Source organism: Populus trichocarpa, chromosome 12, assembly GCF_000002775.5.
Source record: "Populus trichocarpa isolate Nisqually-1 chromosome 12, P.trichocarpa_v4.1, whole genome shotgun sequence".
Taxonomy (NCBI): Eukaryota; Viridiplantae; Streptophyta; class Magnoliopsida; order Malpighiales; family Salicaceae; genus Populus; species Populus trichocarpa.
The window spans coordinates 1,485,965-1,558,053 of NC_037296.2; the positions used below are offsets into that span (position 1 = coordinate 1,485,965).

At 30.4% G+C, this 72,089-nt stretch overlaps 2 protein-coding genes across 3 annotated transcripts; one reads left to right on the top strand and one right to left on the bottom strand.

Annotated features, from left to right (window-relative positions):
• Nucleotides 1-16,006: 16,006 nt before the first annotated feature.
• Nucleotides 16,007-20,637, bottom strand: LOC18103639 (uncharacterized). 2 transcript variants are annotated; one of them, XM_052445818.1, is made up of 6 exons: nt 20,313-20,637; nt 20,149-20,202; nt 18,382-18,455; nt 17,777-17,894; nt 16,872-16,930; nt 16,007-16,188 (listed from the first exon to the last, which is right to left on the bottom strand). In XM_052445818.1, the coding sequence occupies exons 1-6, from the start codon at nt 20,412-20,414 to the stop codon at nt 16,161-16,163; spliced, it is 435 nt and encodes a 144-aa protein (XP_052301778.1). In that variant the 5' UTR covers nt 20,415-20,637; the 3' UTR covers nt 16,007-16,160. The 2 variants fall into 2 exon arrangements, with proteins under 2 accessions (XP_052301778.1, XP_006376644.3); XM_006376582.3 differs by lacking the exon at nt 16,007-16,188 and adding an exon at nt 16,264-16,507 and having other exon boundaries at nt 20,313-20,621.
• Nucleotides 20,638-21,241: 604 nt separating this feature from the next.
• LOC7489842 (splicing factor SF3a60 homolog) lies at nt 21,242-27,248 on the top strand. The gene is made up of 12 exons (XM_002317738.4): nt 21,242-21,546; nt 21,641-21,754; nt 21,864-21,968; nt 22,586-22,728; nt 22,868-22,964; nt 23,218-23,382; nt 24,024-24,095; nt 25,148-25,306; nt 25,506-25,583; nt 26,002-26,130; nt 26,490-26,636; nt 26,853-27,248. The coding sequence occupies exons 1-12, from the start codon at nt 21,373-21,375 to the stop codon at nt 26,997-26,999; spliced, it is 1,530 nt and encodes a 509-aa protein (XP_002317774.4). The 5' UTR covers nt 21,242-21,372; the 3' UTR covers nt 27,000-27,248.
• The last annotated feature ends 44,841 nt before the right edge of the window (nt 27,249-72,089 follow it).

Consider the following 72,089-nt stretch of genomic DNA (forward strand, 5'->3'; position numbering starts at 1 on the left):
CAAAGTATTAAAGATACAACACATCAAATAAATATGATGCTAAAATTTTAACTTTAAGATGGTTATCATAACCCAATTCTAGGTTATTCCCTAAAAATCACTTTCTTTTTCAAAATAAAAAACAAAAAATAAAATAAAGACTGGCAATGTGGAGAAAGTAGGTCGGGAAATCAAACTGCAATTTTTAAAGGAAATTAAAGACCTAATTGTACCTTATTATGCCCCAAAATAGAGAGAAAATGCAAATTCAAGGTCAAATTAAATAATTATTGGATGAATTTGCATAACAATTAAGTTCGAGGACATAATTAAATTTTTAATAGGACAATTTGATTTAATCATGGGCCAAATTGAATTTTAATTATCTTTAAGAATTAATTTGGGTCCAATTGAAAGATTTAATTAAGTGCAAGGACTTAATTATACTTTAAATGGGTCAAATTAATTTTATTTGGGGCTTAATTGGTGAAACATTAAGTTTGGAAGCTTAATTTGGGCTTAATTGAGAATATTGGAAATTTAAGATACCAAATTTAATTTTTACCAAGTTAATTTATTGAAATCAGGGGTAAAATTGCAAGAAAATTGAAGTTTTAGGGTTAATTAGGGTTAAATTGACAAAATTCACAGCCAATGACCAATTAGCAAGAGGCGCCAAACTATAAGGGCTTAATTGACAAAAACCGGGGGTGAAATTGAAGAAATTGAAAGTTTAATGGTCAATTAGGGGTTAAATTGCATAAATCTGAGACCAAGGACAAAATCGCAATAGGCGCGTAACTTCGAGATTCCAATTGAAGTTCATCAGGGGCTTAATTGTGTTAAATCAAAAGTTTAGGGTCAATTAGGGGTTCAATTAAAACAAATTGAAAGCTAGATGACTACATTGAACTTCAATGAAATCCCTAATTCAAACCTAAAACGGCGCCGTTTTGAGTATATAATAAAAAGAAAAGGAGGACCAGACGATGTGTTGTCTGGTCACTATTCATTGACTTCTTCTTTTATCCGGATAAAGCTGCTCATGTCACCTTCTTTGCAGGTGCATTTAGTGCATCTAACGTCCATAAAAGTTTAATGGACCACATGATGGGACAATTGAACATCATCAAATAGCATCCGTATATTTTTAGGTAAGATAATTTAATTAAATTTTAAGCTAGAATTCTTGAAGTAGCTTTCAATACTTGCTGTATAGTACTAACATTTACATGGAAAGTAACGAATATTTTATTTGCACCACATGTTATAAGAAATTGTGACATGCAAGACTATATAAGAAATTGAATCACTCACTTTAATTTACACGCTGGTCATGCTAGGAGTATTGATAGGACACAATATTAATGACCAGGAGTATTGATATGACACGATATTAATACAGACAATGACTAATGATTTGCCTTTGGTACAAAAAATAACTCGTGTCTTGGAAATTAGATAGTGTTCAATGTTCATATATAACAACAATACATGATATATGCATTAACTTCAATATTTTAGAAATAAATAATACCCTAATAAATTAATTTTTATATTAATTAATGTATAAATTACTAAATTATTGACTTATCGATTAACAAATATCTTGATTAACTAATAAATTTTCATGGTTCGTAAAAGTATTAATTTATAGAGGCTTATTTGTGGTTTCATTTTATATTCCAAGTAATCACAATATATATATATATATATATAGCATATCAGTCCAAACACAATATGAGATACAATAAAAATATATTTCAAACAAGCATGTTCATCAAATCAATTCATTGATATAATAAATTACCCCCTCTTTATATATCCTTTTTAGGAAAAAAAATGATTAAAAAATAAAATATTTAATTAGTTTTAGTTAGTGAACATACATTGTATAATTTTTGTTATGGAGAGGATATTATAAAACATGATACAAAGTTCATTGAAAAAGAAGGAGAAGAAAATATACGAAATTTTCTCCAATTAGATTGAGATTGATGGTAATAAGTTGATTCAAATCAACTCTAGAAAGATTCTAAAGGATCTTAATGGAGAGTTTTATGCATTTTTATCAATCAATTACCACAAAAAATATTGCTTATGAGAATCAATGATGATATTTTACATTGTGTAGGTCAACTCGTTTATGAGTATTACATAATCTTATCTTTTAAAGTCTAATGGACCACATGACATGATGAGACAATTGAACATCATAAAATAACATCTATCTATTTTTAAATAAGATAATTTAATTAAAATTTAAGCTGGAATTCTTGAAGTAGCTTTCAAGACTTTTTATATAGTACTAACATTTACATGGCAGGTAACGAATATGGTATTTGCACCACATGTTATAAAAAATCAAGATATACAAAACTATATAAGCAAACAAGTCACTAAATTTAATTTGCAAGCTGGTCATGCTAGGAGTATTGATATGACACAATATTAATACAGACAAGGACTAATCTTTTGCCTTTGGTACAATAAATAACTTGTAACTTGAAAATTAGATAGTGTTCATATATAACAATACATGATATATGCATTAACTTCAATATTTTGGAAAAAAATAAATAAAGAATACCATAATAAATTAATTTTTTATTAATTAATGTATAAATTAATAAATTATTAATTAACTAATATCTCGATTACCTAATAAATTTTCTTGGTCCTAAAAGTATTAATTTATAAAGGATTAATTGTGCTTTAATTTTATACTCCAAGTCAACACAATATAATATACAAGTCAAAACTCAACATTAGATACAATTAGAAAAAAATTATTTCAAACAAACATGTTCAAATCAACCGGTTGTTATTATAAACAACCTTCTACTTGTGCATACATTGTAAGAAGAAATTAATTCAAAAATAAAATATATGATTAGTTTAGTTGCTTCTGAAGCAACATAGTTTTAGTGTTTGGAGAGGCTATTGTAAAAAATGATACAAAGTCCAATAAAAAAGATGAAGAAGAAAATATACAAAATTTGCTCTAATTAGATTGAGATTGATGAGAATAAGTTAATTCAAATCAATTCTAGAAAGACTCTAAAGGATCTCAATGGAGAGTTTTATGCATTTTTATGAATCAATTACTACAAAAAAACATTGCTTATGAGAATGAATGATGATCTTTCACATTGTCTAGGTCAACTCGTTTATGAATATTATGTAATCTTATATTTTAAAGTCTAATGGACCACATGATGGAACAATTGAATATCATCAAATAACATCTATCCATTTTTAGGTAAGATGATTTAATTAAATTTTAAGCTGGAATTCTTGAAATAGCTTTCAAGACTTGTTGTATAGTACTAATATTTAAATGGAAAGTAACAAACATGTTATTTGCACCACTTGTTATAAAAAAATAATATAATATGCAAGACTATATAAGGAATCAAGTCACTCACTTTAATTTGCATGTTGGTCATGCTAAGAGTATTGATATGACACAATATTTGTAATATCTCATATCGGCGGGTGAGAAAGTGGTAGCTGGCCTTATTAAAAGTGCTGGTTGCCAACTTGTCATATGTATTTTGGGGCGTCGGGCTCAAAAGTGGGCTCGCATCACCAAGAACAAAACCGTAAGGGCGGTAAAGCCTAAAATGAACAATATATGGCAGGTTGGGTCGAGTTGTTACAATATTAATGGTCTGGAGTTTTGATATAACACGATATTAATACAGACAAGGATTTATCACTTACCTTTGGAACAATAAATAACTCGTGATTTGGAAATTATATAGTGTTCATATATAACAATACATGATATATGTATTAACTTCAATATTTTGGAGAGAAAAAAAAATAAAGAATACCCTAATAAATTAATTTTTTTATTAATTAATGTATAAATTACTAAATTATTGATTTATCGGTTAACTAATAAATTTTCATGGTCCTAAAAGTATTAATTTATAAAGGCTTTGTTGTTTTTTCATTTTATATTCCAAGTTAACATAATATATATAGCATATTAGTTCAAACACAACATGATATACAATAAAAAAAAAATCAAAAAAGCATGTTCATCAAATCAATCGATTGCTATAATAAGCTACCCCCTTCTTATGTATCCATTTTAAGAAAAAAATGATTAAAAAATAAAATATTTGATTAGTTTTATTTACTTTTGGACAAACATAGTATAATTTTGGTTATGGAGAGGCTACTATAAAATATGATACAAAGTCCACTAAAAAAGAAGAAGAAGAAAATATACGAAATTTGCTACAATTAGATTGAGATTGATGGTAATAAGTTGATTCAAATCAATTCTACAAAGATTCTAAAGGATCTTAATGGAGAGTTTTATGTATTTTTATGAATCAATTACTACAAAAAAAAATATTGCTTATGAGAATGAATGATGATATTCCATATTGTCTTGGTCAACTCATTTATGAGTATTATGTAATCTTATCTTTTAAAGTCTAATGGACCACATGATGGGACAATTAAACATCATCAAATAACTTCTATCTATTTTTAGGTAAGATAATTTAATTAAAATTTAAGTTGGAATTCTTGAAGTAGCTTTCAAGACTTGTTGTATAGCACTAACATTTACATGACAAGTACCGAACATGTTATTTGCACCACATGTTATAAGAAATTATGATATGCAAGACTATATAAGCAATCGAGTCACTCACTTTAATTTGAATGTTGGTCATGTTAGGAGTATTGATATGATACAATATTAATGACCAAGAGTCTTGAAATGACACGATATTAATACAGACAAGGACTAATCATTTGTCTTTGGTACAATAAATAACTCGTAACTTGAAAATTAGATGGTGTTCATATATAACAATACATATATGCATTAACTTTAAAAATTGAATTGAACCATATGATGAGAAGTGTTACACCACACATCAAAGTTATAAAATTTATTATGTTTAAATAGATACATCCATGGTAAACATATAAGGTTTCTCATAATAAGTTTTCCGGTTCATATTATGAAAGAAGTGACTATTATACCCAATACACATTAGTATCCAATTGATAAAATAATATATATATATATATATATATATATAGAGAGAGAGAGAGAGAGAGAGAGAGAGAGAGAGAGAGATGTTCCGTACTATTAAAACCAATAACAACAATGAATCTTTTCTGTAAATTATTAAACGGCTTCGAATAAAGAGTTTGAAGGAGAAAAAAAGAAACACAAATACTTTTAATATTTTATAGAATGGATGGTACCTTGAATTTTAAATTACTATTTTCCACCACCATGTCATAAATTATTTTCCACCACCCCTAATTTCCTATTACTTTTCTTCTTGTCTGTATAGATTATGAACATGGGATTCACTTTAAATAGTTGTATTATCCTTTGCTTTAATAATTACCTCTAATCGAAACTAACCTTATAATTAATTATAGTTCATTTTGTTCTCGCTAGAAAAAAAATTCTTGTGAAAGAAGGTTTTTTTATGTTTTTTTTTTGGCATGATACATGAACAGTTATATAATTCTGATGTTTTTAGCAATATTTTCTAGGATCAAACTGCACTTAATCTCACATAAAGTTGTGAACTTTTATAATTACATTGAAGTAGCATGAAATATTTGATTAGTTTTAGTGCTCGTGCACCTACATTTTATAATTTTTGGTTTACATGTTATATAGAAGAAGAAGAAGAAGAAGAAAAAATATGTTTTTTTTTTTTTTTTCCAGAAACCCCTTTTTTTTTATATATTTTTGGTTACTAATACATTTCAAAGTTCATTATATAAATACTAGAAAAATATTTTATTTTTTTAATGGGGAATTTTAAGCTCTTTAATATATATATTTAGAGATAATCATTTTCAGTTCGATTCGGTTTTTATCAAAAAATAATTAACCAAACCAAAATTTTTTTACATTTCCAGAGATCATATAATCATTATTACATTTTTCAGAGCTCGTATAATAAGTTTAAATCCGGTATAATAAGTTCAAAAGTAATTTGATTGGTCCTAATAATTACCACTACTATAATGCTTGTAAACTAATCAAAATTAATAATGATGTTATTAAAGAACTTATATTTAATCACTTACCTGGCTGAATCTAAAAGACCTCCCCCACATAGATGCGAAGGAATGGAAACATTTCCATGTGCATGTTTTCTTTGCCTTGTTTATAGTGTTAGTTTGTGGTTTTATTTTTTCTTTTTTTCTTTTTTTCGTTTTCTTCCTTCTTGTGTTATGATTTTATATATGCATCAGTACGAGGTACACCTAATTAATATAAGCTTATTTCTTGTTTTGAAATTTAGACTGTTAATTAAATTGCTTAATATATTATGAGTACTGTTAATTTGTTTTCTTGGTACGTACTATATATATTTGCATCATTTATGTGAGGGATGCTATTAAATTGGTCATTAGAATTTCTAAGGAAAACTTACTAGTTGATACTTTGAATTTTTATTGAAAGGTCTTATTTGTAAACTCAAAACCCATTAAACTTCTTATTTATATAAAAGTGTAACCGAAGGTCTTCGCATACAAGTTTAGAATTTAACCCAATACTATAAGCTTACTGAAATCTTTTCAATCATTAATTTTTTAAAACATCCAAAAGAGTAACACTAATTCATTAACTTTTAAGCCGGAATTCTTCAAGTAGCTTTCAAAACTTGTTATATAGTACTAATATTTACATGGCAAGCAATCAATATGTTATTTGCAACACGTGTTATTAGAATTTATAATATGCAAGACTATATAAACAATTAAGTCATTGACTTTAATTTGCATGCTGGCCATGCTAGGAGTATTGATATGACACAATATTAATCCAGACAAGAACTAGTCATTTATTTTTTGTTCGTAATTTGAAAATTAGATAGTGTTCACATATAACAATACATGATATATGCATTAATTTCAACGTTTTGGAAAAGCTGGCCATGCTAGTAGTATTGATATGACACAATATTAATACAGACAAGGACTAGTCATTTGCCTTTGGTTCGTAATTTGAAAATTAGATAGTGTTCACATATAACAACACATGATATATGCATTAATTTCAACATTTTGGAAAAGTTGGCCATGCTAATAGTATTGATATGACACAATATTAATATAGACAAGGACTAGTCATTTGCCTTTGGTTCGTAATTTGGAAAACAAAAATAGAAACTACCTTAGTAAATTAACTCATCTGTTTTATTAAAAACCCGGACTTACAATTGGTCTAGAGAAAACCGATCGACCTGTCAGGTCGATCCGAAACCCGTGTAACCCGGCAAAACCCAGTAGAGACCCGTTTTTTTTCTCTCAAATATGTTTTTTCTTTTCGCTAGAGACCCCTATTTTTTCATATTTTTTAGTTGGTTGCTAACACATTTCAAAGTTTACTATATAAATACTAGAAGAATGTTTTATTTTTTCAATGTGGGATTTGAAACTCTTTAGTATATACTAGTTGGATGCCCGCGTTACGCGGCGGGTTTACTTTTTATTTTCATAAAAAATACTGTAAAAATTTATAATACAAAAAATAATATTTTTTAATATTAATAATATTTTTTATTCAAATTTATTCAAATTTATTAATTATTTTATTAATAATATTAATTATATTAAAAATAATAATATTTATACCACAAATGATAGTATTTTTAATATTCATACTATTAATTATAATAAAAATAATAATATTAATAACACAAATAATACTATTTTTTATATGAATATTTAGAATTATAATAAAAATAATAATATTTATCACATAAATAATTATATTAAGAATTCCAAGGATGATTATAACACAAATAATACTATCTTTTATATCAATACTTTGAGTTATAATAAAAATAATAATATTTATAACACAAATAATAATATTTTTGATATGCACTTTTTGAGTTATAAGAGAAATAATAATATTTATAACATACATTATTATATTAAGAAAACTGAAGAATATTTACAACACAAATTATTTGGGTCCTGGCGAGAACCTATGCGAATTGGGTCCTGAGGCAGGACCCATTAGACTTGGGTCATGCGCAAGACCCATTGTCATTAGGTCCTACGCTAGACCAATTGCATTGGGTCCAGCGCAGGACCTGGTCGTGCCCAGGTCTGGCAGCCAAGCGCCAGGAGTCTGCAGCCCCAGCGGGCGTGCCTCCAGCATGGCGCTTGGATATTGCAGGTTGTAGCCTCACCTCATACCCCCACCAAACAGTGCAGTCCACAGTGAAATCACTCACAATCTACAGTATCCGCGCTACAGTGCAAAACAATACAATCCACAAATCAAATTTATCAAAATTATAGTGCTCAAATGGATATCTCCATAGTAAAAATGTGGGCTATTTATAAGAAGTTCTCAAATTCAAATCATGAAAGGAGTGGCTAGGAAATTAGAGATTAAGAATGACTGTTTTCAAATCATGTTAGAAATACAATTTGTTTTTCAATTTCGGAATTATCTATAATTGCCAGGATTAATGCTTTCCATTTGCAAATTACACTCCAGGACTCCCCAGCAAGCAAGCAGCCAAGTTGGTTCCTCTTCCTTCATTCACAGGCCTCGGGAACATTAAACACATGCGAGCAGGAGAAAAGTCATGGGACATTTTTACTCTAAAAAGCTTACCTCATGCTTTCAACTAAAAGCAAAGTAGTTGATCAATGTATAGTATTTTTTAAGTAAAAACATAATTTTTTAAAAGTATAGTATTCATTTATCAAATATATTTTTGGAAATGTTACTTTCATTTTATATTCCTAGAAAACACAACATGATAAACAATAAGAAATAAAAAACTAATTCTAAACAAACCCGTTCAAATTAATAGGTTGATACTAGAAACTACTCTCTCTTGATCTATACATAATAAAAGAAAATGATTCCAAAATTGAATTGAACCATACGATGAGAAGGTGTTACACCACACATCAAAGTTATGAAATTAATTTATTATGTTTAAATAGATACCTCCATAGTAAATATATAAGCTTTCTAATTATAATAAGTTTTCCGGTTCATATTATGAAAGGAGTGACTAGGGAATCTGAGATGACTATTATAACCCAATACACATTAGTATCTAATTGATAAAAATGCATTATATATATATATATATATATATATATATATATATATATATAAAGACACACAGTCGTTTTATAGCATAAATGTCTCATTAATTAAAATGATAGGATTAGATTTTTGCTCTAGTGAGCATATATGAGATTTCTCTTGAAAAGGTGAAATTTTAATGTTTTTTGACCTTTTAGATACATTCCAAGGGGAAGACCAAGAATTCAATTGATAACCTATTATAATTTTTGTATTTGAAATAAAATATTAAACCATAAAATTAAATTCAATTATATTAATTAGAATACATGTGAAAACTAATTGAATTAACAAGCTTGGTGATTTTGCCTTTAATTTAGAAATTATTGTTTTACAAAAATCATTTATTTTTGTTATAAGGATCCTTATATTTATTTTAAAAACATTTCCAAAAATATTCCAATAAGAGTTATTTGACAATTGTATAAATATAATTAGCTCTAACTTTCATGTATAATTTGAACTCTTTAATAATATATTACCAACTTATCGTTTTCACTAACCATTTACATTAATAAGAATGATTATACGAGCTTCATAGATATTGCCAAAATAAATTAATATCTATATGATAAAAATATATTAAAGTATTTATAAAATCTTCCTCTACTTCTAAGTATTTAAGATGGGATCAGAGTTTTTGAACCTAGCCCGGTCCAAGGTTCCGGGTCTCTTTTTTCTTAAACCCGACTCGGTTCCAGCCTCGGGTCGGCCGGGTCCCGGGTCGACCTGTTGGGCCAGGCCAAGTTTCAAAACTATGGATGAGATATTGTAGAACAATTTGGTTAAACTAAAAATTGATGTTCAAGTATTATTATTATTATTTGTATAATATTAGTTCTAACTTTTATTTTGTTTTTTTCAGATAACAAATAATTTGTTTTTCTTTCTTTTTTCCCTTTTCCTTTTCTTTGTGCTAGGAATTTATCAATTAAATAATATCTTTAAAACATATTAATTTAGAGATTTTTAACTATAGTTTCATTTCATATTCCATAATAACACAATGTAACATTTCAGTAAAAATACAACATAACAAATAATCAGAAAAAAAAAATTTATTTCAAACAAGCATGATCAAATCAATCGGTTGTTGTTATCAACTACCCCCTCCTTATGTATACCTTGTAAGAAAAAATAATTCAAAAACAAAATATTTGATTAGTTTTAGTTGCTTGTGAAGCAACATAGTTTTATTTTTTGGTTAATGAGAGGCTATTGTAAAATATGATACAAAGTCCAGTGAAGAAGAAAAGGAATAAAATCTAAGAAATTTGCTCCAATTAGTTTGAGATTGATGGTAATTAGTTGATTCAAATTAATTCTAAAAAGATTGTAAAGGATCTGAATGAAGATTTTATGTATTTTTATGAAAACATTGCATATAAGAATAAATGATATTGATATTTCACATCGACTAGGTGAATATTACATAATCTTATCTTTAAAAGTTTAATGGACCATATGATGGGACAATTGAACATCATCCATAAGGATCTGTCCATTTGAGGTACGATAATTTAATTAATTTTTAAGCTAGAAATTCTTGAAGTAGTTTTCAAGACTTGTTGTATAGTAATAACATTTACATGACGAATATGTTATTTGCACCACATGTTATAAAAAAAATCAAGATATGCAAGGCTATATAAGCAAACAAATCACTAAATTTAATTTGCAAGCTGGCCATGGCCATGCTAAGAGTATTGATATGACACAATATTAATATAGACAAGGACTAATAATTTGCTTTTGGTACAATAACTAACTCGTAATTTGAAAATTAGATGGTTTTAATGTATAACAATACATGATATAAGCATTAATTTCAATGTTTTTGAAAACAAAAATAAAAAATACCTTAATAAATTAATTTTTTATTAATTAATGTATAAACTAATAAATTAATAGTTTATTGGTTAAATAATATCTAGATTAACTAAAAAATTTCATGGTCCTAAAAGTATTAATATATAGAGGTTTAGTTGTGCTTTCATTTTATATTTGAAATCAACACATTATAGCATATCAATCCAAACACAACATGAGATACAATCATTAAAAAAAATTATTTCAAACAAGCATATTCATCAAATCAATCAATTGTTATAATAAACTACCTCCTCTTTATGTATCCATTTTAAGAAAAAAAAATAATATTATAAAATAAAATATTTGATTAGTTTTAGTTACTTGTGAATAAACATAGTATAATTTTAGTTATAGAGATGTTATTGTAAAATATGATACAAAGTCCACTGAAGAAGAAGGAGAAGAAAGTGTACGAAATTTGCTCCAATTAGATTGAGATTGATGGTAATTAGTTGATTCAAAGCAATTCTACAAAAGATTATGAAGGATTTAAATGAAGAATTTTATGCATTTTTATGAACAAATTACCACAAAAACATTGCATATGAGAATGAATGATGTTGATATTTCATTTCGTCTAGGTCAACTCGTTTGTGAGTATTACATCATCTTATCTTTTAAAATCTAATGGACCATATGATGAGACAATTGAACATCGTCAAATAGCATCTATCTATTTTTAGGTAAGATAATTTAATTAAATTTTAAGTTGGAATTCTTGAAGTAGCTTTCAAGACTTGTATAGTACTAATATTTACATGGCAAGTAACAACACATGTAATTATTTGCATCACATATTATTTATGATATGCAAGAAGACTATATAAGAAATCAAGTCACTCACGTTAATATGCATGCTCGCCATGATAGGAATATTGATATGACACAATATTAATACATACAAGGACTTTTCGTTTTCTTTTGGTACAACAATAATTAACTTTGATATATATATGCATTAACTTCAATGTAGTTGATTACAAGGATATCAATAATATAGAATTATCATATATAACAATACATGATATAAATGCAGTAATTTCAAGAATTAGATATTTTGCTTTAGTATAATAATTAGATGCTGCTATTGATAAAAGCTTATCTCATACTTTGAACTAAAAGCAAAGTAGTTGATTATGAGATGTAGTATATTTTAAGCAAAAACATAACTTTTTAAAAGCATGATATTCCTTTATCAAACATGTTTTTGGAAATGTTACTTTCATTTTATATTCCTAGAAAACACAACCATCAAAACACAACATAACTAACAATAAAAATAATCGAAACTAACCTTATAATTAATTATAGTTCATTTTGTTCTCACTAGAAAAAAAATCTTGTGAAAGAAGGCTTTTTTACCTTTTTTTTTTTTTTTTTTGCATGATACATGAACGGTTATATGAACTTGATGTTTTTAGCAATATTTTCTAGAATCAAACTGCACATAATCTCACATAAAAAGTTGTGAACATTGAATTGAGCATGAAATATTTGATTAGTTTTAGTTGCTAGTGCACCTACATTTTATAATTTTTTGTTTACATGTTACAAAGAAGAAGAAGAAGAAGAAATTATCGTAATTTGCTAGGAGACTTTAATTTGCATGCAGGCTATGGTTGGTACTTGGTAGGAATGTTGTCGTGGTCCATATAAATGCAGGCTATGGTAGGAATATTGTCGTGGTCCATATAAATGCAGACAAAGACAGATGTTTTGTCTTGGGTACAATAAGATTTGAAGATAGCCTATCAAGTGGCTGGTATCAATCATTAAGGTTTTCCAATGCAGATCATGTGGTCAGTATCTATCATTAGTCAATCTCTTTTTAGGTATCTGCCACTAATGATATCACACATGTGGCTAAAACGTGGATGTGGCTAAAATAATAATATTTTTTTATAATATATTTACAGTTTTTATTTGGTTTAGATAAAAATATAGTTATAGAGATACTGAATTTCTTAAATCAACTTGTAAGCTTGATTAGATTTTTAATATCTGCAATAAATATAAAATACACTTATGTTTTTTACTGTTAGAATTCACAGTTATAAATTAATTGGAAATCTTCGCACTTTAAAAGTTTTTTCATTCCAAGCTTCAATTTTAGTCAAATTCCCATAAAACTATGTGCGGCAAAAAACAGTAAAAATTGATGTTCAAGTATTATTTTTTATATATATAAATATTAGTTCTAACTTTTATTTTTTTTTTTGCCATATAAAAAAGAATTTTTTCTTTCTTTCTTTTTTCCATTTTCTTTTTCTTTGTGCTAGGAATTAATCAATTAAATAATAACTTTAAAACATATTAATTTATACTTTTTTTAATTATAGTTTCATTTCATTTTCCATAATAACACAATATAACATTTCAGTCAAAATAATACATAACAAATAAAAAAAATATTTCAAACAAGCATGATAAAATCAACCGGTTGTTATTATAAACTAACCCCTCCTTATTTATACCTTGTAAGAAAAAAGTGATTCTAAAATAAAAAAAAATTGATTAGTTTTAGTTGCTTGTGAAGCAACAAAGTTTTATTTTTTGGTTTTGGAGAGACTATTGTAAAATATGATACAAAATCCATTGAAGATGAAGGAGAATAAAATCTAAGAAATTCGGTCCAATTAGTTTGAGATCGATGGTAATTAGTTGATTCAAATCAATTCTTGAAAGATTGTAAAGGATCTAAATGAAGATTTTATGTATTTTCATGAAAACATTACAACAAAAACATTACATATGAGAATAAATGATGTTGATATTTCACATCATCTAGGTGAGTATTACGTAATCTTATCTTTTAAAGTCTAGTGAACCACATAATGAGACAATTGAAATCCATAAGGATCTATTCATTTTGAGGTAAGATAATTTAATTAATTTTTAAGCTAGAATTCTTGAAGTAGCTTTTAAGACTTTTTATATAGTACTAACATTTACATTACAGGCAACGAATATGTTATTTGCACCACATGTTATAAAAAATTAAGATATGCAAAACTATATAAGCAAACAAGTCACTAAATTTAATTTGCAAGCTGGCCATAATAGGAGTATTGAAATGACACAATATTAATACAAACAAAGACTAATCTTTTGTCTTTGGTAATTAGATAGTATTCATATATAACAATACATGATATATGCATTAACTTTAATATTTTGGAAAAAAATAAATAAAGAATACCCTAATAAATTAATTTTTTATTAATTAATGTATAAATTACTAAATTATTGATTTATCGATTAACTAATATCTCGATTAACTAATAATTTTTCATGGTCATAAAAGTATTAATTTATAGAGGCTTTGTTGTGCTTTCATTTTATATTTCAAGTAATCACAATATATATATATCAAATCAGTCCATACACAACATGAGATACAATAAAAAAATATATATTTCAAACAAGCACGTTCATCAAATCAATCAATTGCTATAATAAACTACCCCCTCCTTGTGTATCCATTTTAAGAAAAAATGATTAAAAAATATAATTTTTGATTAGTTTTAGTTACTTGTGAACATACGTAATAAAATTCTAGTTATGGAGAGGTTATTATAAAATATGTTAATTCATGGTTATTATAAAATCAAACGTTGGATTGTGATTCATGGTAATAAGTTAATTCAAATCAAGTCTAGAAAGATTTTAAAGGATCTCAATGGAGAATTTTGTGTATTTTTATGAATCAATTACCCAAAAAAAAAATATTGCTTATAAGAATGAATGATGATATTTCACATTGTCTAGGTCAACTCATTTATGAGTATTACATAATTTTATCTTTTAAAGTCTAATGAACCACATGACATGAGACAATTAAACATCATCAAATAACATCTATCTATTTTTAGGTAAGATAATTTAATTAAAATTTAAGTTGGAATTCTTAAGTAGCTTTCAAGAGACGAGTAACGAACATGTTATTTGCACCACATGTTATAAGAAATTATAATATACAATACTATATAAGTAATCGAGTCGCTCATTTTAATTTGTATGTTGATCATGTTAGGAGTAGGAGTATTGATATGACACAATATTAATGGATAAAAATTTTGATATGACATGATATTAATACATATAAGGACTTATCATTTGACTTTGGCTATATATATATATATATATATATATATATATATATATATATATATATATATATATATTCCGTACTATTAAAACCAATAACAACAATGAATCTTTTTTCTGTAAATTATTATACGGCTTCAATTACAAAGAGTTTGAAGGAGAAATAAAGAAACACAAATATAGTTTATTGAATACTTTTAATATTTTATAGAATGGGTGGTACGTTGATTTTTAATAAATTACTATTTTCCACCACCATTTCATAAACTATTTTCCCCCACCACTAATTTCTTCTTGTCTGTATAGATTATGAACATGGGATTCACTTTAAATAGTTGTATTATTATCCTTTGCTTTAATAATTACATATAATCGAAACTAACCTTATAATTAATTATAGTTCATTTTGTTCTCACTAGAAAAAAAATCTTGTGAAAGAAGGCTTTTTTATGTTTTTTTTTGGCATGATACATGAACAGTTATATAATTCTGATGTTTTTAGCAATATTTTCTAGGATCAAACTGCACTTAATCTCACATAAAGTTGTGAACTTTTTTATTAGTTTTACTTGCTCGCGCACCTACATTTTATAATTTTTGGTTTACATGTTATAAAGAAGAAGAAATTATCGTAATTTGCTAGGACTTTCATTTGCATGTCAGTGACTTTAATTTGCATGCAGGCTATGGTAGGCATGTTGTCGTTGTCCATATAAATGCAGACAAAGAATGATATTTTGTCTTTGGTACAATAATTAGTCAATCTGTTTTTAGGTATCTGCCATTAATGATCTCACACGTGTGGCTAAAACATGGATGTGGAGAAACGTCCTTGTCATTTTTAACCTCTAGTGAGCTTGCAAACTGATAAGAGACACCTTTTGTCTTTCCCATCTCTGAGACATGCGAGATTCTTTATCCGGCCATATTTTCGTATTTACACCTCTTTAAGGGAAGTATGATACCTTACGTTAGGGTTTAGTGTTCAACTGGGACGTTGTTTGCCTGGCCTAAAAGGAGTAGGGTTTAGTATATTCCTGTTTTGACTAGAAAAATGGTAGTATTCTCTGTGAATTCAACTCTTGAATCCCTTATCTGCATCACTGCATGGAGGAGCAAAATACTAAAGTTAGAATGGTCCTCGTCCAATCAATGCATGCTAAAAAGATATTGGCTACTTTTCAGTCTTTACTCTTTACTAGGTCTAGGATGTATATAATTTTCTTAAAAATATTGACAAAAAATCCTTGAGAACCAACACATAGATGAAAAAACAAGAAAACTGCCGTCAGCCAAGGCTTCAAGAATCTCTCGGTTTATCACTCTCCTTGACTTTGCACTAGCTATAACTCAGTGTCGCATAATCGGATCATCAAATTAGACACCATTCTCCGAGCGAAAGGAATAGAGCTCAGGCTGTACCTGAAACAGCTCAAACTGGGCAAATAAGTATTGCGAACAAAGCATTTAAAATGCCAAAAGAACTTCCTATTGTTAAACTCAGAGAAGCTATTGTAGAGATGTTGCCTGATACATAAGAAAAAAGGCTGAAAATCATATTTTGTAGTCTGGAAAATTAGAGAAGAAACAGTACATGGCTGGAACCATGTATTGTAGTCTCTGAAAAACAAATAAGAGTGTGCTGTATAATTTCTATCCCAAATAGTCTGAACACTATTTTGTACTATATACAATATTGCAAGACTTCACTGTACAATTCTAATCTTGTGTCCTTATGCCTTCCCATAAAACTGGTGAAATGGGCAAAAGTGAAAGACAAACTTACCAGATAAGGGCACAAATCTCGAATATGATGGCAAACACTGTTAAAATCTTGCTATGGATCTGCAACACGAAAAGAAAGTGTAGAAATGCCCGTTTGTAAGGTTATGAAATAAGCAAGAAATGATTTAAAACTGCTACGATTTGAAAGTTTTTATTTTATTTTATTATATATATATATATATATATATATATATATATATATATATATATGAGAAAGGTGACTTGGGTGTGTTTTATTGTCAGATATTCAACACAATTGCAGTTCTCTAATATTTTAAAATTTGTTAATTATGTTTTCCCATTTGGAGATGTCTTGTTCTCCAAATTGATCTTGAACATTTTTTTTCTCTAATAAAAGGAGGGGAAGCTTTAGCCCTATAAGCTCACAAGGACCAGGATGTGAGATGGCAGGGCCATTTTAGTCTCTACCACTCTGTTCAAACTAGAAGCTTTTCATGATTTGACCTCTACTGAAATTTTGGTGAATTTGTGAGAGAGTGAGAGAAGTTCTTCTGAGAGACAGCACAAGGATAAAAGTATAGGGAATGGAAGCCCATCAGGAGGCATGAACAGAGGTGAAAATGGTTTCAAGTTTAACCACTCGATTAAAATTCCAAGGAATCTCAATTTTTCACAGACACATGTAAAAGGAATCCTCGGCTTCATTTAGTCGGTAAAATTCCAAAGATAACAGAACTTCTCATTTTAATTGCAAGAAAGTGAAAAGAAACGGGCATGATCTAGAATACTCATGTTTGGGATTGAAAATTTAATCAAACCAAGGTTAGTAACCCTATAGGTCATAAAAACAATCAAAATTCACTGCACTTTAATTTCCCAAGTTTTCTCTATCATTGAGGGGCAATACTATTATATTTGAATAATGAATTGAAACTGTTGGCTTACCAAGAGTGCACAAATGAGAGCCAGAACAACGCATCCGATGTATATAGCTGTTGCATAAATTCGGACAGGGTCAAACATCATGCCTAGTTGTCGCCCAGGTCCAATGAGGAAGGCTGTGCTGCCATACACAAAACAAATTTAGAATGCAAAAGACCTCAAGAAGGACAACAATTCAGTTGATCTGAATTACAGATGATCTCAGGGATACTATCTGTGTGGAATCAATAAAGCTTTCTAACTTATGTAAACTCACTTCCAAATACACAATAACACACGACTGAGTAGGCTGGCATAATCCAACTTGGAGTGCCAAAAAGCTGATCAAAAGTGATCAAATTAACTAGTTTTTGCCAGATTATTCAAAGTGTTAATATTAAGAAATTTTTTTTAATGAAGTTATGCCAAGCAACAATAAAAAAAGAAGCCCTTTCTTTGCTATGATGAATAAGAAGTGGTGTTTTTGTTTTACATGTATGAAAGAAATATTACAAATCAGGGTGGCAAGGGGACTGAATATAAACTTGTGCCTGAACAAACCAGCAAATAGAGAGATTAAAAACAAAAGATTAAAATGTAATCTAAATTGAGTAAGAATGTCAATCTACCTTCCAACTGCCAACACATTGCCAAAGGTGAACAATAACGCATATTTAATGGGCTTCGCAAACACAATCAAGGACTGCAACACAAACAGATTTTGTAAAGCTATCAGCAATTTTCAGATGCCCACAAGCTTCTATTGAAATACAGCTTTCAAAATGTCACAATAAATGATCACAGAAGCTAGTACGTTTTCTAACAGGATTATGACTCAAAATCAGTATATTCCTTCAACATGCTCAGATTCTCAATGTTCTATAATCCCACACTTTCCCTCAACTAATCTAAACTTACCTACTTAAGCAGGAAACAAAAGGGAACTGCTATCTAGTAGTAATAATGGGACTTGAATGTCTACTTAAGCAGGAAACGAAAGAGAACTGCTATCAAGTGGTAATAATGGGACTTGAATGCATGAAAGATGCATAGAGTTTCTATGCTCAAAGAAAAGGAAGAAGGTTAACTTAGGAGTTCAAAATTTACAGATATTGGTAATACAACACCTCTTATGCAATTAGGTATGCTAACAATCTGACCCAAGCAGAAGAACCTGATAAAATTTTCTCCAGATGCATATCCTATTCATTTACTTCCCATTTCTTTGCAACCTCAAACTAAATAATTTTATCACTAATAAAGTACAAATACATATCATTTTTAATCTCTAAGATGCATTCTAAATTATGATGCTGATTTTGAAATGCGATCTTCTTTTGATAGTTTGTCCCAATGATCTAATTCAATAATAGCTTACCAAGTATCTTTTCCATGGATGATAGAATGCATTATTGGAGAAAAAGGGCAACATTGAGAGAAGCTTTGAAAGGAAAAAAAAGAAAAGAAATGGAAATTGTTGGCGAGGGGGATCAATATATGGTCCATGCTCATGGGCTCCAGGCTGTTATAGACAGTCCAGAAATGATGATTGTCCAGCATCTCCAACATGACAGGAATTCCCATATTCTTCCCGAGGCAAGTTTAGAGGACTGCTCCTCAGTGTTTATATGCCCGAGCTAACAATATATCAACCACCAACCAAAGGTATACTAACATCATCCCACGGGAGTGATGATTTGATACATGAGTTATATAAATGGTGCTTGTGGCATCCTGTTAACAAAATGCAGTAAATGTAGTGGAAGCATGTAAAAAGCAATGTGATCTGCAGATGCGGACAACTTGCCCCTCTTAGATGCCCTGATAGGGAAAAAGAAAGTTTAATACCAAGCTTGCTATGGGACTGTTCCTTGTATTATGGAAAGTAGTCTAATAAAAGACATGCTACAAGATGACAGTAATCCTTGTATAGTTGTATTAGATAATAAACCTCTATAAATTGGCCAAAGAATTACCCTATAAAAGTTTGAAAACCATTGGAATAGTCTAAACAGATTGAGCTGACAACATCAAATTAGTAGAGCATGAATTACAAAACCCAACTTTAGACTGAACTGCAAAAGTTGAACATTTAATGAACTCCTCAGAAGCAATTCACTGTTTTATAGACATTCAGTTAAAGAAAGAAATTTGAAACCTTAGACACGGATATAAACACAGAGGAAGAAAATCTATAAGCTCCTTGCAATATTTGAGACAAGAATATTTCTACCATTAATTACTTCTAATTTTTCCTCTTCAAAAGCTAAATTTATTACATTTTACCACTTCCAAAAACACATTAAAATTCAGTCACTAACATCGCATAAAGAACACATTTTATGCTTCAATACAATCCAACAACAAACAAAAAGATAAACTTCAAACCGACATACCAGAAACATAAGAGCCAAACCAGCGACCAAAGAAGCAGCAAATGCATACATTCTCTACACAAACAAAAACCCAGATAGCCAAAAGGCTTTAAAAAATTAAAAAAATATGAAAACTTTATAATCAAGAAAGATACAAGATTTGAGGTGGAATTAGAAAAACAAACCTGCGTAGGAGAAAGTGAACAAAGGCCATCTGATTCTTCTTCCAAGAAACTCTCTTCTCTCTCCTCATCATCACCTGATAAGAAATGATTTAGCTTCCACATGGGTATTTTTTGGTAAAAATTTGAGCTTTTTCAATGCTTTTGATCTTTTTTATTCTTTCTAACAACATTCTAAAATCTCCTGAAGACAAAAAAAAATTTAAAAAAAAATCCCTGAAGAGAGAAGGCAGGAGCAATGTTTGCATTAAGCTGGCTAAGCAGCTTAAACAGCCCTCGATGAAAGGCGATGAGTCATTCCAGTCCCTTTAATTTGGACATTTGGAGTTAAGATGCTCTGAGTTTGAATAAATTATACCACCCCCCCTGAAAACCTGAATATTAATACCTTGACCACATAAATACAAGTTTAACAATTAACATCGAAAGTTTAATTGTAACGTTATAGTTTTTTTTTATTTTTAAAAAAGATTATCCTAATATCTTTGATTTGAAATTTTGTATTTATGATTAATTTTATTTATTTTACCATTCCATTTATATTCCTAATCGTGAGATTTAAATATGATATTATATAAACACATTGAATATAACATATTTCCAATCAGATATATATACATAAAAAATGTATTCAATAATTGTAAATTAAATTTGTTTTATTTTTTCATCCCTTGTGCAAATTTAACCATTTTTATCCGTTCAAGGTGAAAGATAGGTTCATGACCCTTATCATGAAATAAGGATTTTACTATAAACTAATTATGTTTTTTTATATTGAAAAAAAAAAAAACAAAATTTTACATCATTTGAAAAATAATAAGTTACTTCGTGTAATTATAGCAAAACTCAGGGCAAGCGCTGAATTAAAAGTAAACTAAAACCAGAAACGACACCGTTATAAGTTTTCAAACATTTCTCTTTAGACAATAAAAATAAAAATCGAACCTCGCTGAACCTCTCGCTTGTGCGACTTCTGTCAACTGAGAAGTGAGAACCCTAAACAAAACCACACTGAAATCCACCACAAGTTTCACCGGAGCCGGAGGCAGAGACCGCCGCGAAGATGTCGTCAACTCTATTAGAGGTGACTCGCGCCTCACACGAGGAAGTAGAGAGACTCGAACGACTCATCGTTAAAGATCTCCAAAACGAACCAGCAAATAACAAGGACCGTCTTTTTCAAAGCCACCGTGTCCGTAACATGATTGACAATATCATTACCACTACTGAGAAACTCGTAATTCCTCCCTCTCTCTCATTAATTTACTTTAATAATTATTATAATTTTTAGTTTCTGGTTTTTATTTTTGATTTTATTTTTGATTTTTTAGGTTGAGGTATACGAAGATAAAGATAATGCGAGGAGAGATGAGATTGCTGCGCTTGGAGGACAAACCGCGATGGGGACTAATGTGTTTAGTGCTTTTTATGATAGATTAAAAGAGGTAAGTTAATATTTTTAATTGATTTTAATTAAGCAATTTATATGATGATTACTGGTTGTTATGCAACTTGTGCTGTATTAATTGGTTGTAATTATTTTTTTGTGTGAAGATTCGAGAGTATCATAGAAGGCATCCAGCAGCTCGGGTTGTTGATGCCAATGAGGATTATGAGGCAATGCTTAAAGAAGAGCCAGTAATTGAGTTTACAGGCGAGGTTAGTCTCTTTAACTTGTGCCACTTAAAGGCTGTTTTAGCTTAGTTCAACCTGTTGGTATTTTTGGGCTGTAGTTTCACATTATGAATATTCGAAGAGTTTATGCTAGGCAACTGGAAATTAGGGTTGAGGTAGTTTATAGAATTTGAAGAAACTGGTCTGGGTTATTTTTAACTACTACTTTTTTGCTCAATAAATGAACGGGCACCATTAGATGTTAGTGTCATACAATATTACAATGTATATAGGATAATGGGAGCAGTAAATTAAGCGTCACATTACAAAATCTTGAGATTCTGTTGGCATTTTCAAGTTCATCTACTGTGAGATTGGAGTGAGTAGTCTTTTCAGTTTGATACTTTAGGACATAGTTTCATATGCCAAGATTCAAAGTGTTCATGCTAGGTAACTTATAATTTAGGGATGTAGTAGTTTCTAGTTTTTCCCCCTTGTATAAAAGTGAAATAGTGCTTGCACAAAACTTGTTATTGTGATTGATGGAATATTTATTAGGTGGAAAATAATTGTTTGCCTTTTTTCTACCAGAGACTTCTCCTAATTATGTTGCATGAATTTTCCCTGCAATAACTAACACTATAGCTGGATTTATATTACAGGAAGCATTTGGGAAATACCTAGACATGCATGAATTGTATAACCAGTACAATAATTTAAAATTCGAGAAGCCTATTGAATACTCTGCTTACCTTGACATTTTCTCCCAACCAAATATTGTACCCCGCAAATTGAAGTTTTCAAGGTGGACTCTCTCTCTCTCTCTCTCTCTGCCCCACTGATTTTTTGATACATTTTTAGGTGTTATATTCACCAGCATCTGCATCTCACTGTGAATTTTTTATCCAAATTTTAAATTCTGTTTTTGTTTCAATTTTCTTCAGGCAATACAGGGAATACATGGAGAATCTACTTGAATATTTAGTTTATTTTTTCCAGCGGACAGAGCCCTTGCAAGATCTTGATAGGATTTTTTCAAAGGTTTTTTTTTAATGATTCTTTCTTTCTTTTTTAATTCTTTTTCTCAGTTTTTATGATGCTGTAGGACACTTGCCTGCTTGATTTACCAAATGCTAACACTAGTGTCAAACAGTAATTTTTGCTTCTAAATGCCAAGTGCTGCTACAATTGTCTCATTTTATTTTTTTTGTCTATAGAACAAAGAATTTTGACCACGCTTGGTTATAGCCAATTATTTACTTCACTTGACATTATAGGATTGTTATTGTTGTAGGTTACTACTGAATTTGAAGAGCAATGGGAAAATGACGCAGTTCAAGGATGGGAAAAGACCAGTCAAGAAAATGGGCATTTGTCAGCTGATCATACTGTTATTGATCTTGATTTTTACAGCACTGTTGAGGAGCTGAAAGAAGTGGGCCCTGAAAAATTAAAGGAGGTAAGCCATATCATTTTTTCTGGCTGCTTTGCTTTTCTATCAAACGCTTTGTGCTTACATGGAAATCTAAAATCATAGAGCATTCTCTTGCTTATTTACAATAGTTTATGTTAATTTCAATAAACAAAGATGTACTTCTATATTACCAAGTGACAGCTGATAGTGATATGTTACCATTATCCTTATAGTGTTGAGTTTAAAGTGCTAGATGGGATGCTGTTATCAATCCACATTTCTTCATTGTTGATTGCTTTGACAATTTAACATGAAATACTGTGATATCAGACAGTGTGATTGACACTGGAAATTATTAATAATATCCAATGCATTGCTGTGGAGTCAAATTTCTTGTCATTGATTGCTTTGGTAGTTTAATGAGAAATACTCTGGTATCAGACAGTGTGATCAACACTGGAAAATATTAATAATATCCAGTGGGTCGCTGTGGAGTCACAGAAGTTTGTAATAGAAAAGTATGCCACAACTTGGGCAATTGTTATTGTTCAATTGCTTCATCAATGTTTCCAAGTTCATTCCATGTGCTGTAACAATTTTGTTTGCAGAATTCTATTTTGTTGGTTTTAGTTGTCCTTTCCAACTACATATATTTTTAATTTGTTTGCTACATGTTTTCCTGTTAGGCATTGGCTGCATTGGGGCTAAAGAGTGGTGGTACTGTACAGCAGCGTGCAGAAAGGCTTTTCCTCACAAAGGTTGGACTAGTTCTTTTACTATATACAAGTCTTATAAGTTTAGGAACAAAAGAGATCCAGTGGATGTTCTCTTTTTCTCTAATTTCTTAGTTAAACATTAATCTTTTTGTCAAGGAGGGAATGTGCTTTTCCATTTCATATTTGGTCAATTCAGTGGTGAACATGAATTTATAATTTTGGGTAAGAGAAGATTGCATTAAAAATTTAAGAATTACAAAGTGTGATGGACAATAAGACTTCCTCCCAAAGAAGAGAGGAAACAGATATTTATAAAAGAGCAGCCCAATCATGCTGAATACCAGCCAAGGAAACTCCCCTAAAAGCAGTGCTTGAAGCTTGAACCTGCAAAGACACACACATGTTTGTTTGTTTGTTCTTATGTTAAGAGCCTCTCTAATTACATCTAACTTCAAGCTACGTTGTGGCATTTTATTTATGAAGTAGAATCCTCCCTATGGAACTATTCTTCAATCGGATGATGCCTTATTTCCTTAAGCTAGATTAGAGTACTTCTCAACATGACTTCTTTTTTTAAAAAAATGTTTCTTATTTGGTTCATTTCACACACACACACACATGTTTGTTTGTTTATTCTTATGGTAAGAGCCTCTCTAATTACATCTAACTTCAAGCTACGTTGTGGCATTTTATTTATGAAGTAGAATCCTCCCTATGGAACTATTCTTCAATCGGATGATGCCTTATTTCCTTAAGCTAGATTAGAGTACTTCTCAACATGACTTCTTTTTTTTTAAAAATGTTTCTTATTTGGTTCATTTCACACACACACACACACACACACATGTTTGTTTGTTTATTCTTATGGTAAGAGCCTCTCTAATTACATCTAACTTCAAGCTATGTTGTGGTATTTTATTTATTAAGTAGAATCCTCCCTATGGAACTATTCTTCAATCAGAGGATGCCTTATTTCCTTAAGCTAGATTAGATTACTTCTCTACATGACTTATTTTTTAAAAAAAAAAATTGTTTCTTATTTGGTTTGTTTTGGTATTTTGTGTTTTATGTATTTATTTGTTTATTCTGTGCAGGACACACCTCTTGAAAAGTTGGACAAGAAACATTTTGTGAAAGGATCACGTGGATCAGAACCGAATGGGGGTGCTGCAACCTCAAAAGAAGTTGACAATTCAAAAGAAATTGCCCTGATGGAGGCCAAAATTAATAAATTGTGCGACTTACTAGATGAGGTTAGCTGTGGTGCAAATGTACCCTGTTTCTCCTCCATTCTCTTGATCAGTATCACATTAAGATTTAATTTTTTGCTTACCTACCAGATTTTTTGTATGTTTTAATAGTCTGCATTTGAATATTGACTGCATATGTGCCTTAAATAATTCTCTTTTTTTGTGGTTTTTGGATAATTGATTTTTCTCTGACCTTGTGCAGACAATTGTACGAACAAAAGAAAATGTTGTGAAGAAGCAGGCTTTGACATATGATGAAATGGAAGCAGAACGTGAGGAGGTAAGTTGTCATAAGTTACCACAATTTCTCAAGTGCTTTAGCATTTAAAGTAGTGTGAATGATAACTTTTAACATGCATTTCATATTAACCTTCTATGTGCTTTTGGTACCCGGGCAAAATTGAAGCAAGCCATTTGCACCATGATGATATTAGATGATCAAACCCCATTGCAATCCAGTATAAGCAGAATATATTTTCTCTTGTAGTGGGCAGGGTATGCTAATGCATTATTGCCAACTATGCATGATATAGCTGCATATAAAGAACAATTTGTAATACAAAGCAGCAAGACCATTTGCGTGAACTTTTTCTTACTGTCTGTTTGAATTGGACGTCTGATTGTTATTGTCCAAGAAATTAGACTTAAGTGTTTTGGCGCTGGCAATAATTGATAATGTGATTTTGAAACTGATGCAGGAAGAGACACAGGCTGACACTGAAAGTGATGATGATGAACAACAGATTTACAATCCTCTCAAGTTGCCAATGGGTTGGGATGGGAAGCCTATACCTTACTGGCTGTATAAACTTCATGGTCTTGGTCAGGTACGATTCTTATTAATTGTAGAAGCCCGATGCTGTTGTTTAAGTAGCATTTCTCATCACTGGTTTCTTCCATGTATATTCTGTTTCTTTCAGCTATTTGGTAATGAAGTTTTTTCTTTCTACATTTAGAGAGTAGTTTTCTCTCTGTATATTGTTTTCATTTTCCCAGGTGTATTTAATTGATATGTGAGGAAGTTTTCATTTTCAAGTGCAATAAGTAATGTATTATCCATCATTATGATGCATGTAATACTTCTCTAGTTATATAAGTTGTTTAGTGGAGGATCTTTTTATGGTGTAGTTATAGTATTTGATAGTTTCTATGGCTAGAGGATCTCAATTATTTTTCTGCATGTCAGGAATTTAAGTGCGAGATATGTGGGAACTATAGTTACTGGGGTCGAAGAGCCTTTGAGCGGCATTTCAAGGAATGGCGTCATCAGCATGGGATGCGTTGTCTTGGCATTCCAAACACCAAGAACTTCAATGAGATCACATCGATTAAGGTGCGCTCTTTCTCAGACATTTTTCTGAAATCTGAACCTTTCTTTGTTAAATGCCTTTTATTTTGGTCATTCAAATCAAACTCCTGATCTTTTTTAGCGTGAAATTCTGAGTGCTGATTTTGCATGTTAGTTTCAAATCTAACAACCGCTTTCATTTATTCACTAAGCTCTTTTTGTCCAAGACTTCAATTTTATTTTGTTTTTGTTTTTTTTCAGGAAGCACAAGAATTATGGAAGGGGATACAAGAGCGGCAAGGAGTGAACAAGTGGCGCCCAGATCTCGAGGAAGAATACGAAGATAAAGAGGGTAACATTTACAATAGAAAGACATACACTGATCTCCAGCGCCAGGGACTGATTTGAAGTGCAATATTTTGCCAGAGAAGCATCTTAATTTTGAACGGTGAGAGTGACCTACCCAACCCAGTGCTGGGAATCATTTGCAGTTCTCAAACATTATAACAACTTAGGCATGGCTTTGTAACATCGATGCATTCATCTGCTAGCATGTAGTCCATAAATTTTACTTGTCAAACTGGACTAGATGAAATCGTAAAGTTGAATTTCAAATTGATTTGCCTCGCTTTTTATAATCGAGTTACAGTTTCATTACCTCATTGCTTCATCTCTCTTTGGATGTCATAAATTTGTGTTTTATGCATGGGCGGCGAAAATAATTTATCTCCTGAAGTGGCAAATCAGCTGGTTGGGATTAAGGTATTTAAATTTTCTTATCCTGTAATTACTGGCATGTTTATCAGCTTGCATTAAAAAGTTCTGAAGTTGCTTTGGTACTTGCAACCTTGAGTTGGACGGCAAAGGTAACAAAGATATCTAAGATTAATTATCCTCGGAATCCAGTTAGGCATGGATAATTAATTTGGATTCTGAAGATCAATTTTAGATGTCACTAGCTTTAATGCGGGTTGGATTATTATTATTTTTTTCAATCTAAAAAAATAATTTTAAAATGTTAGGAAGTCAAAAAGCTTATGTATAATGGCTGAAATATTTTTAAAATACTTAAATGGTTTATTGGATGATATTTAAAAAAAAAAATAGTGATAAAGACTATTGGATTGCTCCTAAACTTGTAATTTGAGGTGTGGGATTGTGATAAAATAATGATATCTACATCAAAGCAAATAAAAAAAAAACTCAATTATAATGAGGGGAAAAGATTAAATTTAGAAAAAGGATCAAAATCTCGATGGCTAGTGCAATGCCACAAGCTAGGCGAAGTTTTTCAAACATGATGCTAGGATTTATAAAGAAGTTAAAGAAATTTGAGACTTGGGTTGATTAATTGATTATCATTAAAAAAAATAACAGCTTTAATTTAATAACTTTAAAAATTAAGTAAATTTGAGTGAATTTTTTAAATTTGGGTTGATTTTTTAAAATTATAACTTGTGATATCTTACTTGAATTCAATTAAAAAAATTAATCTCCAACCAATTTAATATTAAAAAATAAAAATAAAAATCAAAATCAACCTAAAAAACTTATAAAAGCATAAAAATAACAATAAAAAAAATGAGAATTAATCTTAATAAAAATAAAAAAACGATGAAATAACAAAAAAAAGAAGTATATTCTATAAATTATATCAAATAAAAAAATAAAAAAAAATCAAATATGAGAGTCATATCTCCTTCAATTGAAACCTCAGTTTTCTTCGAATCATCGATAGTACAAACAACAGTTTCAAAAGGGAAAGTGCCTCATGAAGTCGGTCGCTTGTTTAGGTTGCCGCCGGAGTTGGAGTTGACAAATAATTCCTTACAAAAACACATAGCGGCTAATCAATCGAGTTGTTCGAAGTTGAAAATCCTTGGCTTTGCTTCATGTTTTGATCCTGGTGTTCTTGTTTTTATTTTTTATTTGTTTCTCAAGGAAGCTCATCAGTCAAATACTTCAAGCACGTAGTCCTTTCGGAACTAGATGGTATTGCCGAAAGGACTGATGGATATTGTTGATCATGCCCTCCTTTGGAACTAGAAGGGAAGGAAGCATCCAGCAGCAATAGCCGGAAACAAGAAAAAGTGCACAGTATGCGCAATGTCCTTACTTCTATACTTGAGATTGGTGTTGCACGTTCAGAAGAATCACCAAGAGAACGAATGAACTCATGCGATGTTGTTAAGGAACTACACCCAATCAAGCTTGCTGACTGAAAATGGGAAGAAATAAGTGCATAAGGTAACAGCCTATGTTACAAAATAATAAGTGCTTCACTAAGTTTTTCCCGACTCTGTACAAGATCCACAAGCAAGTCTGATTACATTGCCCAAAGCTTGTGTTGACAGTGAAATAGTTCAGGAATCTGAAAGAACAGAATAACCTCAGACAACGGGCTAGCATTGCAGATTCTTTCTTAACTCATCCTTCACACCGGATGAAGGAATTGTAGCTTAATATGAAACACTCTGACAGACATCAGTGATCTGTTCGGCTCAATGTAGAGTCACACAAGTGTTCAATATTAAAACTACACCGTAGCTTGGGAAACTTGTAATATTTTATTGCTTCATCAATGTTTCCACAAGTACCTTTCATGATTTTTAACAGCTTTAATTACTTGCATAATTCTTTTTGGCTGGCAGTCATTGGCTGCGTTGGTATTAAAGACTGGTAGTACTGTTCAGCAGCAGGCAGAGAGGTTTTTCTTCGCGAAGTTTGAACCAGTTTTTGTTTACCAGAGCAGGATTTAAGATCAGTTTCAGTTTTGCAGGCTCTGACTTGTAAGAGTTTTATAAGCTTAAGAACGAAAAAGATTTGATAGAGTTAAAGCTTTTCCATTTCATATTTGGTCAATTTCAATGATGAACATGAGGCAAAGTTTCTCAGAAATTTCTTTCAAGTTTCTCCAAAAAGAGGGAAAAAATCCATCCTGAAATTGATTCATTTTTCAAATTATTATGAAATTAATCAGCAGCCTCTATCAATAAGTTCTAAAGATGCACCGTAGCTTCAGTGCTTCACACCTGGAGTTGGAAGGCATATGCTATCTGGCCAAGGAGTTATTTTCCTTTCACATTTCAGCTAGCTATGGATTAACTGGATTCTAAGGATCCATTGTAAAGGATCAGTTTCTAAGGTAATGTTGATAGAATCTCAGGTTTTTAATCTCATAGTTCTAAACTAAATTGTAGAGAAACTAATAAAGAAAAACTTTAATATATTCTAAAAAGTCTTTTTATTCAATAATCTGATAAGAAAATTAACACATCAACTATCTATACAAAGATAAAACTCATCTAATTAAAAGAATTCAAAGCTAAGTAGTAAAAATAATAAGATTCGAAATTAAACAGAAAATAATTAAAATAGCAAAAACAACAACTTCACTGCCTAATTTGAAGGCTTCCTGGGATTTCTTCAGTAATTAAAACGTGTTATAGCACCTGGGCATATCCGCCAACTCTATAGAATTGGACCTGTAGAGTTTCCTCATCAAATTTATATATATCCAATGATCAAATCTAAAATTATATCTGTTTTTGTTAAACTGAACGTTTGATATGTTTAGCCTTTGTCACTGACTTTGTCTTTTCTATATGTTTTATAAATGCATTGGCAACACGTTTCACCTCGGTTTCTTGCCCTAAAAAAAGAAATTCGTAACAAGAAAAGATCAACATGAACAAGTCTAAAATATCACTGTTTTTTTCCTCACATTTCACTGATTAATAGCATTCCCTTTTCTGCAGAAAAATCATTTAACTGTGTTTATCAGAAACTACTTTAACAATTTTGCTCATGAGCTGGAACGTACAACTGCAAAAGATTTGTAAGAAAATAACTACGCAAACAGCTTCTCATCCTTCTAGCCAGTGAAATTATGAATGCGAGGAAAACAAGCTGAGGCAGAAAATCCAACAAAGCATGAATCCCCTTTGCTGGAACTATAAAACATGAGCAAAAGAAAAGGCTGAGATGGGCAAGATCACCTCTGAGAGAATTTAATCAGTAATTATCCGTAATTAATATGCTAAGGATAGTCTTTAATTCTTAACTGCATTGCTGATTAAGGCATGCTTCGGAAACAAACTAGCACTCAAGCGAAACTTACAGGAAAGCGACCAAATGAGGTTTGTAGGCTTTGTTTTTGAATTTTTGTTTCTTATACTTGGTTTTTGAGTGTCGAATTTGGGTGTAACTTTGGCGTTGTTAAAGTGTTTTTAGGCATTGAAGAAGCTGGCTCGCTGTAACTTATGTACCTTTCTTACTCGATGCAAGTTTATGGTTACCTTTCTTCACCTACAAGTGGTGGTAGTGGCTCGTTTACTCTGTCTGGTCCATCGGACATGTCCTGTTTCTGTGAAAGATTCTTCTTATATTGCATATACATGTTTCCTGTACATGCAATATAAATTTGAGTATCTAAAAATTAAATAAGCACATGTATTTTTTTTAAAAAATATTCACATAAATAAATAAAATTATTATTAATTTTTTTTTTAAAAAAATTGATTTGTAATGACTTTATTTAATTGTAAAACCAAGTTAAGATTTGTGTTTTGTAAGGACTCGAATTCAAGTGTGTATTACAAAGCATGATTTGATGTTTTAAAGAATTTATTTAATTTGACTTTAAAAAGTATATTTGATTTGTCTTTCTTGTTTGAAAAAAATTTCTAATCTCTTTTTATTTATTGATTTGTAAGGGCATCAGATCTTTTACTAATATTATTTAATATTATTTTATTATTTTATTGATTAATTTTTATTTATAAAATCTTGTATTTATAATAAAATATTTTAAATATCTTATTATATATATGTATACCCTTTAGTTGGTTTTCCCTGGTAGATTGGTCTTTCTAGAAGACCCTGTTGGAGATTTTCTTGGAGGCATTGGCTTCAGAGTCAGATTGGCTTCCCATCTTGGAAGTTACTCTGGCGTTGGATGAGGAATCGACCGGGAGGGCGGGAGATGAGGGATCTCTTGCTTCGAGTATTACCTGTACATTTTCAAGAAGTGAGAAAAGATACTGTGAGAAATGAAATTCCTTTTTTTTCAAAGGTTTTTTGGTTTTGCAAAATCTTCCTTATCAAGCCTAATTAGATTTATGAACAACGATGCATCTCCTTTTTTTTTTTGTGTTTGTTTTCTTTTCTTTTCTTTTCTTTTGTTATCTTTCAGTTACATTCTTTTCAAGCCCTGATTATATGAAATTAGGTTTGGAATTATAGTAAAAATATCAAATTACAAGTTAAAAGATTAAAAAGTAGAATATGCAGAAAATAAATGGTCAACCATAAATACACAACAAGTTTTATTTGATATAAAACTTTATTTTATTAATGTTTGAGTCCCTAAGTTAGAGAAAAAAGAGAAAAACTTACTAGAAAATAAAAAAAAATTATCCATTTATCCATTTTTTAGCAAAGAAACTTACAATTCTTGGTATTAACAAGTTTTATTTGATAAAGGGAGTTTGATGATAATGATTTTTGTCTTTAAACTTCCATGAAAAAAGACAACAAACTCAATTTAAAGATTTTTTTTTGTTTGATTTTTAATTTAAGGTTGTTTTGAGGTTATTAAATAAAGTGGGGAAGCTTTTACGGTGTTTGAGTAGTGTTTTTAAAGTGAAAATGGGTTAGAAAATGAATTGTCCACTCAAAAACTCATTTGTTTTTTCATGACTATCACTATAGTTGCTAAAATCTAAGTTGTAGCTAAGCAAACAATGCATCATCAACTAGTATGGGTTAAACAAGAATAAAAAATATTTACCTGCCCTAGCAACGGGAACTTTGATCATCCAAGCCCGTGCTTATTGGTTGTTTTTTCCTTTATTTTTGTTTTTTTTATTTTTTTTCATTTGGTGTTGTATTTTTATGGAATTCTATGCTTAATTTTATTTTTTAATATCTTATTAATTTTAAGTTAATTTTTATTTTTTATCATTTTATAATCTAATAGAGTGCACGTATGGCTAACTTTACAAATTACCCTGTCTGAACATGTTTTAATTGCTTTTTTTTCTTGGATTTTTGTTCTTTAGACGTTAAAATTCAAGTACCACCGTACCGGATTCCATAACAAGTCGAAAACAATTAATGCGGCGGAAATAATGCCAGTGTACGAGTCTTTGTTTGGCTTCCTTGATGTAAACCGCTTGCACAGCCAAGTGGATAAGGGCCCCAAACATGTGGGTCCCACTGCTGACTTTTTTCTGCCGTCTAATTCGTGCAATCGTGCTATAAATCACTTCTCCATTGATTAAGATGTTTGAAATTATGACACGAGTGATTTTCAAAATAGTTTTTTATTTTAAAATATATTAAAACGATTTTTTTATATATTTTTTTTTGAATTTTAGTTTTAGCATATAAAAATTATAAAAAACAATGTAAATTTTTCTGCTTCTAGACTTTTGCTGGGTTGTCGAATCTGCCATATTGCCACGCATGCTCTGCATCAGGATGGGGTCTGTCACCTTCAATATTCTAAGATTTCATCTGAAAAATATTATTTCTTTCTAGTGAAGACAAGCTGGTTGTAGGAAAATGGGAGTACATTTGGTGTGGAAAAATGTACGAGATTTTAGGTTAATTAATGTTTGTCGGCAAAGGATAATAGAGGTGGTGGGACTAATTCTATGGAAGAGATGGGTTACATTAGTTTCCTCATTCTAGATTAATTAATTAATTTGGATCCCTTGGCTAAGTAATACAGTGTGTTTGTTACTGTGTTAACACTTTTTTTTTTTATTTTTTTTATTTATTTTTTATATCCATGTTAAAATAATTTAAAATTTTTTAAAAAATTATAAAAAAAATTAAAAGCACGCGGCCAGCCAGATTCTCGAGCAAGCTATTAATCTTTGTTGAAAAATAGTCAAAGATGCCAAAAACCCTACTCTAGAAGCAGGTGACTAATGAATCTTTCCTGCAGCCACAAGCCATTCTCTGTATTTGAACATGAAATAAGAGCAACGTGACTAATAAATCCAGTTTTCTACTAAGCCAAACACCTCACTTATTGATGTCAAGCTAATTATAACCATAGCATTGGAATTAATTAAATGCTATCTAGTCTTTGTACCCCTCGCTTCATTGTCGAGATGAAATTGATGGGAGTCCTTTTATATATATATATATATATATATATATATATATATATATATATATATATATATATATATATATATATATATAAAATCAGAATTAATATAGAATTACGATGGTTTTGGATTAGGATGATTGAGAATGTGATAATTGTTATAATTAAAAGTATTTTTTGTTTGAAAATATATTATAATAATATTTTTTATTTTTAAAAATTATTTTTAATATAAGCATATCAAGACAATTTAAAAACATAAAAAATTAATTTTAAACAAAAAAATACTAAAATTTTTTAGAAACATGGTTACAGCAACATCGCTAAACTCCGGCTAAAAAAACAACATTTCTTAACATCCAAGTTTCAAGCGCCTAATTCTCCTATTGAGATTCATTGTTTTTGTAAAAAAGTCGATACTTTAAATTATCATAGAATCTAAATCTTCAAGGATTATGATGTGTTTACTTAATGTTTAATTTAAATATGTGGTACGCCATGGTCAAGGATTATGGTGTGAATGTGGTCTGTGGAGAGACGCCATCTTCTTGACCATCGCCCGGTTGTAAGTCCTTAAAGAAGAAATAAATCGCACAAGTGCCGTTTTTGACGGGCTTTTCTCATTCTAACAGTAAACACATTTTAAAAAGAGTTTTATACAAATAATATTTGAAAACAACTGCTAGAACAACGGTTATATGTTCGAGTTCCAGCTTTCTTTTAAATTAATTAACTTTAATAAAAAATAATTTAAAATTCCATGAAAATTAAGTAACCACCAAGATATGAGATTTAATATCAATAAATAAAAATATAAAAAAAGAGAAGAAATAAGTTAAAATGACACATAAAAAAAAAATAAATAAAAAAATAAAAACAGATCACCAAGAACATATTAAAACTTTATTTCCAACATATTAAGTATTGTTACAAAAATATCGATAAAATATTTCTATACTAACTACTATATAAAATCATAATTGTGAAAAATTGAATAGGAAAGAACAACAATATCCTTTCATGAGTAATTAGACAATAATGATAGAGGAACAATTAAGACATTTCACATGATGCGGTAAATATATTTTTAGAGTTTTTATGAATTTTTGAAAAATTATTTATAATTATTTAAATTTATAAGTTAATAATTGAAATTTGTTTTGGAGTGTGAAAAACTTTAATAGTTCATTTTTAAATGTTTCAATATACTAAAGTTAATTGATTTGTATGTATAATTTTAATATATGGAAGTGTTTCATAAATAACTTCATTTCTAAATGAATTTATTTAATTATTTTCTATAAAAAGTTGTAGTTAATAATTCTTGACACCTCCATTTTAATTATTCTTATAGTACTGCTTTATTTGAAATAAAAATATTTCATATCCTTTTCTGATTAAAGTTTATAATGTTATTATTTTTGGATCATAATTACCAGATGTTTTACATATTATTCTTTGAATTTAATCATTAAAAAAATAAATATTTTACAAGTATAACAAGAGGTTGTAATAACATCATTCTAGTGTTGGGTGATTTTTGGAGGGAATTTTAGAGTCATTTAAACTAGTGATATATTTAAATTTTTAGTAAATTAGAAATTAAAAGAAGAAGAAGAAAACTCATGTATTGCATTGGATATTATTAAGCGTATAATTTATAATAATTCTTACTGTTAGGTTGTTAAGAGTGTTAGGTTGTATAAGGCTAATGTTGGATTTTCTTATCAGGTAAGTAATTGTTTATCTGTTTTATTAATTATTTTGAGTTAGAAAATATATATTTAGATACTAAATTATTTTTTATAATTAAAATATTTTTTCTTGCAAATTAGGTGAATCTAGCATGATAAATTATTTGTAAATAATGTTAATTATTTTGTGAAAGTAGTTTTATGATTGCAAAGCGTTTTGGATATGATTTTAAATGTATTTTGTTTTTGTGAACTTTTTATGGATTGAATATGAATATGAAGTTGATTGACTACGAGTAACATTATATTTTGGACCCTATCTTTCAGGGTTATAAATTAGTATTTATAAACATGTTTTTTTAAAATTTGATGCCTGGTTATAAAGCAAAATATAACCCATTATTATTGTAATTAGAGTAATTGTATTCTTTTAACTCTGAATTTAATTTTTAATATGAGCGTGCAATCCATATTTGTGTTTAAAATTATTGGTTTGAATTATTTAAATATATGAATGATTTATAAGTTCATTTTTGGACTTTTGAATCTTTGAAAGTATTAATATTTTGGTTTAATAAATGAATTGATTTTAAGTTATATGTATTAATTAGTAAGTTTTAGCATGTTTTGTCTAATTAAATTAAAAGGATGAAATATTATTTACTAAGTGTTAGGGAACGTTTGGGAACGCGGCTGCGGTTGCGTTCCCAAAAAATTTGAAATTTTTTTATTATTTGTTTTTGCTAAAATTTAATACGGTTTGTATGTTTTGGATTGTTTTAATGTGCTGATATCAAAAATAATTTTTAAAAAATAAAAAAACATTATTGGCATGTATTTTGGCACGAAAAGTTATTTGAAAAGCACCCACAACCACACTGCCAAACACGAAAGCACGCACCCCCTTTCTTTTTTTGTAGATGGTTTGAAAGAGAAGTAGAATTTCAAGTGGTTGCTTGGAAGTTTCTTTGATTTATAGAATTTAATATTTTAATTATTAAATTAATTTGTGATCTTTGACGAGTAATACATTTAGTTTTATTTGATTTTAAATTTAAGTTATTTGAAGTGCGATAATTTATATTGGGTTTAATTAATTTTTAATTCTAAATATTGTTTTTTACATAATATTATTTTCAGTGTAATTTATTAATCGGAGTTAAGATGTATGCCCATAAAATATACTGTGTTGTCACGAAAAAGAAGTGTTTCTAAAAAAAAAAAATTCAAAAAAAAAAAAACCTGGTTTGGGCATACTAAATGTAGAAGCAGCAAAGATTAATATTATATGAGAACTCAAGAAACGCCAAACTTAAAACTCCAAAAGGGTCGCTTGATAAGAAACTTGTCTCTAATTCATCCAATCCTGGATAATAAGGCAGCACTAATAACCTTGGTCTCCCCTGTCTGGTGCGCAGGAGATTCAAGTCACTGAGTTAGATAGATTAAATTTCGTAACTCACAGAGTCAACCTCATTGACAAAGCAAAAATGAAAAACTACAGAAGAAAATAGTTGAGGCAAGAAAAAATGGATGGCCATTTATACTTCATGCTCAAAAGTAAACAGAGCAGTGATAAAATGGAAAAGTACAAATGAGACTCGATCCAGTGAACAAGGGGCCCGGCTACCCACTCCTTGCCATTCTATTATTTACTAGCTTATGCTACAGAGTCAATACAGGAAATGGGCTACAATGGAGCATGCCCAATACTAGCTCCAAAGATCTTGATTTCATTTTCAGCACGAACTCTGTAAGAGGTTTTCGCGGTAGCTCGATTCTTACATTTAATAAAACTGACCTTGTCGCCAGTTTTAAGTTTCTTGCTGTTGATGAAAGCCTTCCAACCCCGTGTAAGGACTGGCTTCGGGTGCCCTCTCCGGCGGACGGAGCACTGAAAGGCCCAGATTTCGCCTCCCTCATCTCTAGCTTCAAACTTTACGGCATGGCCCCCGTCGAATGATGGAAGAGATTTGAGAAACTTGATAGGCACTGTCAGTCTCTTCTTAATATCAGTCTTGCTGAGGATCTTTGAGAAACTTGCCATTTCCTAGGGCAAACAGAAACGATAAGGATGCTAATGAAATGTGTTAGTGTTTTTCTTGTCTGTGCATTTATAGATTTCAGATAAGTTCCATCTCTACGTCGGATGATCACATAATTTTCTTTTCTTTTCTTTTTTCTTTTTCTTTTAATTTGTTGAGTACACCCACAGGATTCATCCAATAGATGGTCGTGAGATCTTGCGCCCCATCGGGCGATGTTGGCAACAAACCGAAGAAGATCTCACGATGGGAAACTTCATATGTTTATTCCATTAATCATATACGGTCCAATCGTTTAATTTGTTAATTAACGAATGACAATATTAATATTGTACTAATTAATAGATACTATATTTTAAAAACAAAGAATGCACGTGCAACTATGCTAGCAAATTCCATCGTGTTATCTTACCCATCTTTTCTTCGACATTGATTGCATTTGGACCAATAACCATTTAAAAGCAACCGCTGCCGTATGTGCACGTGGTCTACTGTTTGAACTTTGAACAGACTCAAGCTACGGTAATAGCGGATCAAAGGATTTGTAGTTTTTTAAAATATTTTTATTTAAAAATATATTAAAAAATATTTTTTTAAAAAAATTATTTTTAATATTAACAAGTTAAAATCATTCATAAATATAAAAAAATAATTTTAAACAAAGTAATTTATTATTTAAAAAAATCGATTTTAAATTACCTTTAAAAGAGGAAGACATGCGATATTGTAATGGAAGTTTTTTTTTTATTTAAATTCATCAAATTAATATAATAAAATGAGGTGCTTTTAAAATTATTTAAAATTTAATCTTTCAGTTTAAAGATATTACAATTGTAAAATTAAAAAAGGATCTCATTTTTTTTTATTATTTAACTGATATGAAATTTAATTAATTCACATGAGCTACAATTTTTCTCTAATGCCTTTAACGCATCAATTAAAAAATATGAAATAGCATATTTTTATTTGGTTGAGTTTAAAAAACATAATATTTACTAATTATTGTTATTTGTAAATAGGATAGGATAATTATCACACTTTTAAAGCTTGATAATTTAATATGTAATTTTACAATCAATCATCTATCTCAATCGGTCTGTAAATTAATCTAGTTGAATAAAGTGATTGACTGTTTTATAAAAAACCATAATTTTATGAATATTTTTTAAAAATATATTTTATAAGTTCAAATATAAATCTTTATTCAACTTATAGACTCAAAAATATATTCAAATTTAAATCTCAAAAAATTATACAACTTAAAATCTCAAAAAATTATATATTTAGCTGCTACTTTAATTCACCATTTCCTTTTATTTTATATATCAATTTTCCAATCTGTCCAATTTATTGTCAGCTGGATAAGAGGGTGAAGATAGATAGTGTGACCAATCAATTGTTTTCCTCCATCGAATTATAAGGAGCAGTAGATGTGATGTGATACATCATGGGCGCTACTTTTATGATTTAATTTGTTTCTTTGATATATGAAGAAATGAGTTGTTACAAAAATAGTTTTAAAATACAGCCCGATATGGTGAATCGATTTGAATCTGCAATCAGGTTGGATTTAAAAAAAATAGTTGGAATTTGGCCCAATGATCGATTTTTCATATTCAAATGATCCGTGTAAACTGTAAGGACTATGGACACCATCTATCTCTATATTGGTGTGATATTATCTACTTTGAGCCTAAACCCTCATGAATTTGCTCTTGGACTATACCCAAAAGGCATCACCTGTCCATCCTTATATACCCATGATCAAAGGATTTGTAATTTTTTAAAATATTTTTTATTTAAAAATATATTAAAAAAAATTTAAATTTTTTTTTTAATATTAACACATTAAAATCATTCAAAAATATAAAAAAATAATTTTAAGTAAATTCATCTTATTAAAAAAAACTCAATTTTAAATTACCTTTAAAGGAGGAAGACATGCGATTTTGTAATGGGAGCTTTTTTTATTTAAATTCATCAAATTAATATAATAAAATTAGGTGCTTTAAAATTATTTAAAAATTAATCTTTCAGTATAAAGATATTTAAAAAAGGATCCTATTTTTTTATTATTTAACTGATATGAAATTTAATTAATTCACATGAGCTACAATTTTTCTAGAAACGCCTTTAACTCTTCTTTTGTCAGTATCAATTAAAAATTATTTCATGAAATAGCATATTTTTCATCATATTTAATTATTATTATTATTATTAAATAAAATAATATAATTATCGCATTTTTAAAGCTTAATAATTAAATCTATAACTTTATAACCAATCTTCTATTTTAACCAGTCTGTAAATTAATTTAATTGTATAAATTGATTGATTGTTTTACACAAAAATCATAATTTTATGAATATTTTTTAAAAAATATATTTTATAAGTTAAAATATATATATTTGTTCAACATAAAGACTAAAAAATATATTCAAATTAAAATCTAAAAAAACATTCTTCACATAATAATTGTTTTCTAATTTTTAATGTTAATTAGTTTATTGATTTAACTTATCATAATAAACCAGCCGATTCATTCTAAATTTAATTGGTGTTATTGTTGTGAATTAAAATTTTATTGTAATTACCTACCAAAATATTTAATTAATATCATAATTTAAAAAAATGAAATTTAATTAAATATGACGTTCAGAACCGTGATGTCATTTCACTAAACTTTTAGCTGCTACTTTAATTCACCATTTCTTTTTATTTTATATATCAATTTCCCAATCTGTCCAATTTATTGTCAGCTGGATAAGAGGGTGAAGATAGATAGTATGACAATGGTCTACGATAGCTGTAACCAATCGATTATTTTCCTCCATCGGATTATCAAGGAGGAGTAGTTGTGATGTGATCCGTCATGGCCCTACTTTGATGATTTAATTTGTTTCTTTGATATATCAAGAAATGAGTTGTTACAAACATATATTTAAAACTTGACATAGTGGATCGACCTGGAACCCGATTGATTTAGGCCCGAAACCAGACCGGGTTTAAGAAAAAACCAGTTGGGATTTAGCCTAGCAAAACCCGGTTGACCCGGGATCCGGACGACTCGAGTAAACCCAGCTGAGACCCGACTATTTTATATATATATATATATATATATATATATATATATATATATATATATATATATAAACTACGTCATTTTACCTTTTATTGTCAAACTGATCGATGAAAACAGAAATGAAAAAACCTAATCTCGTAAAATCTACAATCCACACACTTTCAATTCTCATCTCCCAACAGAATTCACCTTCTCATAACAACACAGAAGCAGCAACAATAACCAGACCCAAATTCCCAGCAAGTCAGATTAAGAGAATCTCGACAAAGACATCAACAAAGTCAATCCATGTAACACTCTCAGATTATAATGTCATGAAATCTCAAACATTTCTTTACTAATGTCAAGTATTGAATAGTATGTCTAAGACTATGGGATTTTTATTTTTTTTTAAATTTTGGCAGAGTTTCCTTTGTTTTCTGATGTTACCAAGTTATCGAATAGACTTCATTCAATCACAATACTCAAAACTTCCACTTTGATCCAACCATCCTGGATCATATCCCATCTCATCAAATAATATTTCACATAACTATACCTCATTGTATTTTCTCAACCTTACATCATCAACAAATAACACATTAACTACAAACAATTATAAACTCAAAAGATTCATATTGAACTAATTATTACATTAACATGTATTCATCTTTTAAACATGCATAATTATAATTACTAAATATTGTTTTTGAATAGTTTAATAATATTAGTTCCTTACTCATACATTTTAAATGTATAAGTACCAAAAACAAAACATCTTCATGATACATATATTACAATCTACATATAATACAAATTACATATAAAACAAATATATTACATCCCATAAAATAAACAGATTAAAACACAAAGCCCATATTTAACGCTCTGTATCACCTCGTGAAAAACCTGTATGCATAACATTAATAAGAAATAAGAAAGATAACACATTAAAGATGATAAAGCTATTATGTTCACAAGTCTTCAAAATATATCAAATTATCTTTCATCACCAACTTACTATATATCAACATTAATAACTCATTCATAATTTATTAATCCTATACTTATAGGACCTCAATAACCAACACTCATTGCTTAATTTTTAATTTGGTAATTCATAAATTTTATCTCAAACCCGACTAACCCTCTTATATAGCCAACTATCAAATCGGTAATTCCATACGAATTACCCAACATCCAGCTATTCTCTATAAATAGCCAATCTAACCAGTAATTCCATACGAATTACCCAACATCCGACTATTCTCTATCAATAGCCAATACAACCGGTAATTCCATACGAATTACCCAACATCCGGCTATTCTCTATAAATAGTCAATACAACTGGTAATTCTATATGAATTACCCAACATCTGGCTATTCTCTATCATTAGCCAATATAAACCGATAATTCCATACGAATTACCCAACATCTGGCTATTCTCTATAATTAGCCAATACAACCGGTAATTCCATACCAACCGGTAATTCCTACTAGCCAACCGGTAATTCTATACTAACCAACCGGTAATTCAATTATAATACCAACAGTTTTTTCATCTACTTCTTCCATATCAACATGTCATAAACAACTCATAACTAATAATGAAACTATAAATTTTAAAAGAAAGTGATGAATCACTTACCGTCTGCTCGTGATGGCCCGACTCCTCCTGCCTGATGCCCTGCTCCTGGTACAACTCCTGAATCAGTCAGATTGCACTACATTATTAATTCATTATCACTTCTCCTACGTGCCTAAATTTGAAGCACGTAATATCTTTTATTTAATTGGGGTTTACACCAAAATTTTCATTCATTTGTCACCTCATTTTCAACATATAATTTTAATCAATTTTCTTCTTTTAACTCACTTAAAGAATTCTCCCATGAACTTTTCCTACCATTTATTTATTTATTTATTTCATATTCTTATGATGTTTCTTCACTTGTTCATATTTTGAATACTTCAAATAAGATAAAGAACATCATTTCTCAAACATAAAACAATCAAAACCTCATTCCTATATTTCCTCATCCTTAATTACAAGTTCTTTTCTTCAAAATTATTCAATTTCTTTCTTAATTACTACTTACATTCACTATTTCTATACTATTCTACCTCAATTCCATCATGCTTACTATTTTTTCTCAAAATCCCCAAATTCTCATAAGAACCCTAATTTAAAAAAATCAAGATTATGAGAAATTAAATCAAATTTAATTGTCATTGTCTAATAACTTACTCAAATAAACCCAAAAACACTACATTCAAGTCAGAATCTAAACTTTTCATGCTTACCAATCTAAGTTCTCCCAAATTTACTTCTCCTCCTAGTGTGGCCAGCCCTCCTCACCTTTCTTATATCTTCCTTCACTTGGTTCTTTCTTAATTTAATGTTCCAAGTCTTTTAATCTTACAAGTGTTCAAGCTCTCTCTCACTTTTTCTTGTTTTTCTCTTAACTTCTCACGTTCTTCTCTTATTTTCTTTCCACATTTGTTACTGCCCAATCAGTAGTCCATAACAGAAAAGGGGCTGCCTTGTTTTATTTTTAATGGTAAATTACCATTTTACCCTTAATGAGTCTTTTTGCTTCAATTTGACGGTCATTATTCTTTGATAGCACTAACGAGCTCCGTTCATCCTAAAATTGTAACCAGATTTTATTTAATATATTTTAAGATTCCTTATAAAATTTCATCTTAATCTGATGGTCGGATTTAAAATTACATCCAATAACGTAAAACTAGTCAAATTGTGATTTTTCGTCAAATTTCTGAATTTCTCTAAAAATTATAAAATTTTAACCCAAGCTAATGAATCATATTATAAGGCTCCACATAAATTTTCAGAATTTTTTGATAACCCGATCGAGAGTTACAAATTGTTTTTCCTTTTGTTTTATATAAAACTATTCAATTTATAATTTTTCGCCCAGAGGTTTTACATTCTCCCCTCCTAAAAAAAATTTCATCCTCGAAATTAAATTCATACCTATATAAGGAAATAATCCAGGATACTTCTTCATCATTTTGGACTCTCTCTCCCAGGTTTCTTCTTTTATTTGAGAGTTTCTCCACAATACTTTTACTAACGGCACCTTTTTATTTTGTAATTCATTTATACTTCGGTCCATAATTTGAACAGGCTGTACCTTTATAGTTAAATCTTCCCGCATTTCCATCAAAATTTATGGCAAAATTTGTGTAGGATCCAAGTTTGCTTTCCGCAGCATCGAAACATGAAACACATTATGTATTCTATCTAAATGTGGTGGCAACAGTATTTGATAGACAACCGTCCCAATTCTTTCTATAATTTTATATGGCCTGATATACCTAGGTGTTAATTTTCCCTTCATTTCAAACCGAATCACATGCTTCCATGAAGCAACCTTTAAAAATACCATATCTCCAATTTGAAACTCTAGTGGTCTCTGTCGATTATCTGCATAGCTCTTTTGCCGGTCTTGAGCTTCTTTCATCCATTCCTTTATCACCTTCACCTTATCAACTGTGATCTACACCAATTCAGGTCCCAATAATTTTATTTCCCCAACTTCATCCCAACAGACTGCAGTTCGACATCTCCTTCCATACAATGCTTCATATGGTGCCATTCCAATAGTAGATTGATAACTATTGTTATAAGTAAATTCTACTAATGGCAAGTGATCCTCCCATTGACCTTCAAACTCTAGTATACAAGACCGCAACAAATCTTCTAAAATCTGTTATGTCCTTTCAGATTGCCCATCAGTCTTTGGATGAAAAGTTGTGCTTAGATTCAATCTGGTACCCAAAGCTCGTTGTATACACGGCCATAACCTTGATGTAAACCGAGGATCCCTATCGGAAACTGTAGAAACTGGTACACCATGCAATCTCACCACCTCTTTAATATATAATTGAGCTAGTTTTTCAACCGAATCCCCCATCTTCATAGGCAAAAACAAAGAAGACTTTGTCAACCTATCCACGATCACCCATATGGCATCATGTCCTTTCCTGCTTTTCGGTAACCCAGATACAAAATCCATAGTGATATTCTTCCATTTCCATTCTGGAATCGAAAGAGATTGTAATTCTCCAACTGGTCGTTGATGCTCCACTTTCACCTACTGACATATGGCATATTTGGCCACATATTCTGCTATCTCCCTCTTCATTTTTTGCCACCAGTAACTCTCCTTCAAATCTCTATACATTTTCGTGCTCTCTGGATGAATCGCCAATTTAGACTCATGAGCTTCTTTTAAGACTTCACCTGTTAAAACTTCATCATTAGGTAAATATATTCTTTTTCCCATCACTACGAGCCCATCATTTGACACTCGAAATAAAGAGTCTTGGTCGACTTTTACATTATTCATTTCTTTCATCACTTTAGGATCTTCACCTTGAGCTTTTTGAATCTTTTCTCTCATGTCAGATTGTAGAACTAACGTTGCCAATAACATTCCTCCTGAAGTCACATCCAAATGCACATTTAGCCCACCTAGTTCCAAAAGTTCTCTATCACCTCGCACTAGTAAACCATCAATCAAAGCTTTATTCTTCCAACTCAAAGCATCTACCACCACATTTGCTTTTCCTGGGTGATAATCAATAATACAATCATAATCTTTGATCAACTCCATCCATCTCCTCTATCGCATATTCAATTCTTTTTGTGACATCAAATATTTTAAACTTTTGTGATCTGTAAAAATCTGTACCTGTACCCCGTACAAATAATGTCTCCATATCCTCAAAGCAAACACCACAGCTGCCAGCTCCAAATCATGTACTGGATAGTTCACCTCATGTGTTTTTAACTGTCTGGATGCATAAGCGATTACCCTTCCGTGCTGCATAAGTACACAACCCAAACCCTTACTGGAAGCATCGTTATATACAACAAATCCCTTATGTCCTTTTGGTAAGGCCAATACTAGGTTGAAGTTAGCCTGAATTTTAACTCTTGGAAACTTGCTTCACAATCTTTTGACCATTCAAACTTAACTTCCTTCCGAGTTAGTCGAGTCATTGGAGAGGCTATTGTGGAAAATCCTTTTATAAATCTTCTATAATATCCAGCTAAGCCCAAAAAACTATGAATTTTAGTCACATTCGTAGGTCTTTCCATTTCAATACTGCTTCTATCTTTTTCGGGTCCACACTGATACCCTTCTCCGATATCATATGACCTAAAAATACCACTTCATTTAGCCAAAATTCACGCTTACTCAGCTTCGCATACAACTTATTTCTCCTTAAGGTCTCTAACACTTCTCTCGAATGATATGCATGTTCCATTTGTGATGAAGAATATATTAGTATATCATCAATAAACACCACTACAAACTTATCCAGATAAGATCAAAAAACTTGATTCATCAAATCCATAAATATTGCTGGGGCATTAGTTAATCCAAAAGGCATCACCACAAATTCATAATGCTCGTAGCGAGTTCTAAAAGCTGTTTTCTGCATATCTTTCTCCTTTATCATCACCTGATGATACCCTGATCTCAAATCTATTTTTGAAAATACACACGCCCCTTTTAACTGATCAAACAAATCATCAATTCATGGAAGGGGATACTTATTTTTTATAGTCATTTTATTGAGTTGTCTATAATCTATAGAGAGCCGTAATGTTCCATCTTTCTTTTTAACAAACAGCATAGGAGCCCCCCAAGGTGAAACACTAGGGCGAATAAACCTTTTATCCAGCAATTCTTGCAACTGTATTTTTAATTCCACCAATTCTGCAGGCGCCATTCGATATAGTGCCTGAGCTACTGGTGTAGTTCCAGGCAATGTTTCTATCAAAACTTCTACTTCTCTCTCAGGTGGTAACCCGAGTAATTCCTTTGGAAATACGTCTGGAAACTCCCTTACTACATGTATTTTATCCAACTCTATTTCTTTCTTTTCCAAATCTACTACATAGGCAAAATAAGTTGTACATCCTTTTCTTAATAGTTTCCTAGCCGTCACCACCAAAATTATATTATTTGGTATGATGTTTCTCTTTCCTCTAAACTCTACCCTACTACCACCCTCATCTTAAAGAGTTACCATTTTAGTAAAACAATCTATTTGAGCTCTGGAAGTTACTAGCCAATCCTTTGGAACTAGAAGGGAAGGAAGCATCCAGCAGCAATAGCCGGAAACAAGAAAAAGTGCAAAGTATGCGCAATGTCCGTACTTCTATACTTGAGATTGGTGTTGCATGTTCAGAAGAATCACCACTCATGCGATGTTGTTAAGGAACTACACCCAATCAAGCTTGCTGACTGAAAATGGGAAGAAATAAGTGCACAAGGTAACAGCCTATGTCACAAAATAATAAGTGCTTCGCTAAGTTTTTCCCGACTTTGTACAAGATCCACAAGCAAGTCTGATTACATTGCCCAAAGCTTGTGTTGACAGTGAAATAGTTCAGGAATCTGAAAGAACAGAATAACCTCAGACAACGGGCTAGCATTGCAGATTCTTTCTTAACTCATCCTTCACACCGGATGCAGGAATTGTAGCTTAATATGAAACACTCTGACAGACATCAGTGATCTGTTTGGCTCAATGTAGAGTCACACAAGTGTTCAATATTAAAACTACACCGTAGCTTGGGAAACTTGTAATATTTTATTGCTTCATCAATGTTTCCACAAGTACCTTTCATGATTTTTAACAGCTTTAATTACTTGCATAATTCTTTTTGGCTGGCAGTCATTGGCTGCGTTGGTATTAAAGACTGGTAGTACTGTTCAGCAGCAGGCAGAGAGGTTTTTCTTCGCGAAGTTTGAACCAGTTTTTGTTTACCAGAGCAGGATTTAAGATCAGTTTCAGTTTTGCAGGCTCTGACTTGTAAGAGTTTTATAAGCTTAAGAACGAAAAAGATTTGATAGAGTTAAAGCTTTTCCATTTCATATTTGGTCAATTTCAATGATGAACATGAGGCAAAGTTTTTCAGAAATTTCTTTCAAGTTTCTCCAAAAAGAGGGAAAAAATCCATCCTGAAATTGATTCATTTTTCAAATTATTATGAAATTAATCAGCAGCCTCTATCAATAAGTTCTAAAGATGCACCGTAGCTTCAGTGCTTCACACCTGGAGTTGGAAGGCATATGCTATCTGGCCAAGGAGTTATTTTCCTTTCACATTTCAGCTAGCTATGGATTAACTGGATTCTAAGGATCCATTGTAAAGGATCAGTTTCTAAGGTAATGTTGATAGAATCTCAGGTTTTTAATCTCATAGTTCTAAACTAAATTGTAGAGAAACTAATAAAGAAAAACTTTAATGTATTCTAAAAAGTCTTTTTATTCAATAATCTGATAAGAAAATTAACACATCAATTATCTATATAAAGATAAAACTCATCTAATTAAAAGAATTCAAAGCTAAGTAGTAAAAATAATAAGATTCGAAATTAAACAGAAAATAATTAAAATAGCAAAAACAACAACTTCACTGCCTAATTTGAAGGCTTCCTGAGATTTCATCGGTAATTAAAATGTGTTATAGCTCCTGGGCATATCCGCCAACTCTATAGAATTAAATTAAGCGTTTAATATGTTTGACCTTCTTCACAGACTTCGTCATGTCTTTCTGTTTTATAGATGCTTTGGCAACACATTCCACCTCAGTTTCTTGCCCTAAAAAAAGAAATTCGTAACAAGAAAAGATCAACATTAGCAAGTCTAAAATATCTCTGTTTTCTTCCTCACATTTCACTGATTAATAGCATTCCCTTGTCTGCAGAAAAATCATTTAATTGTGTTTATCATAAACTACTTTAACAATTTTGCTCATGAGTTGGAACGTACAACTGCAAAAGATTTGTCAGAAAACAATTACGCAAACAGCTTCTCATCCTTCTAGTTGGAGATTTGCTTTGAGGCATTGGTTTCGAGAGTCAGATTGGCTTCCCATCTTGGAAGTTACTCTGGCGTTGGATGAGGAATCGACGGGGAGGGTGGGAGATGACACCGTTGGAGGGCCTTCTGTCTCTCGGCTCTTGTGGTTAAGACACCAAGTGATGAGGGATCTCTTGCTTGGAGTTTTACCTGTACTTTTATTTTGTTTTCTAATTTGTTTTATTTTGCAGTTACATTTCAAGCCTAATGATATGAAATTAAGTTTGGAATTATAGTAAAAATATCAAATTACAAGTTAGAGGACTAAAAAATAGAATGAAGAGAAAATACATAGCCCCACAAATACACAAGAAGTTTTATTTGGTAAGATGCTTTATTTTGTTCATGTTTTAATCTCTGATATGGAGAGAAGAGAGACAAACTCGTAAGAAAATAACAAAAAAAAAAGAGAAAATTATTGATTTATTCATTTTTTAACAAAGAAACTTGCGGTTCTTGGTGTTAATATATTTTATTTGACAAAAAACGTTTAATGATAGTTGTTTTTATCTTTAAAAATCCATAAAAAAAAATAGAACAAACTGAGTTTAGAGAATTTTCTTTCATTTGAATTTTAATTTTTGAGGTGGTTTAGGGGTGTTTTGAGATTATTAATGTTAGAGTTTTATGAAATTTTGTGTTTAATTTTATATTTTGATATTTAATTAATTTTTAGTTAGTTTTTGTTTTTTACCATATCATAAAATAAAATAAAAACTAATTAAATCTGGTAAAATCTATAATACAAATCATACATTTTACAGGTTAACACATGTTAATATTAACATGCGTTGTTTTTTTTTAATTTGAATTTTTATCTTTAGAACTTAAAATTAAAGTACACAAAAGTCAAGTACCACTGTACCGGATTCAATAACAAGGCGAAAAAATTTCATGCGGCGGAAATAATGCTAGCGTAGACGACTAGTTGCCATTTGTTGCGTATAACTAAAGTGTAAGGTGTTTGTTTGGCTTACTTGAGGTAAACTACTTGCACAGTCATGGACTAGGGCATGCCGAGTTGGGGCTTGAGACTTGAGAGTGTGAATCCAAGCCAAGTGGATGTGGGTCCCGTTTCTATAAATCATTTTTAAAAAAAAAATAAAAAAAATATTAATTTAATATTTATTTCAAATAAAAAATACAAAAAAAAAAAGAGTAGTGTAAAATCACCCCAATTGTGTAACGTGTGGTTTCTGACCTTCACATATGGCTTGCTTTGTCTAAATTTTGCTGCTTCTAGACTTGTGCTGGTCGTCGTGGCTTGCCAAATCTGCAATATTGCCTGGAATGCTCTGCATCTGGATGGTGTCACCTTCAATATTCTAAGATTCCATTTGAAAATTTCTTTCCAGTGAAGACAAGCTGTGGAAAATGATGGTACATTTGGTGTGGAAAGATGCACGAGATATAATAGGTTAATTAATGTTTGTCGGCAAAAGATAATTAATTCTAGGAAAGAGTTGGGTTACATTAGTTTCCTCGTACTAGTTCAATTAATTTGATTTTTTTATATAGTGTTATAATGGTTTTTTTTTAATTTTTTTTTTATATTAACACTTAAAAACATAAAAATTAATTTTAAAAAAAAATGCTGCCAACTACAAGCTATAAAAAAATAGTCAAAGATACCAAAAACCCTACTCTAGAAGCAGGTGATTCACTGTGGTACGTTCTTGAAAAATCTTTCTTGCAGGCACAAGCCATTCTCTGTATTTGTGTATTTGAATTTTATTTTTTTGGATGGTTTTGAGGTTATTAGATGGGGTGGGGAGGCTTTTAGTGTGCTTGAGTGGTGTTTTTGAACGAAAATGAGTTGCAAAATAGATTTACTATTCAAAAACTCATTCCTCTATTTTTATGATCATCGATATAGTGCCCAAAATCTAGATTGTAGCCAGCAAACAACTCGTCATCGACTACAATAGGTGAGGCATTGTTTGTGCCTATCAATTATTTTTTTCTTTTATTAATTTTATCGTTTAGTTTTATGAAATTTTATGTTTAATTTTACTTTTTAATATTTAATTAATTTTAAATTAGTTTTTGTTTTTTATAATATTATAAAATAAAATAAAAATTAATTGAATCCAATAAATTGCGTAACACATATCACTAACTTTACAAATTAACCTGTGTAACCATGTTTTAATTTCTTTTTTTTCTTGGATTTTTTTTCTTTAGAAGTTAAGATTCAAGTCCACAAGATTCAAGTACCAGTGTACCGGATTCAATAACAAGTCGAAAAAAATTAAGGCGGCGGAAATAATGCTAGTGTACGACTAGTTGCCATTTGTTGTGTAGAATTAAAGTGTTTGGTTTCCTTGAGGTAAACTGCTTGCGCAGTCATCGACATGGGCATGCAGAGTTGAGGCTTGAGAATCTGCATATAAGCCAAGTGGATTAGGGCACCAAGCATGTGGGTCCCACTGTTGACTATTTTCTGCCGTATAATTTGTGCAGCAAGTCACCTCTCCATTGATTAAGATATCTGAAATTATTTATTTTTAAAATAGTTTTTTATTTTAAAATATATTAAAATGATTTATATATATATATATATATTTGAATTGTAGTATTAGCATATAAAAATTATAAAAAAACAATTAATAATAAAAAGTAGTGTAAAATCCCCCCATGTTGTGGAACGTGAGGTTTTGTGTAAATTTCTCTACTTCTAGACTTTTGCTGGTCGTCGTGGCTTGTCGAATCTGCAATATTGCCACGCATGCTCTGCATCACGATGATGTCAGTCACCTTCAATATTCTAAGATTTCATTTGAAAAATATTTCTTTCCAGTGAAGAGTGAAGACCAAGCTGGTTGTGGGAAAATGATTGTTAATTAATGTTAATTATTGTTTGTCGGCAAAAGATAATAGAGGTGTTGGGACTAATTCTTTGAAAGAGATGGTTACATTAGTTTCCTCACTCTAGATTAATTAATTTGGTTCCCTTGGCTAAGTAATACAGTGTTAACACTTTTTTTTTAATTTTTTATATTAGTATATTAAAATAATTTAAAAATATATTAAAAAAAAAATTAAAAACACGCCGGCAGCCACATTCCCAAGCTATTAATCTTTCTTGAAAAGGAGTCAAAGATACCAAAAACCCTACTCTAGAAGCAGGTGACTAATAAATCTTTCTTGTAGCCACAAGCCATTCTCCGTATTTGAACATGAAATAATAGCAACGTGACTAATAAATCCAGTTATCTACTGAGCCGAACACCTCAAAGATTGATGTCAAGCTAATTAAATGCTATCTAGTCTTTGTACCGACAATGGCTTCATTGTCAAGATGAAATTGATGCTAGTCTTTTTTGTTTTTTTAAAAAATCAATACCAATATAGAATTACGGTGAATTATGGTGGTTTGGGATTAGAATGCTTAGGATTAAAATTGTTTTTTATTTGGAAATATTAAAATAATTTAAAAATATATAAAAAAATAATTTTAACCTAAAACACTAAAATTTTAAAGAAACACTGTTATACCCAGGTTGCTAAACTCCGGTTAAAAAAACAACATTTCTTAACATCCAAGTTTCAAGCACCCAATTCTCCTATTGAGATTCATTGTTTTTGTAAGAAATCGATACTTTAAATTATCATAGAATCTAAATCTTCAATGATTATGATGTGTTTACTTAATGTTTAATTTAAATATGTGGTACGCCTGGTGTGAATGTGGTCTGTGGAGACGCGCGCCATCTCCTTGACCATCGCCCGATTGTAAGTCCTAAAAGAAATAAATCGCACAAGTGCCGTTTTTGACGGGTTTTTCTCATTCCAACAACACATTTTTTAAAAGAGTTCTCGAAATATAATATTTGAATACAACTGCTAGAATAGCGGTTATATTCAAAATACATCTCTCTATTAAATTAATTAACTTTAATAAAAATTAATTTTAAATTCCATGAAAATCAAGTAATATAACCACCAAGATATGAGATTTAAGATCAATAAATAAATAAAAAAGGAGAAGAAATAAGTTAATATGACATAAAAAAGGGTCGCTTGATAAGAAACTTGTCTCTAATTCGTCCAATCCTGGATAATAAGGCAGCAGCACTAATAACCTTGATCTTCCCTGTCTGGTGCGCAGGAGATTCAAGTCACTGAGTTAGCTAGATTAAATTTCGTAACTCACAGAGTCAACCTCATTGACAAAGCAAAAATGAAAAACCACAGAAGAAAATAGTTGAGGCAGGAAAAAATGGATGGCCATTTATACTTCATGCTCAAAAGTAAACAGAGCAGTAATAAAATGGAAAAGTACAAATGAGACTCGATCCGGTGAACAAGGGGCCCGGCTACCTACTTCTTGCCATTCTATTATTTACTAGCTTATGCTACAGAGTCGATACAGGAAATGGGCTACAATGGAGCATACCCAATAATAGCTCCAAAGATCTTGATTTCCTTTTCAGCGCGAACTCTGTAAGAGGTTTTTGCGGTAGCTCGATTCTTACATTTAATAAAACTGACCTTGTCGCCAGTTTTAAGTTTCTTGCTGTTGATGAATTCCTTCCAACCCCGTGTAAGTACTGGCTTCGGGTGCCCTCTCCGGCGGACGGAGCACTGAAAGGCCCAGGCTTCGCCTCCCTCATCTCTAGCTTCAAACTTTACGGCATGGCCCCCGTCGAATGATGGAAGAGATTTGAGAAACTTGATAGGCACTGTCAGTCTCTTCTTAATATCAGTCTTGCTGAGGATCTTTGAGAATCTTGCCATTTCCTAGGGCAAACAGAAACGAAAAGGATGCTAATAAAATGTGTTAATGTTTTTCTTGTCTGTGCATTTATAGATTTCAGATAAGTTCCATCTCTACGTCAGATGATCACATAATTTCTTTTCTTTTGTTTTCTTTTAATTTGTTGAATACACCCACAGGATTTGTCCAATAGTTGGTCGTGAGATCTTGTGCCTAATCGGGCGATGTTGGCAACAAACCGAAGAAGATCTCACGATGGGAAACTTCATATGTTTATTCCATTAATCATATACGGTCCAATCGTTTAATTTGTTAATTAACGAATCACAATATTAATATTGTACTTAATAGATACTATATTTAAAAGAAAAAAAAGAATGCACGTGCAACTATGCTAGCAAATTCCATCTTGCTATCTTACCCATCTTTTCTTCGACATTGATTGCATTTGGACCCATAACCATTTAAAGCAACCGCTGCCGTATGTGCACGTGGTCTACTGTTTTAACAGACTCAAACTACGGTAATAGCGGACAAATGGTTTGTAGTTTTTTAAAATATTTTTTATTTAAAAATATATTCAAATTAAAATCTCAAAAAAATATTCTTCACATAATAATTGTTTTCTAATTTTTAGTGTTAATTAGTCTATTGATTTAACTTATCATAATAAACCAGTCGATTCATTCTAAATTTAAGGCCTGTTTGTTTTTGCGTTTCAAAAGCACTTTTGAAAAAATTTGAAATTTTTTTATTTTTTTATTAACTTCAAATTAATATGTTTTTAGTGTTTTCAAATCATTTTGATGTGCTGATATCAAAAATGATTTTTAAAAAATAAAAAAAACATCATTAGCATGCATTTTGGCATGAAAAGCTATTTGAAAAGCAACCGCAACCACACTGCCAAACAAACCCTTAATTGGTGTTACTGTTATGAGTTAAAATTTTATTGTAATTACCTACCAAAATATTTAATTAAATATGACGTTCAGAACCGTGATATCATTTCACTAAAATTTTAGCCGCTACTTTAATTCATCATTTCTTTTTATTTTATATATCAATTTTCCAATCTGTCCAATTTATTGTCAGCTGGATAAGAGGGTGAAGATAGATAGTGTTTTCCTCCATCGGATTATCAAGGAGCAGTAGATATGATGTGATCCATCATGGACCTTACTTTTATGATTTAATTTGTTTCTTTGATATATCAAGAAATGAGTTGTTACAGATACATTTTTAAAACTCGGTTTGATGGGTCGACTTGGAACCAGACCGATCTAGGTTTGAAACCGGGTCGGGTCTAAAAAAAACCAGTTGGGATTTAGCCCAGCAAAACCCAGTAGACCCGGGACCCGAACGATCCAGGTAAACCCAGTTGAGACCTGATATATATAAAAGTAAAACTACGCCGTTTTACCTTTTATTGTCAAACTGAACGATGAAGACATAAATGAAGAAACCTAATCTCTTAAGGTTCCGTTTGTTTGCTGGAAAGTAGTTTCTTTTTAGAAAGTGAATTTCGGGAAAGTGAATTATTTTCTGATATTTGGTAGTGTAATGGAAAATAAGTTGGAAAACACTTTCCGGTGTTTGGTTATGTCATGGAAAATGAGCTGGAAAATAATTTATTAATGTTTTATTTTTCTCAAGTTTATTAAAATAATGAGGAACAAATCTTACAAATTAAAAAGTTGAATGGGAATGAAATTGAAAAAAAAATATAATTTCATAAATTATCTCAAATAAAATAAATAATAATCAAAATAATAGAAATCAAATCTAAAAAATAAAAAAAATGAAAGAGGAAGAAATTAAAATAATAATAATTAACATTTCATAAATTATTTTTAAAAAAATAAGTAACAATAAAAGAATGAGGACCAAATTTAATAGATATAAAATTTCAATAAAAAAATGATAAGGGAAAAGCAAAAAACAATTATAAAAATGAGGACTAAAGTTAATATAAAAATTAAATTTTAAGAGATGAAATTGAAAAATAAATATTCAAAACAAAATATATATAGCAATCAAAAGTTTGAGGAGCAAATTTGATATAATCAGCAAATAATATGACATTTTTAAATTTTTCACAACTTCTGGAAAGTGTTTTCCACCCAAATTTTTCAGGAAAATACTTTTCTGAAACCAAGCCAAATTTTTCTTTGACTGGAAAATATTTTTCATTAAATAACTTTTCTAATATCAAACAAACACAGAAAAATTTAAAAAATACTTTCCTAAAAAGTGAATCCCAAACATAACCTAAATCTACAATCCACACACTTTCAATTCTCATCTCCCAATAGAATTCACCTTCTCATAACAACACAGAAGCAGCAGCAACAACCAGACCCGAATTCCCAGCAGGTCGGATTAAGAGAATCTCGACAAAGACATCAACAAAGTCAATCCAGATGCTCTTTTCATCGTCTCCAGCTCCATCGTGTTGTTTCTCCGAGAATCAGCTGAAACTGCAATCAAGAACAGCTGAAGCTAAAGACTGTGAAACTCCACCACGTTCGAGTCGCTGTTAAAAGGCACCACCCTTTTAGAATCTCTTCCTCTGCCAATTCAATCACCAGAGAAGTCTACTGTACATGCTTTAAAATATCAAGTTTTATAAATTGATTTTGTTAATTTAGTTTAGAATTCTAATAAAAAATATTACGTTTCAAACTTCCAGTAGAATAGAAGAATCAAAACATAACTGTACATACTGTTAAATATTAATTTATTCGATCTGCAGAATTGATATTGTTGGTTCCCAACTGTTGCGTTGGAATTTTTTTTTTTGGGGTTGACGAGAGCTTATTTAACCCGTGACCTGATATTATACCAAATTAATACTGATTAGGTTTAAAAACTATAATTACAAAGAATTTATAAGCATTTTTTATTTATTTTAATCTACGCTCGCCTAGCGTGTGGTGGTAAGTGGTAACAGGTAAGTGATTATTTTTTAAAAAAAATTTAAAAATGTTTTTTTTTATTATTTAAACTTCAAATTAATTTTTTTTTAGATATTCTCTATTGTTTTAAGGTATAAAAAAATTAAAAAAATATTATATTATTTGATGCATTTTAAATTAATAAAATATTTAATAGCCTCGTGTACTCACCCGAAAATGATGGAAGACAAGCTCCAGCTGATTGGAAACTTCATATGTTTATTCCTTTAAAGTATATACGATCCAACCGTTTAATTTGTTAATTAACAAATCACATATCCATTTATATTAACAATATTAATATTGTACTTCATTGATACTATATTTTTAAAACAAATATTGCATGTGCAACATGCTAGCAAATTCCATCTTGTTATCTTGCCCATCTTTTATTTTGTTTGGACAGCCTCAAGCTCGGTAAGAGAAATTAATAGTGGTGTTTATAAGAATGGTAGAAATTATTTTTTATATTAATATATTAAAATGATTTAAAAATATAAAAAAAATATTTTTAAGAAAAAAATTAATTTTTTTAGAAATATTGTTTGGAATATAATTCCAAATTACCTTTAAGAAGAGGAAGAAATGTGATTTTGTAATGGGAGCTTTTTTTGTTATTTAAATTCATCAGATTGATATAATATAAATGAAGGAAGAATTTTTAAGACTATTTAAAACCTAATCTTTCAGTATAAAGATATTACAATTGTAAAATTAAAAAAGCATCCCTTTTTTTATTTATTTAACTGATATGAAATTTAATTAATTCACATGAGCTCCAATTTTTCTCGAACGCCTTTAACTCTTCTTTTTTGTCAATAGCATCCTATATTTATTGGCCATCGCACGATACCACTGAGAAAAAACCGGTGTGTTTTTTGAATTACAGCCAAAAAAATAAAATTAAAGTGTTTTACTTCAAAATATTTTAAAATTAAATTTATTTTTTTTTAATATAAACACGTTAAAATAATTTAAAAATACTAAAAATATTAATTAATTTAAAGAAAAAAATTTAAATCTTTTTCTAAAATAAAAAATTTAAATTTACAAAAATATTTTTAAAAAATACTCACACTTCATTAGCATACACACATTAGTTTTAAACATGTGTTGAAAACTACAAGTATAGTCTAAGGGTTGTTTAGGATTGCGATGCAAATTATGTTTTATGATTTTTAAAATTTTTTATTTAAAATTAATATTTTTATGTTTTCACATCATTTTAATATATTAGATTTAAAAATAATTTTTTAAAAAAATTAAAAATATATTATTTAAATATATTTTTAAATAAAAATATTTTAAAAAATAACCACTAGTATACTTTCAACTATGTTTTTTTTTTTATTATTATTATGAGTGTCATAACCTAATTTTTAACTTTTTTATTTTAATTATTTTGTTTACTAAAAAATTGATGAAAACAAATAATGAAAAAACAAGTAAAAAATAAATAAATGAAGAATGAATTAAAATTTGGGTTAAGGACAACATGATTGGAAGTTTAAAGATTTAATTAAACTCTTGACTAGTTTAATTAATTAAATCAAGGGCTTAATTGGAGAATTAATAAGTCTTGAGACTTAATTGAGCTTGGAATTAATTTAATTAATCAAATCAAGGGCTTAATTGGAGAATTGATAAGTCTTGAGACTTATTAATTAATCAAATCAAGGGTTTAATTGGAGAATTGATAAGTTTTAGACTTAATTGGACTTGGATTTAGTTAAATTAATGAAATCAGGGACTTAATTGAAGAAATAGCAAACTTTGGGGTTAATTTGGGGGCAAAATTGCAACAGATTAAAGTCCAATGATTAGTTTGTAAAACGCGCCTAAATACAGGGGTCCAATTAAAATTTATCCAAGGGCTTGATTACACGATTTAAGAAATTCAGTGACTAGATTGTAAATGGCCATTCCCATCACACAAACGGCGCCGTTTCTAGAAATCAGCCATCGCCTTCTTCGTCTCCTTCCATAGGAACGGTTTCTGCAGTAATGGCTTTGAAGCCGTTTCAATTGTAGAGATGCTTGGCATTCTCTGGCTATAAAGCCAGAGAATATGAGAGAGCGCAGGGGGGAAGGGGAAAAAACCCAGGGGAAAGAAAAGGAGGAGACAGGGAATCACAGAACCGGGGGGAGAGACGGAGAGAAACCGAACCAGGGAAAATTTTGGTCCATCAACCAGCAGCACCTCGTGCTTTTACCACCATTGTCTCCGTATTGAACGGAGAAGATCAGACAGAGAACTAGAAAAGCGAACAAAAAGGAAAAAAAAGGCCACGAATGGCAGAGAACAAAAAGACGGAGACGAAAAAAAAACAGGGAGAGGGAGAGCGTAAGGAAAGAAAAGGGAGAAGGGAGAGTTAAAGAAAAACAAAACAGAGGAGAGAAGGCAGTGGCAGTGTTGGCGGGATAGCCCTTCTACACTGTCATCGTCTTCTGCAACTGCGAGCAACAGGAACCAGAGCGTTTCTTTCTTTCTTTGAGAACAGAGGCAGAGAGGAGGACAGGGAAATAAGAAACCCACAGACGAAAGCACCAGCATCACAATCGGCTTCTTCTTCTCCGGCGCCGGCTTCCAAAACCAGAGGAAGAAGCTTAAAAAACGAAGAGAGGAACAGCACGCCATCGCCTTCATTCTGCTCCCAGGCAAGTGTCTCCAGCTCTGTAAAATAATTCATCAACACTGTGCATTAGAGACTTAATTAAGTGGTGATTGTAGCAAGCGTGCGTGATTCACGCACGCTTGCGGGTGAAATTTGCCCGGTCAGTGGCTTGGGCCAGTGACCGGGCCGGGCCGGATGGGTCCAGCCCAGCCCATGTGGGCTGCGTTGGGCCCAGCCCAAAAAATAGAAAATTAAAAAAGTAAAAAGAAAAAAGTAAAAAAAATAAAAAAAATAAAAAATATGTATGCATAAATAAAAATAATAAAAATTTATTGGTTTATTAACTGACACCAGAGTCAGGAATAAAAATACCGGTTTAAATTTATATTATTTTTATTCAATGTATTTTATTTTATTTAGCTAGAAAAATAAAAAATATGTGCATGCGTAACAATAAATTTATTTTATTTGTTTATTCACTAGTGTTAGAGTTAGAATAAAAATATTGATCTAAATTTATTTTATAGCTACGTAATATTTACCAACGCCAGAGTTGGAATTATCCGTGGTTGAATATTCATTGGCGCCAGAATCAGGAATATTGCAAGTAAACTGTCAGAGCATAAACCAATAAATATTTTGCAATTTAAGATAAAATCAGTAATGCAGTCTGCCTCAGGCAGAACGTTTAAGGAGTGATAATATCTTTCCTTTTACGTAATCAATTCCGTACCATAAAATCTCTGTTGACCAGTTAGGATTTTTAGTAACCATAATACTAGGTGGCGACTCCTTAAACAAAATATTTTTTTCTAAAAGAATAAGATGCCAAAATTTTTTTTTTTTTTTATAATCAAGAATTATTTTGTGGGTTGCCGTGATATGTGTGGCGCGACAATGAGCTAGAATGTTCTATTAAAGTTAAATGTAGCCCGTGGTTAGGCAACCGTTGGTGACCTTTTATGCTTTGAAATCATAAAAAAAGTTCAACAAGTATATAATCCCATACTCTTTTTTTATGATTTGAAAAATGAGAAGATCTACCAAATGACATCACATCAAGTTAAAAGAACCCTAAGTAAGTACTTTTAATTATCTTTTTGTGTAATATACAATTAATATCTAATTTTCAATAAAAATAAGAATTAAAATAATTGCATGAATCCGGATTTATATTTCATAAATTCACTGGCACTTATGGAATGTATAATTAATTAATGGGAAATTTTGCTTGGAATTTTTGTTTCCTTCCAACCAACCAAACCCATTAAATATTCAATTAAAATAATTATTTAATTAAATTGACTAAGAAACCCAACAATTCAATTGGAGAAAAAAGGATCATGAACGTGTGCCAGGAGTTCAAAAAAAAAAAAAAGGATCATGAAATTTTTTTAGGAACGTTGTTAAAAATACGTTTATCATTTTCCATGCTCAAAAGTAAACTGGGGAGAAATAAAATGAAAAGGTACAGAACGGACTCGATCGACATGAGCAATGCAAGCCAAAGAACAAGGAAAAATCAAATGCACAGAACAAGGCAGGAGAGACAGTCGGGCCGGGGAAGACAGTGAGGTGGCAATGACTGTCGGGGACCAACAAAATCAGAATGTCTTCACGCCAAGCAATGTAGCTTTCTATATATACTTAGCAATATTATTAAACCTAATATAAACAATTATTTGATCAAGCCAATGGATCCGTTAGTTAGATCGATTGTAATATAATTTAAATATAATTTGCAATATATAAAATATAAATAAATGCATAATTTTCGAAAGTGTTCGCAAGTTACAATTTTTTTTCCTTGCCATTCTAACATGTTCCAATCTAGTTAGATGGCTGGGCTATTGAGTTTTGGGCCGAACCAATAGGTCCAATCCGGAGTTCATAACATTACTTGAAAGGGACGCGGGCGGCGGCTAGATTCATCTCTTCCTCATGAGATGTTTGACTTGTCTAAGCTCGTCTGTGGAACATATGGGACTCCAGGCTGCTAGTTCAATTATTGTAAACTAGAGGGGCAAAATGTACAGTTAACAAACTTACTTTGGCTGTGCTATCTTTTTTTCTTTTTTTCTTTTTTAGTTTACTTGGAGATTATGGAGCAGCTATGTCTGCATTTACATTTATTTCCTGAAGAATAATTATTGGACTCCTTAAGTTCACCGTTATCACTTTTGTGTCCAAATTAATAGCCATGTCATGGAGGTTAATTAGGAGTAGTATTGGGAGGAAGAGGAGTTGCATTCAAATGCCCACCATGCTTGAAGGGGATTAATCTAACTATCGTAGCAAACCTGAAGGACTAATTTGGCCATCTCTTACATGGGATGCACTCGTACTCAATTCCAAACAAATGTTAATAAATTGAACCCAAGACCAATATTACCAAATCCTGTGGTTATTGCAGGAAACGTTCGTTGCTACTGGAGCTTTATGAAGTAAATATCAAGAGATTTGTGCACAGTGAAATCACATAAATGAAAAGTTCCATTTACAAACCGAGTAAAAGGGCAAGATTTATTTCATTAAAGATGAAAAGACAGAAGCCACGGTGCCTTGAAGACACTGTAGCAAGCACACCACCAGGCTTGCACAGTTAATTTACATTCCAACGCCTGACCCTGCTTGAGAAGTCTTGAAGTGAATAAAGCCATCTTACAGTGCTTAAGCTTCTCTGACAGGCTTCTAGCTCTGGCAAATACATAAATAGCATCACTTATGGTGCATATATATATATATATATATATATATATATATAACATAAGCAAATTCAACTATATATTATAGCACTGCAGTCTTCCATGAGATAGAGACCCAGTTAATTGCTTCTTCTTGCCCATATAATAGTATTTACTAATTAATATATATATTTCATTCATGGAAATGTGGCTATGATGGGTGAATAGCCAAAGATAGCACCAAATATCTTAACTTCCTTTTCAGCTTGAACCCTGTAAAAGGGTGTTGCAGCGGTTTGGTTCGAGGAAAATTTGATCTTGTCGCCAACTTTAAGCTTCTTGTTGCGGACGAATGCACGCCAGCCCTTTGAAAGAACTGGCTTCGGGTGTCCTTTCTTGCTAATAGAACACCGAAAGGTCCAGACGAAGCCACTCTCATCTATTGCTTGAAATTCCACGGCATGTCCACCTTTGAAAGATGGGAGAGACTTGAGATACTTCGTAGGCACTGACAGTGTTTTGCTGGTGTCTGTCTTGCCAAGTATCTTAGAGAAGGTTGTCATTTTAGGCCAAAAAAGAAGATATTACGTATCCTCTTCCAAGAATGGCTTCAAATTTCTGTTACTTGTGATCTTTCCCTTGGTTCTATTTATAGGTGCTGGGCGACCCTACATGCACTCTTCTTGTGGCTCTCCTTGTGGCTCTCTTTTGTGGCTCTCCTTGTGGCTCTCCCTTGTTTTGCTGTCTCTCTCTTTTGCTTTTTTTTTTTTGGTCCTTTGGTCCGTTTTTTTTTTTTTGCTCGTTTGCTGTACGCACCTTTACACTCACCTACTCGGTGTTTCCTTTGTGTTTTGTGTTTTTGAGAGACCCACCTTTGTGTTTTTGAGAGACCCACCTTTGTGTTTTTCATTGTGGGAAGAGAGACCCACCCTCTCCTATTAAAATATTGACCAATAGACGAATAAAATTAGAAGTACCTCTACTTCGATAATTTTCTTAATATGCCCCATTATCAATTAATCTTCTTAAGATACCCCTCCTACATATCCTTACATTAATTAAACAAGCACGTTCATTCAAATCCCAGACATTAAATGCCGAGATGGTCTAGCTAGCATGCTGGTGGAATACATTGCTCCGTTTCTCTCATCTAATCTAGGATTAAATTATCTTGAATTTTATATTTACACTATAACTCACTTATAAAATCATGATAAATATGAATGTTGTAATTTTGCTGATGAATTGATGTAGATATTGTATCCTAATTTTATGAGTGAATTGTAGCTAAGATACACGGCTAGGCCAAGGATAATCTAATCCTAGAGAGAATTGTGTAGTCCTTATCAAATAAAAAGTCTGACACCATGCATGTGAATTATGATAATGCTTGACCTCCATACACATATCATTCTCAACAACGAACATTTCTTCATGCATTTTTAAAAATATGTTGGAAGCTACAACTATGATTTAAGGGCTGTTTGGGTTTCGATAAAAATCTACAAGAAAAATGCATTTCTTCATGCATTTGTTTTTAAAAAAATACCCATGCTGCATACATATTAGTTCTGAACACATGTTGGAAGGTACAATTATGATTTAGGGCTGTTTGGTTTCGATAAAAATTATATTTTATGATCTTTTTGAATTTTTTTATTTAAAATTAAATTTTTATATTTTCAAATTGTTTTGAAATGTCTATATTAAAAATAATTTTTTAAAAATAAAAAATAATTTTAATATATTTTTAAATAAAAATATTTAAAAATAACCGTAATTAATCAAAAAAATATATAATGACTGACTCGCTAATTAATTTGATGTGCAATATTCTTATGTGTCAAAGGTGCTAGCCATGTCAGCAATTTTTGTGGTCACTTGAGGTAAAAAGAAAAATAATCACAAGGCATCTGTAAAAGTGAAATCACAGAAATGAAAATACCATTTACTAAACCAATAGTGAACATAAAAGTCTTCCTTCAGAAAAAGATTGAAGAGAAACACGAAGCTACTGAGTCTTCAACAATACTGTAGCAGCAGCAACAAAAGGAAGGCTTACATTATCCTCAATGACAAGTAAATTGTTCTTTATTTTTATGATCAAAACGGTAATTACACTATAGTAAAATTATTTTAACCTATTCTTGTACTATAGTAATCAATTAATTAAGTTTTTCCATCAATTAATTTTTTAAATGCAATTTCCAAAAATAACATTTACTAAACCAAGTAAACAGAAAAGTTTTACTTCAGAAAAAGATTGAAGAGATGTCCAATCCGGACATCAGTACATTTTCACACCCTGTTTTCTCCCAAAAAAAACATGCTTAGTGAACGTTATAATCTTTTTGCCTTTTTTAAACAAATTTAATCTTTACCTTTTAAAGTCGAATCGAGCCACCATCACAGTTTCTTCTAAAAGACGGAAGAATATCGACCTCAGAACATGACACCAGAATATCGATCCTAAGCCTTAATATATAATATACCAACTCTCTCGTTCGAGGGCATTTAATATATTTTATAGGTTTTTAACACTTCAATCCCCTGCTGCCTTTGTATTTCGTTTTAGTCCCTAGCTCCGATATTTTAGAAAGTGAAAGGAAGTGGTGAGAGAGGGCATCTAACCTGTTATTTTCGGCGATCATTTTCTACGACTATGATCCCATCAGATTTGTTCTTAATGAGATTAGTGGACTAATTACATTACTAAGTTCTTAAATGGTCAAAGAAGAGACAGATTTAGAAATGGATAGATAATTTATAATTTTATTTTGATTTTATATTCTTATATTTTCAAGGGAATTAAAATGATTTTTAAGGGTTTTTTTTTTTTTTTTTTGAGGTTTTAAGATGAGTTTTAGATGTAAAATAGGAAAAGAAAAATATGAGTTTGGGGGAGCCAAAATCGACTGCCCCTATTTCCCGGTGAACAACTCTCTTATCAATGAAAACTTGTATGCAACTGTTGTTTAGAGCTGTAGATAAAAAACTGGTCTAACCTCAAAACAATCTCCCAACTATGATCCTTTTCTTGATTGAGTCCTAAAAGAAATTTGTCTCAATTGGATCCTCATAAATCTTCAATTAAACTTTCCATCGAAACATTTTACAAATTGGAGGAAAAAAAATGTTTTTTTTGTTAAAATAACTATAAAATTCAGATGGAATCCTTGAATGAATGTGAACAAAGAGACTATATTAAAATTCCTTGAAGCTTTAAGGACTATATTGAAGTTAAAATTGTTTCGGAACTTTGATCAAGAACTTTACGAATTCTTTTTTTTGTCTCAGACTGAAGGATTACGTGTCCTCATCTCACCTGCAAGTCAATGGAGACCTATATAGTTGGGGATTTCTTTGATGTTTGTCCAATAGCATATACCCCGCCCTTTACTGCATGCCTTATCAAAATCAAATGATTGCATTGAAAAAGTAAGCGTTGTTTTTTTTTTCTTCCATGCGATAAATTATTTAAAATAAAAATTATAAACTTGAGCAGTGTATAAAAGAAAATTAGTCCATTAGTATATGCGTTAATAAAAAAAAATTTGATATAACTTATTTAATCTAACAGGTCAAATTCAAACAAATCTTTTAGATTCAGTTTAATCTTTTAAATTAGCAACAATGAGATTCTAGTCCCCATTTCAATTAAAAAAAATCAATTCTCAATCAATTTCATATTTAAAAATAAAATAATAAAAACAAAATTAAATTAAAAGTATTTATCAAAGTAAAAGGAGTTACAATAAGAAATAAGAATCAAATAGTATAGAAAACACAATTGAAGGAGGATTAAATCATAAGAAAACTTCATTTCTAAAAATATTCTACGACAAAACAAATAATAACCATAAAAAATAAGACTAAATCTAACAAATAAAAAATTAAAAGACAACAAATTAAAAAAAAGTTTTAAAAACCATTTTAAATAAAATAATAAAAAAAAACAATGATAAAATATGAAGGAAAACAAATTGAAGTGCGGCTTTGAAATTCTAATATGTCATATGTTGAAACTGAGGTGGATAAAAAGAAGAAGAAGAAGCTCATTGACAACAAACTAAAGGTTAAAATGCCATATATGCTGCCATGAAAGGTAGGGGTTGCTGGGACAAATCTAACAATACCAAGAAAGTTTATCATTGATCGTCGAAATCCTCCACACTTGCCGCTCAAAGATTGTGGAATACCTGATGTGCTGACATGTGTTATGCATGAGTCAACCATTTTTTTTAATATTTTATATTTATTAAAAGACTAAAATTCTCTTAAGTCAACATAAATATAAACAAAAAAATTATATAAAAAACCAAGTTATCCCTAAATAATTTGCTAATGACTTATTAACTTTATAAAAAGATAAAATTATCCCTATTGGCAACTTAATTGTTCTTTCTTATATAGAGCAAAACGAAAATTACGCTATAGCAAAATTTTGAAAAAAAAAATATCCCCAGTAATCAACAATGTTCACGTTAGCTAGCTAGACATGAACTCCAATTCAAATTGATTACCTTGAAAAACCTAATAATTCACAACAATCCGAACGCATCCTGAATGGCACACTTTTTAACTAGCTCAATAACCTTCTGGGCCAATCCAACCTTGGTTGGACCTGTGCTTTAAGGGCCTTCTGGGAGATGGCAGGACTGGGGTTTGGTGATGATGGGCTATACGGTAAGATATATATCAATAAGAAGGAAGAAAGAGGGCCAGAGATTTTGAAAGCTGCATCCATTTGCTGTTCAATTTACTGTGGTTTTTGCTTTGAATTAACTCAGAGATTTGCAAGTCTTGATTTTAAGCTGAAGTTTGTTGAGGTACTTTCTTTGTTAGAAATTCATGTGATTATGTTGCGCTCTTGCAGCTAGGCTGCTCTAACCGAAGTAGTGTTACGGTGATGTCTTTACTTGTCTTTGCAGCATAATATTAGAAATTAACAGACATGAAAGGTTACTATCAACGTCTTCTATACACAAGTCAGACATGAAAGGTTACGATTGAGGTGGCGCGTGCTGTAAATTTTAAAACTAGTCATGACGGGAGAAGACAATACAAGTACATCTGCCATTCTTAAATTATTCCCACCTCTTTTTTTTAAAGTGGCTCCTCGTAGAAGGAATAGACTGTATAGGAATTCTAAGTATTTATTTCTGAACATGAATCAAATCATAAACAATTGAGTCATAATTCACTCCGTATATTAAAAAATCTTGTCTCTTGTTTCTCTCTGTATATTCGATCAAATAATGACTGCCTCGCTAATTAATTCAATGTGCAATATTCCTATGTGTCAAAAGTGTTAGCCATGTCTCTTGGCGGCTCCATATCAGCAATTTTTGTGGTCACTTGAGATAAGAAAAAAAATAATCACTAGGCATTTGTAAAAGGAAATCACATAAATGAAAATACCATTTACTAAACCAAGTGAACAGAAAAGTCTTACTTCAGAAAAAAGATAGAAGAAAAACACGAAGCTACTGAGTCTTCAACAATACTGTAGCAACAACAACAACAAATTAAAGGCTTACACAATTCCAACGGCTTTCCTGCTGGAGAAGTCTTGGAAAGAATGCAGTCATCTTATTCAGGCTTTTCTGATAGGGCTTCTAGTTCTTGAAAATACTCACCTATAGTATATTACATAGGCTAGCTAGCTGGCTTGTTGCCAATTTACTAGCTAAAATTAGAGTTTTCATTCATGGAAATGGGGCTACTATGGGTGAATACCCAAAGATAGCCCCAAATATCTTGATTTCTTTTTCAGCTTCAACCCTGTAGAAAGGTGTTGCAGGACCACTTCGGTCTTTCTCCTTGAAAAACTTGACCCTGTCCCCAACTTTAAGCTCCTTGTGGCGAACGAATGCAAGCCAACCCTTTGAGAGAACTGGCTTTGGGTGTCCTTTCTTGCGAGTAGAGCACTGAAAGGTCCAGACGAAGCCACTCTCATCTATTGCTGGAAAATCTCGGACATGGCTACCTTTAAGAGATGGGAGAGGCTTGAAAAACTTAGTAGGCAGTGAGAGTCTCTTCTGAATATCCGTCTTGGTTAGCAACTTTGAGAACTCTGCCATTTCTTCTTTTTTGCGTGGTTTCATGTGATATGTGCAGCTATTATATATATAGACACACACACACTAGGGGCCCATGGCACTTGCAATCAGAGAAGCAACCTAGAATGGGTGTCTGTCTATATACTCTTGTCTCACACACACACACACACACACTAGGGGCCCATGGCACTTGCAAATTGCAATCAGAGAAGCAACCTAGAGTCAATATATATATGTATAGAGTATAGAGACACACACACACTAGGGGCCCATGGCACTTGCAATCGGAGAAGCTGATCGCGTTAATTAACCACCAATATAATATAATCGAAGAAAGGGACTTGCACACTTTGTTTATAAATATATTAAAATATTAAATTTATTTCTTTTTAAATATTGTTATAATCTTAATATACTCATGTTAAAAAAAATCTTTAAAAAATATATTAATATATTTATATAAAAAAAACGCTTTTAAAAAATATATTGCACAATAATATCAAGCAAATTAAACTATATATATTCTGATGAAGACAGAAACAAAGTTGAATCATGTCTAATGGATTAAAATTAATTTTTCTTTCTATGTCATGGATTAGGACATAAAGAAACAAAGTTGAAACCTGTGTCATATTTTCTTTCTATGTCATGATGAAGGTTTCTGATTGACTTGGAGGTCAGTTTTAGTCTTTCAATGAACTTTACTTCAATGGATAACTTAATTCTCCAATGCCAAATACTTCAATGGAGAACTCGATGTGTCCAGTGGCACCTAGGGGTATTTATGTATTTACGTGGTTTTGGTGGAAAAAAAAGCAGATAATATAGATTTAGGTGTTTTTTTTTTCAAACAATGTTTAATGAAATCTTTTTTTTTTTAATTTGAATTATTTTGATATATTAATATAAAAATTATTTATTTTTTTAATATATTTCTAAATAAAAACTAGTTTAAAAAATAAGTGATAACATACTCTTAAACAATACTTAATAGAGTTTTTGTAGAATCCTAGCTGAGGTATCTACTGTTGATGATTACAGGAATTTAAAAACTTGGATAATTGAAGGTTGCTGAAAATAAATTTAAAAAGAAATAAAAATTGAGATTGTTGAATAGAATAGTAGTAGCAGTATATTTGTTCTGTACAAATAGCAATTTTTTTCCCCTTCCAGCCAACAAACCCATTTAATATCTAATTAAAATAATTATTTAATTAAATTGAGTCAAAAACTCAACAACTCAATTGGAAAATAACTCGGTAAAACTCAATTGTATCACATTAGGCGATTTTAAAAAACTAAGTATTTAAGTGCCCTTTTCACATTTAATACTTTACAAACATGCGCTTAGGTGAGTTTTTTTCTCTCTCTTAAAAAAGCAGCATATTTTACCACTTGTTATTTTGATTTTTTTTTAATCCAAGGGAAAGAAAGGGGATATATAAATACGAAATACAAACCCAACAGAGAGCAAAGTGTCTCGACAGTGGCGGAGCCATTTAGGGGGGCTTAAATATTTTTAAAATATTTTTAATATTATAATATTAATATAATAGTTTGGTGAGGTGCTGGTATTGTTGACTTATATATAGCGTACATATATATATAACCTGGGTTTTTCTTTTATAAGTCAACATTATATTGTGAATGATGAGGTAAGAGTGAAATCCAAGGTGGCATGTAAGCCATGGCTGAAGGGACCGTGCATGGACCGTGAAGGGACCCGTCCGTCCAAGGTGCGTTCACTACCAAAGCTCTAAAACTGATTAGAGATAATGCCTGGTTTTATAATTTTTTATTTTTTTTGTCTTGATTGAGTCCTAAAAGAAATTTTAGTCCTAAAAAATCAAGAGAAGGATAATAATCTCCCAACTATGATCCTTCTCTTGATTGAGTCCTAAAAGAAATTTGTCTCAATTGGATGCTCATGGATCTTCAATTAAAATTTCCATCGAAACATTTTACAAATTGGAGGAAAACAATGCTGTTTGTTAGAATAACTACAAAATTCAGATGGAATACTTGAATGAATGTGAACAAAGAGACTAAATTAAAATTTCTTGAAGCTTCAAGGACCATATTGAAGTAAAAATTGTGTCGGCACTTTGATCCATAGTTAATTAGTTATTATACCCAAAGATAACCCCAAATATCTTGATTTCCTTTTCAGCTTTGATCCATAGTTAATTAGTTATTATACCCAAAGATAACCCCAAATATCTTGATTTCCTTTTCAGCTTCAATCCTGTAGAAAGGTGTTGCAGTATCACTTTGGTCTTTCACCTTGAAAAACTTGACCCTGTCACCAGCTTTAAGTTCCTTGTGGCGAACGAATGTAAGCCAGCCCTTTGCGAGAACTGGCTTTGGGTGTCCTTTCTTGCGAGTAGAGCATTGAAAGGTCCAGACGAAGCCACTCTCATCTATTTCTGGAAAATCTCGGACATGGCTACCTTTAAGAGATGCACGGGGGAGGCTTGAAAAACTTACTACGCATTGAGAGTCTCTTGTGAATATCCGTCTTGGTTAGCAACTTTGAGAACTTCGCCATTTCTTCTTTTTTGCTTGCTTTGTTGCATTATGTGTTAGTATTTTATATAGATCGGGATAGATGACAAGTAAATTAAGTTTTGTTTGAGGAAAAGTAATTTTTTCTTAGAAATTAGGTTTTTTGAAAGATGAATTCCTGAAAAGTGAATTATTTTTTGATGTATGGTAGTGTCATGGAAAATAAGTTGGAAAATATTTTTCAGTGTTTGGTTATATCATGAAAAATAAACTAGAAAATAACTTATTAATATTTTTTTTCAAGTTTATTACAATAATGAGGAACAAATCTTATAAATGAAAAAGTTGAACGAAAATTGAAAAAAATAATCTAATTTCATAAATTATCTCAAATAAAATAAATAACAATCAAAATAACAAAGATCAAATCTAACAGATAAAAAATTGAAAGATGATGAAATTAAAATAATAATAATTACAATTTTATAAATTATTTCAAATAAAATAAGTAACAATCAAAAGAATGAGGACCAAATTTAATATATAAAAACTTTCAATTAAATAATAATAAGAGAAAAGCAAATAACAATTAAAAAAAATGAGGATTAAAGTTAATATAAAAATCAGATTCTAAGGAATGAAATTGAAAAAAAAATTCAAAACAAAATATACAGCAATCAAAAGTTTGAGGATCAAATTTGATATAATCAGCAAATAATATGATATTTTTAAATTTTTTATAGCATCCGGAAATTGTTTTCTATCTAAAATAAAAGAAAAATACTTTCCTGAAAATCAAGTTAAATTTTCTTTGGACAAAAAAATATTTTTTATTGACTAATTTTTTTAATAATAAATAAATATAAAAAAATTTAAAAATTGATTGCTGAGATATTTATTTAAGATTACAATAATTTTATAAAATATAAATCAAAATAAAATTATTAAACCCAGTAAAATTAATAATTAGGATTTTGAATTTAACGAGTTAAATTGCAAAGTTCAAATTAATTTAAAATATTATTACTTCATTATTAAAAAAAATTAATTATAAATTTGTAAAATTAAGTGGATAATATATCGAGACAACTCCCGTACATTTTAAGAAATCAGGTAGTAAAGTTTAAATTTTAATTTTTCCAAAACAAACGGGGCAGTGGAAGAATATGAAATTAAAATAGTCGGTGTAAGATGATGTGACAATAGGAGTCGGCCTAAGTAGTGGCAATAGGAAAGGCACCAGAATGTGATCGGCAGAATTTCTGTCACTTCGAAACCAGATTTCAGATTTCCTACAGAAAATATTATTATATTAGAAAAATTCCCAGTAACCAACATTTACTTCACCCTAGTAGGATAAAATTCAAGTTGTCAATTCTATTTTGTTTTGGACGGAAATATTTTATATTAATTTAAAAAATAAAATAAAATAAAATAATTTTTATTTTATTTTAAATTTTAGTTCGTTCCGGATTTTTCAGTTAAATTTCAGCCGGAATATTCCGGTTTCATTTCACATGTTCCATTCCGCTCTTGAAAAGCCGTTGAACCTTGTTTAATTTAATTAATTAAACCACCCAAATATAAAAAGCTCTTTTTCATTACTATTTTCAATAATAATGATATTAATAATAATATTGATTATTATTACTATTTTCATTAACAATTATATTTATTTTTTAAAATTAGATTTATCACTAATATATATGGTTTATATTCATGTTGCTTTTTTTTCATGTTTATAGTTTGTAGGAATTTGAGCAAAACAAGGGATGTTTTAGATTTCATTAGCCCTGATAATATTGACCAAACTTTTTATTTAAAATATTTGTGTTAAAACATTTTACTTTTATAATATTTTGACATTTTGTTTAAGTTGAATTACTTTAAATTAAAGATCTATTTAATCTTGACTATTTAGAAATATTTTAAATTTTAAAATTATATTTGTTTGACATTGTGTTTGTATTGCATAATTTATAATTAATTTATCTTGAATTTGAATTATGTTTGTTATATATATATATATATATATATATATATATATATATATAAACAGTAAAAACCCGAAATGGCACGCCGAAACACTCCGAAACTGAAATTTTTCATTCCAATTGAAA

Bases quoted from the DNA above. Each gene is read 5' to 3' on its own strand.
- LOC18103639 (XM_006376582.3), bottom strand. From the start codon at position 20,414: ATGTGGAAGCTAAATCATTTCTTATCAGGTGATGATGAGGAGAGAGAA. The intron at 16,931-17,776 runs GTAAGCCAACAG...TTCGTGTTGCAG, and splicing joins CTCTCATTTGTGCACTCTTG to ATCCATAGCAAGATTTTAAC. The intron at 16,508-16,871 runs GTAAGTTTGTCT...GAGCTGTTTCAG, and splicing joins GAGATTTGTGCCCTTATCTG to GTACAGCCTGAGCTCTATTC.
- LOC7489842 (XM_002317738.4), top strand. From the start codon at position 21,373: ATGTCGTCAACTCTATTAGAGGTGACTCGCGCCTCACACGAGGAAGTA. The intron at 23,383-24,023 runs GTAAGCCATATC...TTTTCCTGTTAG, and splicing joins GCCCTGAAAAATTAAAGGAG to GCATTGGCTGCATTGGGGCT. The intron at 24,096-25,147 runs GTTGGACTAGTT...TATTCTGTGCAG, and splicing joins AAAGGCTTTTCCTCACAAAG to GACACACCTCTTGAAAAGTT.